Here is a 72,089-nt window from a genome sequence, read left to right as displayed (position 1 = left end):
CTTTTTTTCAAAATTAAAGCTAATAAAATTTCCTACAAAATAGTTATTTGCATTTTTTTGTAGGACCAACCATAAGCGAGTTATAGAGTTGGATATAAATAATATTTAACAAAAATTTGCTTTAAAATAAAATGCTTGAAAAACCGGAATTAAACTAAATTAATTGTGTCTAACACTTTAGTAGAGAAAAAAGAAAAAGACATAAAAGTCACTAAAGGTTTCAGAGTTGTCTTTAGTTGTCATATTAATAACAATAACATTAATAATAATAATACTAATAGTACTAAATTTGCTTATATGCAAACGCTTAATTAAGGTAACAGTGTTTTGGTTTCTTGCTTATGTCTCGAAAACAGTTACTCCTACCAATTTTTATCTTTTTACTAAAATTCAAGCTGATAAAAGTTCCTACAAAATAGTCATTTGCATTTTTCATGTAGGACTAACCATAAGCGAGATATATGATTGAAAATAATTAATATTTAAAAAAAAAGTGCTTTAACAGAAAATGTCTTGTGATTTAAAATACACTTAATTTATTGGGTCCAATACTTTATTAGATGAAAAAGGAAGTGACATAAAAGTCACTGAAGTTTTCAGAGTCGTTTTTAAATGCTGCAGTTTCGTCTTCGTCTCAAACATTGAAAACTGAATTACATTTTTGTTCAGTAACAGTCACAGTTTTCTTATTGGTTTTTTGCTTATATCTCGAAAACAGTTACTCCTATCAATTTTTATCTTTCTGTCAAAATTAAAGCTGATAAAATTTCCTACAAAATAGTTATTTGCATTTTTCTTGTAGGAGCAACCATAAGCGAGTTATAGAGTTGGATATAAATAATATTTAACAAAAATTTGCTTTAAAATAAAATGTTTGAAAAACTGAAATTAAACTAATTTAATTGTGTCTAACACTTTAGTAGAGGAAAAAGAAGAAGACATAAAAGTCACTAAAGGTTTCAAAGTTGTCTTTAATCGTCATATTAATAACAATAACATTAATAATAATAATACAAATAGTACTAAATTTGCTTATATGCAAACGCTTAATTAAGGTAACAGTGTTTTGGTTTCTTGCTCATATCTCGAAAACAGTTACTCCTATCAATTTTTATCTTTTTACTAAAATTCAAGCTCATAAAATTTCCTACAAAATAGTTATTTGCATTTTTTATGTAGGACTAACCATAAGCGAGATATAAGATTGAAAATAATTAATATTTAAAAAAGAAGTGCTCTAACAGAAAATGTCTTGTGATTTAAAATACACTTAATTTATTAGGTCCAATACTTTATTAAAAAAAAAAGGGGGTGACATATAAGTCACTGAAGTCTTCAGAGTCGATTTTAAATGCTGCATTTTCGTCTTCGTCTCAAACATTGAAAACTGAATTACATTTTTGTTCTGAAACGGTAACAGTTTTTACTTTGGTTTTTTGCTTATATCTCGAAAACAGTTACTCCTATCAATTTTTATCTTTCTTTCAAAATTAAAGCTGATAACATTTCCTACAAAATAGTTATTTGCATTTTTCTTGTAGGACCAACCATAAGCGAGTTATAAAGTTAGATATAAATAATATTTAACAAAAACTTGCTTAAAAATAAAATGTTTTAAATACTGAAATTAAACTAAATTAATTGTGTCTAACACTTTAGTAGAGAAAAAAGAAAAAGACATAAAAGTCACCAAAGTCTTCAGAATCGTTTTTAGTCGTCATATTAATAACAATAACATTAATAATAATAATACTAATAGTACTAAATCTGCTTATATGCAAGCGCTTTATTAAGGTAACAGTTTTTTGGTTTCTTGCTTATATCTCGAAATCAGTTACTCCTATAAATTTTTGTCTTTTTTTCAAAATTAAAGCTGATAAAATATTCTACAAAATAGTTATTTGCATTTTTCTTGTAGGACCAACCATAAGCGAGTTATAGAGTTGGATATAAATAATATTTAACAAAAATTTGCTTTAAAATAAAATGTTTGAAAAACTGAAATTAAACTAATTTAACTGTGTCTAACACTTTAGTAGAGAAAAAAGGGAAAGACATAAAAGTCACTAAAGGTTTCAGAGTTGTCTTTAGTTGTCATATTAATAACAATAACATTAATAATAATAATACTAATAGTACTAAATTTGCTTATATGCAAACGCTTAATTAAGGTAACAGTGTTTTGGTTTCTTGCTTATATCTCGAAAACAGTTACTCCTATCAATTTTTATCTTTTTACTAAAATTCAAGCTGATAAAATTTCCTACAAAATAGTTATTTGCATTTTTCATGTAGGACTAACCATAAGCGAGATATATGATTGAAAATAATTAATATTTAAAAAAAAAGTGCTTTAACAGAAAATGTCTTGTGATTTAAAATACACCTAATTTATTAGGTCCAATACTTTATTAAAAAAAAAGGGGGTGACATATAAGTCACTGAAGTCTTTAGAGTCGATTTTAAATGCTGCATTTTCGTCTTCGTCTCAAACATTGAAAACTGAATAACATTTTTGTTCTGAAACGGTAACAGTTTTTACTTTGGTTTTTTGCTTATATCTCGAAAACAGTTACTCCTATCAATTTTTATCTTTCTTTCAAAATTAAAGCTGATAACATTTCCTACAAAATAGTTATTTGCATTTTTCTTGTAGGACCAACCATAAGCGAGTTATAAAGTTGGATATAAATAATATTTAACAAAAACTTGCTTAAAAATAAAATGTTTGAAATACTGAAATTAAACTAAATTAATTGTGTCTAACACTTTAGTAGAGAAAAAAGAAAAAGACATAAAAGTCACCAAAGTCTTCAGAATCGTTTTTAGTCGTCATATTAATAACAATAACATTAATAATAATAATACTAATAGTACAAAATCTGCTTATATGCAAGCGCTTTATTAAGGTAACAGTTTTTTGGTTTCTTGCTTATATCTCGAAAACAGTTACTTCTATGAATTTTTGTCTTTCTTTCAAAATTAAAGCTGATAAAATATTCTACAAAATAGTTATTTGCATTTTTTTTGTAGGACCAACCATAAGCGAGTTATAGAGTTGGATATAAATAATATTTAACAAAAATTTGCTTTAAAATAAAATGTTTGAAAAACTGAAATTAAACTAATTTAACTGTGTCTAACACTTTAGTAGAGAAAAAAGGAAAAGACATAAAAGTCACTAAAGGTTTCAGAGTTGTCTTTAGTTGTCATATTAATAACAATAACATTAATAATAATAATACTAATAGTACTAAATTTGCTTATATGCAAACGCTTAATTAAGGTAACAGTGTTTTGGTTTCTTGCTTATATCTCGAAAACAGTTACTCCTATCAATTTTTATCTTTTTACTAAAATTCAAGCTGATAAAATTTCCTACAAAATAGTTATTTGCATTTTTCATGTAGGACTAACCATAAGCGAGATATATGATTGAAAATAATTAATATTTAAAAAAAAAGTGCTTTAACAGAAAATGTCTTGTGATTTAAAATACACTTAATTTATTGGGTCCAATACTTTATTAGAAGAAAAAGGAAGTGACATAAAAGTCACTGAAGTCTTCAGAGTCGTTTTTAAATGCTGCAGTTTCGTCTTCGTCTCAAACATTGAAAACCGGATTACATTTTTGTTCAGTAACAGTCAGAGTTTTCTTATTGGTTTTTTGCTTATATCTCGAAAACAGTTACTCCTATCAATTTTTATCTTTTTTCCAAAATTAAAGCTGATAAAATTTCCTACAAAATAGTTATTTGCATTTTTCTTGTAGGACCAACCATAAGCGAGTTATAGAGTTGGATATAAATAATATTTAACAAAAATTTGCTTTAAAATAAAATGTTTGAAAAACTGAAATTAAACTAATTTAATTGTGTCTAACACTTTAGTAGAGGAAAAAGAAGAAGACATAAAAGTCACTAAAGGTTTCAAAGTTGTCTTTAATCGTAATATTAATAACAATAACATTAATAATAATAATACTAATAGTACTAAATTTGCTTATATGCAAACGCTTAATTAAGGTAACAGTGTTTTGGTTTCTTGCTTATATCTCGAAAACAGTTACTCCTATCAATTTTTATCTTTTTACTAAAATTAAAGCTGATAAAATTTCCTACAAAATAATTAATTGCATTTTTAATGTAGGACTAACCATAAGCGAGATATAAGTTTGAAAATAATTAAAATTTAAAAAAAAGTGCTTCAACAGAAAATGTCTTGTGATTTAAAATACACTTAATTTATTGGGTCCAATACTTTATTAGAAAAAAAGGGGGTGACATATAAGTCACTGAAGTCTTCAGAGTCGATTTTAAATGCTGCATTTTCGTCTTCGTCTCAAACATTGAAAACTGAATTACATTTTTGTTCAGTAACTGTTACAGTTTTCTTATTGGTTTTTTGCTTATATCTCGAAAACAGTTACTCCTATCAATTTTTATCTTTTTTTTAAAATTAAAGCTGATAAAGCTTCCTACAAAATAGTTGTTTGCATTTTTCTTGTAGGACCAACCATAAGCGAGTTATAGAGTTGGATATAAATAATATTTAACAAAAATTTGCTTTAAATAAAATGTTTGAAAAACCGAAATTAAACTAAATTAATTGAGTCTAACACTTTAGTAGAGAAAAAAGAAAAAGACATAAAAGTCACCAAAGTCTTCAGAATCGTTTTTAGTCGTCATATTAATAACAATAACATTATTAATAATAATACTAATAGTACTAAATCTGCTTATATGCAAGCGCTTTATTAAGGTAACAGTTTTTTGGTTTCTTGCTTATATCTCGAAAACAGTTACTCCTATCAATTTTTATCTTTTTTTCAAAATTCAAGCTGATAAAATTTCCTACAAAATAGTTATTTGCATTTTTCTTGTAGGACCAACCATAAGCGAGTTATAGAGTTGGATATAAATAATATTTAACAAAAATTTGCTTTAAAATAAAATGTTTGAAAAACTGAAATTAAACTAATTTAATTGTGTCTAACACTTTAGTAGAGGAAAAAGAAGAAGACATAAAAGTCACTAAAGGTTTCAAAGTTGTCTTTAATCGTCATATTAATAACAATAACATTAATAATAATAATACTAATAGTACTAAATTTGCTAATATGCAAACGCTTAATTAAGGTAACAGTGTTTTGGTTTCTTGCTCATATCTCGAAAACAGTTACTCCTATCAACTTTTATCTTTTTACTAAAATTCAAGCTGATAAAATTTCCTACAAAATAATTATTTGCATTTTTTATGTAGGACTAACCATAAGCGAGATATAAGATTGAAAATAATTAATATTTAAAAAAGAAGTGCTTTAACAGAAAATGTCTTGTGATTTAAAATACACTTAATTTATCAGGTCCAATACTTTATTAGAAAAAAAGGGGTGACATATAAGTCACTGAAGTCTTCAGAGTCGATTTTAAATGCTGCATTTTCGTCTTCGTCTCAAACATTGAAAACTGAATTACATTTTTGTTCTGAAACGGTAACAGTTTTTACATTGGTTTTTTGCTTATATCTCGAAAACAGTTACTCCTATCAATTTTTATCTTTCTTTCAAAATTAAAGCTGATAACATTTCCTACAAAATAGTTATTTGCATTTTTCTTGTAGGACCAACCATAAGCGAGTTATAAAGTTGGATATAAATAATATTTAACAAAAACTTGCTTAAAAATAAAATGTTTGAAATACTGAAATTAAACTAAATTAATTGTGTCTAACACTTTAGTTGAGAAAAAAGAAAAAAACATAAGTCACCAAAGTCCTCAAAATCGTTTTTAGTCGTCATATTAATAACAATAACATTAACAATAATAATACTAATAGTACTAAATCTGCTTATATGCAAGCGCTTTATTAAGGTAACAGTTTTTTGGTTTCTTGCTTATATCTCGAAAACAGTTACTCCTATGAATTTTTGTTTTTTATCAAAATTAAAGCTGATAAAATTTCCTACAAAATAGTTATTTGCATTTTTCTTGTAGGACCAACCATAAGCGAGTTATAGAGTTGGATATAAATAATTTTTAACAAAAATTTGCTTTAAAATAAAATGTTTGATAAACTGAAATTAAACTAATTTAATTGTGTCTAACACTTTAGTAGAGGAAAAAGGAAAAGACATAAAAGTCACTAAAGGTTTCAGAGTTGTCTTTAGTTGTCATATTAATAACAATAACATTAATAATAATAATACTAATAGTACTAAATTTGCTTATATGCAAACGCTTAATTAAGGTAACAGTGTTTTGGTTTCTTGCTTATATCTCGAAAACAGTTACTCCTATCAATTTTTATCTTTTTACTAAAATTCAAGCTGATAAAATTTCCTATAAAATAGTTATTTGCATTTTTCATGTAGGACTAACCATAAGCGAGATATATGATTGAAAATAATTAATATTTAAAAAAAAAGTGCTTTAACAGAAAATGTCTTGTGATTTAAAATACACTTAATTTATTGGGTCCAATACTTTATTAGAAGAAAAAGAAAGTGACATAAAAGTCACTGAAGTCTTCAGAGTCGTTTTTAAATGCTGCAGTTTCGTCTTCGTCTCAAACATTGAAAACTGAATTACATTTTTGTTCAGTAACAGTCACAGTTTTCTTATTGGTTTTTTGCTTATATCTCGAAAACAGTTACTCCTATCAATTTTTATCTTTCTGTCAAAATTAAAGCTGATAAAATTTCCTACAAAATAGTTATTTGCATTTTTCTTGTGGGACCAACCATAAGCGAGTTATAAAGTTGGATATAAATAATATTTAACAAAAACTTGCTTTAAAATAAAATGTTTGAAAAACTGAAATTAAACTAATTTAATTGTGTCTAACACTTTAGTAGAGGAAAAAGAAGAAGACATAAAAGTCACTAAAGGTTTCAAAGTTGTCTTTAATCGTCATATTAATAACAATAACATTAATAATAATAATACTAATAGTACTAAATTTGCTTATATGCAAACGCTTAATTAAGGTAACAGTGTTTTGGTTTCTTGCTCATATCTCGAAAACAGTTACTCCTATCAATTTTTATCTTTTTTTCAAAATTAAAGCTGATAACATTTCCTACAAAATAGTTATTTGCATTTTTCTTGTGGGACCAACCATAAGCGAGTTATAAAGTTGGATATAAATAATATTTAACAAAAACTTGCTTAAAAATAAAATGATTGAAATACTGAAATTAAACTAAATTAATTGTGTCTAACACTTTAGTAGAGAAAAAAGAAAAAGACATAAAAGTCAACAAAGTCTTCAGAATCGTTTTTAGTCGTCATATTAATAACAATAACATTAATAATAATAATACTAATAGTACTAAATCTGCTTATATGCAAGCGCTTTATTAAGGTAACAGTTTTTTGGTTTCTTGCTTATATCTCGAAAACAGTTACTCCTATGAATTTTTGTCTTTCTTGTCTTCTTCTTTTTCCTCTACGAAAGTGTTAGACACAATTAAATTAGTTTAATTTCAGTTTTTCAAACATTTTATTTTAAAGCAAATTTTTGTTAAATATTATTTATATCCAACTCTATAACTCGCTTATGGTTGGTCCTACAAGAAAAATGCAAATAACTATTTTGTAGGAAATTTTATCAGCTTTAATTTTGAAAGAAAGATAAAAATTGATAGGAGTAACTGTTTTCGAGATATAAGCAAAAAACCAATAAGAAAACTGTGACTGTTACTGAACAAAAATGTAATTCGGTTTTCAATGTTTGAGACGAAGACGAAACTGCAGCATTTAAAAACGACTCTGAAGACTTCAGTGACTTTTATGTCACTTCCTTTTTCTTCTAATAAAGTATTGGACCCAATAAATTAAGTGTATTTTAAATCACAAGACATTTTCTGTTAAAGCACTTTTTTTTTAAATATTAATTATTTTCAATCATATATCTCGCTTATGGTTAGTCCTACATGAAAAATGCAAATAACTATTTTGTAGGAAATTTTATCAGCTTGAATTTTAGTAAAAAAATAAAAATTGATAGGAGTAACTGTTTTCGAGATATAAGCAAGAAACCAAAACACTGTTACCTTAATTAAGCGTTTGCATATAAGCAAATTTAGTACTATTAGTATTATTATTATTAATGTTATTGTTATTAATATGACAACTAAAGACAACTCTGAAACCTTTAGTGACTTTTATGTCTTTTCCTTTTTTCTCTACTAAAGTGTTAGACACAGTTAAATTAGTTTAATTTCCGTTTTTCAAACATTTTATTTTAAAGCAAATTTTTGTTAAATATTATTTATATCCAACTCTATAACTTGCTTATGGTTGGTCCTACAAGAAAAATGCAAATAACTATTTTGTAGAATATTTTATCAGCTTTAATTTTGAAAGAAAGACAAAAATTCATAGGAGTAACTGTTTTCGAGATATAAGCAAGAAACCAAAAAACTGTTACCTTAATAAAGCGCTTGCATATAAGCAGATTTAGTACTATTAGTATTATTATTATTAATGTTATTGTTATTAATATGACGACTAAAAACGATTCTAAAGACTTTGGTGACTTTTATGTCTTTTTCTTTTTTCTCTACTAAAGTGTTAGACACAATTAATTTAGTTTAATTTCAGTATTTCAAACATTTTATTTTTAAGCAAGTTTTTGTTAAATATTATTTATATCCAACTTTATAACTCGCTTATGGCTGGTCTTACAAGAAAAATGCAAATAACTATTTTGTAGGAAATTTTATCAGCTTTAATTTTGAAAGAAAGATAAAAATTGATAGGAGTAACTGTTTTCGAGATATAAGCAAAAAACCAATAAGAAAACTGTGACTGTTACTGAACAAAAATGTAATTCGGTTTTCAATGTTTGAGACGAAGACGAAACTGCAGCATTTAAAAACGACTCTGAAGACTTCAGTGACTTTTATGTCACTTCCTTTTTCTTCTAATAAAGTATTGGACCTAATAAATTAAGTGTATTTTAAATCACAAGACATTTTCTGTTAAAGCACTTCTTTTTTAAATATTAATTATTTTCAATCTTATATCTCGCTTATGGTTAGTCCTACATAAAAAATGCAAATAACTATTTTGTAGGAAATTTTATCAGCTTGAATTTTAGTAAAAAGATAAAAATTGATAGGAGTAACTGTTTTCGAGATATGAGCAAGAAACCAAAACACTGTTACCTTAATTAAGCGTTTGCATATAAGCAAATTTAGTACTATTAGTATTATTATTATTAATGTTATTGTTATTAATATGACGATTAAAGACAACTTTGAAACCTTTAGTGACTTTTATGTCTTCTTCTTTTTCCTCTACTAAAGTGTTAGACACAATTAAATTAGTTTAATTTCAGTTTTTCAAACATTTTATTTTAAAGCAAATTTTTGTTAAATATTATTTATATCCAACTCTATAACTCGCTTATGGTTGGTCCTACAAGAAAAATGCAAATAACTATTTTGTAGGAAATTTTATCAGCTTTAATTTTGACAGAAAGATAAAAATTGATAGGAGTAACTGTTTTCGAGATATAAGCAAAAAACCAATAAGAAAACTGTGACTGTTACTGAACAAAAATGTAATTCAGTTTTCAATGTTTGAGACGAAGACGAAACTGCAGCATTTAAAAACGACTCTGAAGACTTCAGTGACTTTTATGTCACTTCCTTTTTCTTCTAATAAAGTATTGGACCCAATAAATTAAGTGTATTTTAAATCACAAGACATTTTCTGTTAAAGCACTTCTTTTTTAAATATTAATTATTTTCAATCATATATCTCGCTTATAATAATAATAATAATAATAATAAGCCTTTATTTACTACAGGAATCCCATTTACAGTAAATATATACAAAAACTTAGAACTACACTAATACTATACTAATGATATAGACGAAACAATCTTCCGCCACGAATCATAGTTGATATCACCGTCTTTACATACATTATTAAATAGGGTAGTCATTAATACGATAGGAGACTTATCAGCTACATTGGTCCTTCTCGCTATAGGATAAAATGTCATGGCTTGTCTGGAGTTTAAACGTGGAACAGCAAAATTTAACATATTTAATAGCCAAGAACAGTCGATGTTATTATTAATTAAATTATACAGAAATTTAATTATAATACAAATACGGCGAAAATGTAAAGATTGGAGACCGAATCTATTCAAAAGCAAGTTCTGGTCATAGCCCCTTATAGGATAATTTCCATCTATTATAAAAACTAGGAATTTTAGAAATCGTCGCTGTATGTTTTCGAGTTGATCTATATGGATTTTATAAATCGGGTGCCAAATAAGTGCGCCGTATTCCAGTTTGCTTCTAACTAACGAGAAGAATAGGGTCTTCATAACTGATAAGTTCTTAAAATCTCGACAATTTCTATAGATGAATCCATATGACTTAATCGCTCTAGCCGTAACATCCCTAATATGCTCACTGAATGCGAGTTCAGTATCGAAAATAACTCCCAAATCTTTAATAATAAAGGTACGATGCAGTGTTACGGACGAAATATCATATACAAATTCAAGGAATTCGCGCTTTTTAGTGTAAGACATAACGTTACATTTGGATGGGTTTAGATAAAGGCGATTTTCATTACACCATTTCACTACTGCGTTAATATTGTTCTGTAAAGTGAGGCAGTCCTCTATAGATTTTATTTCTGTGTAAATTTTAAGATCATCGGCAAAGAGAAGTTTATCGCATGTTGATAAAGAACCACATATATCATTAATGAAAAGCAAAAATAATAAGGGTCCAAGATTGGAACCTTGCGGCACACCCGAAGTTGCAACGTAACTATCCGAAATGTAGTTACGATATTTAACCCTTTGCTCTCGATTAGCAAGATAAGATTTTATTAGGGATAGCAAAGAACCGGAGAAACCATACTGATCAAGTTTTAACAATAACAGATGATGATCAATTTGATCAAATGCTTTTTTGAAGTCCATATAAATGACATCAACCTGACCTTTTCTGTCCAAAGCGTCCGATATGAACTGAGTAAAACAGGCTAGATTTGTAACAGTTGATCTTTTTTCAACAAATCCATGCTGCGAAGGTGATATAAATCTTTTTACAGAAGAGTAGATGCGGTCGTAAATAATTGACTCAAAAACTTTCGAGAAATTACACAAGATTTAAATTGGCCTGTAGTTTTGAATTTGTGTTATATCACCCGTTTTGAAGACAGGACAAACGTGTGCTATTTTCCATATGTTAGGAAACGTCGAAGTTTGCAATATTAAATTAAAAATGTATACGAGTGGTTTAGAAAAAATATGTGCACAATCCCTTAGTAAGAAGCTGGGGATACCATCACAACCAGCAGTAAGTGTGTCTTTAGATCGCTTTAATACCCGGATTATTTCATGCTCATTAATCTCGTTTACAGTAATAAAACTATTTAGATTCGTCATCATCGAGGGACTATCTGAAGTCAATCTCATGTCAGAAAAAACACATTTGAAGAATTTAGCGAAACTATTTACTATATCATTAGGATTTGATATTGCATTACCATTATGATACAACACACCCGGAATTCTAGAGTTACGCTTTTTAGCTTGAACAAAAGACCAGAATTTCTTTGGATCTTTGGAGATAGTGTTTTCCATGTGGCCGATGTATTGAGAATAGGCAGTAGTTATTAGGGATTTTGAAAGAGATCGAAGTTTCTTAAACTCCTCATAGAAATGCATATTTTTAGTTCGACGATATTTCTTTAAAATGTTAGATTTACGACGTAGACAATTGATAATGTCAGTGTTGAACCAAGTAGGAAATGTGCGGTAGTTTTTACGACAAAATAGTTTTGGAACAGATAACTCAAAACAATTGTAGAGGGTTTCATAAAAAACTCGACATGCCTCATTCACATCGCTAAACTTCTCCAGTTCGGACCAATCAACTACCTGTAAAGTAGTGTACAGACAATCAAAATTTGCTTTTTTAAAATTAAATGCGACGTGGTCCCTATTCATATAGAACTTATCAGGAGTTTTTGCTACAATATCGAGGGTAAACTCCAAACTCGGATGGAAAGGATCTTCAGGAACAAACGAGAAAGAGGACTTGCTAACGGCACAGTCCATGTTGGAAAAGATGAGATCCAATATATTATTCCTATTATTACGTATGTTATTAAATTGATTAAAATTATGAAAAGAAGCGAAGTGTTTGAGAGAAATACTAAAATTGTTTTTTGAAAATCCACTGAATAAAGGAGTGTTAAAGTCTCCTAAGAATAAAACATTGTCATTATTAATCTCGTCAAAATTATTAAGAAGATCAAAAAATTGTCAAAATCACTAAAGGAAATAGAAGGAGGAATGTAGACTACAAACACGAAGAGATGTTGATAACTTGTTACATTTATTTTTATTGCAACCAGATCAATAGCAGGAGAACTTCTACGACTAATATTAGATATATCGAGTTGACGACAGTTATATTTGTTATTAACTGCTATAAGCACACCACCACCTCTATGGATACCCAGGTGGCGGAGATCTCTGTCCCGACGAAAAACATAATAATTATCAGAAAACAATTCACCATCCAAGACGGTGTCATCTAACCAAGACTCAGTAATAACAATTAAATCAAATTCATCAGACGTAGATAAAAATGAATTAAAAAATGTAACTGATTTTGATTTTAATCCCCTAACATTTTGGTAGATGCCATGAAAACTATTGACAGTTTTTTTATTGATTGATATAGATATTTTAGAATGTGAGGGCTGTAAACAGACGAAGCGATTTAAAAAGACTGAGAGTCAGATTTATCAACTGATGGCAGAGATGTGTCAAGAAACGTTGCTACTGGATTTTGTTCAACTGCAGATCTATTTGTATGGTCTTGGCACTCAGTGATTAGGTCGCCCAGGATTTTTATAATGCACCTTTTAATAGCTTTATTTATTACAAAGTTATCCGTCTTGAATTGATCAAAAATTTTATCGTTTGAGTCTAAGTAATATACGTTCTTATTATTTTTAGCCACATTATAAAAATTACAATTCAATTCATAAACAAAATTATTCAAAATGGGACGATTAACAAAATATGGACATCCGATAAGAATGATATTTGTATTTAAAAATTTATGATTGATAAGTTCATTTAGAGTATTTTCATCAGGGATTTTTCCTTTTTGTGCTTCATGGTTTCCAGCGTATATTACAACAAAATCATTATTGCCAAGTTGCTCGTTGTTGTTTTCAGTTTTAAGAAGCTCTTGTAACGAGGAATAAGGTTTTACTACGGATTGGATCACATATTTGCTAACTGGAATATAAGTTTCTAATAAGTCTATACAATGACGTCCTTTTTGATCAGCAAATATACGAACTTTATATCTGTTCGTCTTAGACACGGACTGGGTACTTACATTCTTTGAATTTGTAGATTTCAAAGATAAATCAGAAGAGTTGGCAGTTTTAATATTATCATTGGTACGGTTCAAATTAGTAGAGATTTCTGCTATTACTTCGTTTTTTATTGAATTTTTTAATTTCTCAATTTCACGATTAAGGGTATCCTTTAACAAAGAAATTAATTTGCTTTCAAGATCATCAAAACTTTTGCGTACATATTCATCTATTTTATCAAAAGTACAAACAGTAGTCGGTGATTCAGTTATAAACGTTTTTAAATCATCAAGAGTTTTTTTTATTAAGTCGGTTTCTTGCTTTAGGATACCAAGGTCTTCAAATATAGTATTAGTAGAGATATTTAGAGTCGGAGAAGTGGGATTTTGTAAAGATTTTAATTTATCGCAACAAGGGCATGCACTTATTGATGTCAGATCTTGACCAATCGCAGAATAGTTTTTAAAGGCTCTTAAGCAACTGGGGTGATACGCTTTTTTGCAATTTAAGCAAGCGATAGAATTCACGACGCTACTTTTGCATTTATAGCAGACACTCATTATGAGTGAGTTGATAAATACAATCAGGCAAGGGAATAAAGACAAGGACACACGCTTCACACTACGCGGCCGTTCGTAGTGACTCAAAATAAAAAAACAAGCACAGGTAGGCCACGGAAAGGACACAAAAGGAACAGAGGATAGAATAATAATTATTATCAGCAATTCTAGGAGCGTACGCCTCTGATATGAAATTTACATGTAAAAACTAATGTTCATAAAAAGTAGCACAAAATTGGATTATTGGTTATAGTACGAGCATTGATCACGTCATTTATATCAGTATAACTCTTTGTGTAAAGTATAAATGTTTGAAAGTCCAAAAGAAATGCAAAACGCTATTGACTACAGTTTAACATAACCTTAAACCTTAGTCACTTATTAAGTTATTACCACAAATAATTAACGAAAAATTAAAAAAATGGTTAGTCCTACATGAAAAATGCAAATAACTATTTTGTAGGAAATTTTATCAGCTTGAATTTTAGTAAAAAGATAAAAATTGATAGGAGTAACTGTTTTCGAGATATAAGCAAGAAACCAAAACACTGTTACCTTAATTAAGCGTTTGCATATAAGCAAATTTAGTACTATTAGTATTATTATTATTAATGTTATTGTTATTAATATGACAACTAAAGACAACTCTGAAACCTTTAGTGACTTTTATGTCTTTTCCTTTTTTCCCTACTAAAGTGTTAGACACAGTTAAATTAGTTTAATTTCCGTTTTTCAAACATTTTATTTTAAAGCAAATTTTTGTTAAATATTATTTATATCCAACTCTATAACTCGCTTATGGTTGGTCCTACAAGAAAAATGCAAATAACTATTTTGTAGAATATTTTATCAGCTTTAATTTTGAAAGAAAGACAAAAATTCATAGGAGTAACTGTTTTCGAGATATAAGCAAGAAGCCAAAAAACTGTTACCTTAATAAAGCGCTTGCATATAAGCAGATTTAGTACTATTAGTATTATTATTATTAATGTTATTGTTATTAATATGACGACTAAAAACGATTCTGAAGACTTTGGTGACTTTTATGTCTTTTTCTTTTTTCTCTACTAAAGTGTTAGACACAATTAATTTAGTTTAATTTCAGTATTTCAAACATTTTATTTTTAAGCAAGTTTTTGTTAAATATTATTTATATCCAACTTTATAACTCGCTTATGGTTGGTCTTACAAGAAAAATGCAAATAACTATTTTGTAGGAAATGTTATCAGCTTTAATTTTGAAAGAAAGATAAAAATTGATAGGAGTAACTGTTTTCGAGATATAAGCAAAAAACCAAAGTAAAAACTGTTACCGTTTCAGAACAAAAATGTAATTCAGTTTTCAATGTTTGAGACGAAGACGAAAATGCAGCATTTAAAATCGACTCTGAAGACTTCAGTGACTTATATGTCACCCCCTTTTTTTTTAATAAAGTATTGGACCTAATAAATTAAGTGTATTTTAAATCACAAGACATTTTCTGTTAAAGCACTTCTTTTTTAAATATTAATTATTTTCAATCTTATATCTCGCTTATGGTTAGTCCTACATAAAAAATGCAAATAACTATTTTGTAGGAAATTTTATCAGCTTGAATTTTAGTAAAAAGACAAAAATTGATAGGAGTAACTGTTTTCGAGATCTGAGCAAGAAACCAAAACACTGTTACCTTAATTAAGCGTTTGCATATAAGCAAATTTAGTACTATTAGTATTATTATTATTAATGTTATTGTTATTAATATGACGATTAAAGACAACTTTGAAACCTTTAGTGACTTTTATGTCTTCTTCTTTTTCCTCTACTAAAGTGTTAGACACAATTAAATTAGTTTAATTTCAGTTTTTCAAACATTTTATTTTAAAGCAAATTTTTGTTAAATATTATTTATATCCAACTCTATAACTCGCTTATGGTTGGTCCTACAAGAAAAATGCAAATAACTATTTTGTAGGAAATTTTATCAGCTTTAATTTTGACAGAAAGATAAAAATTCATAGGAGTAACTGTTTTTGAGATATAAGCAAGAAACCAAAAAACTGTTACCTTAATAAAGCGCTTGCATATAAGCAGATTTAGTACTATTAGTATTATTATTATTAATGTTATTGTTATTAATATGACGACTAAAAACGATTCTGAAGACTTTGGTGACTTTTATGTCTTTTTTTTTCTCTACTAAAGTGTTAGACACAATTAATTTAGTTTAATTTCAGTATTTCAAACATTTTATTTTTAAGCAAGTTTTTGTTAAATATTATTTATATCCAACTTTATAACTCGCTTATGGTTGGTCTTACAAGAAAAATGCAAATAACTATTTTGTAGGAAATGTTATCAGCTTTAATTTTGAAAGAAAGATAAAAATTGATAGGAGTAACTGTTTTCGAGATATAAGCATAAAACCAAAGTAAAAACTGTTACCGTTTCAGAACAAAAATGTAATTCAGTTTTCAATGTTTGAGACGAAGACGAAAATGCAGCATTTAAAATCGACTCTGAAGACTTCAGTGACTTATATGTCACCCCCTTTTTTTTTAATAAAGTATTGGACCTAATAAATTAAGTGTATTTTAAATCACAAGACATTTTCTGTTAAAGCACTTCTTTTTTAAATTTTAATTATTTTCAATCTTATATCTCGCTTATGGTTAGTCCTACATAAAAAATGCAAATAACTATTTTGTAGGAAATTTTATCAGCTTGAATTTTAGTAAAAAGATAAAAATTGATAGGAGTAACTGTTTTCGAGATATGAGCAAGAAACCAAAACACTGTTACCTTAATTAAGCGTTTGCATATAAGCAAATTTAGTACTATTAGTATTATTATTATTAATGTTATTGTTATTAATATGACGATTAAAGACAACTTTGAAACCTTTAGTGACTTTTATGTCTTCTTCTTTTTCCTCTACGAAAGTGTTAGACACAATTAAATTAGTTTAATTTCAGTTTTTCAAACATTTTATTTTAAAGCAAATTTTTGTTAAATATTATTTATATCCAACTCTATAACTCGCTTATGGTTGGTCCTACAAGAAAAATGCAAATAACTATTTTGTAGGAAATTTTATCAGCTTTAATTTTGACAGAAAGATAAAAATTGATAGGAGTAACTGTTTTCGAGATATAAGCAAAAAACCAATAAGAAAACTGTGACTGTTACTGAACAAAAATGTAATCCAGTTTTCAATGTTTGAGACGAAGACGAAACTGCAGCATTTAAAAACGACTTTGAAGACTTCAGTGACTTTTATGTCACTTCCTTTTTCTTCTAATAAAGTATTGGACCCAATAAATTAAGTGTATTTTAAATCACAAGACATTTTCTGTTAAAGCACTTTTTTTTAAATATTAATTATTTTCAATCATATATCTCGCTTATGGTTAGTCCTACATGAAAAATGCAAATAACTATTTTGTAGGAAATTTTATCAGCTTGAATTTTAGTAAAAAGATAAAAATTGATAGGAGTAACTGTTTTTGAGATATAAGCAAGAAACCAAAACACTGTTACCTTAATTAAGCGTTTGCATATAAGCAAATTTAGTACTATTAGTATTATTATTATTAATGTTATTGTTATTAATATGACAACTAAAGACAACTCTGAAACCTTTAGTGACTTTTATGTCTTTTTCTTTTTCCTCTACTAAAGTGTTAGACTCAATTAATTTAGTTTAATTTCGGTTTTTCAAACATTTTATTTTAAAGCAAATTTTTGTTAAATATTATTTATATCCAACTCTATAACTCGCTTATGTTTGGTCCTACAAAAAAATGCAAATAACTATTTTGTAGGAAATTTTATCAGCTTTAATTTTGAAAAAAAGATAAAAATTGATAGGAGTAACTGTTTTCGAGATATAAGCAAGAAACCAAAAAAATGTTACGTTAATTAAGCGTTTGCATATAAGCAAATTTAGTACTATTAGTATTATTATTATTAATGTTATTGTTATTAATATGACGACTAAAGACGACTCTGAAACATTTAGTGACTTTTATGTCTTCTCTTTTTTCCTCTACTAAAGTGTTAGACACAATTAATTTAGTTTAATTCCGGTTTTTCAAGCATTTTATTTTAAAGCAAATTTTTGTTAAATATTATTTATATCCAACTCTATAACTCGTTTATGCTTGGTCCTACAAGAAAAATGTAAATAACTATTTTGTTGGAAATTTTATCAGCTTTAATTTTGAAAGAAAGATAAAATTTGATAGGAGTAACTGTTTTCGAGATATAAGCAAAAAACCAATAAGAAAACTGTAACTGTTACTGAACAAAAATGTAATTCAGTTTTCAATGTTTGAGACGAAGTCAAAAATGCAGCATTTAAAAACGACTCTGAAGACTTCAGTGACTTTTATGTCACCTCCTTTTTCTTCTAATAAAGTATTGGACCCAACAAATTAAGTGTATTTTAAATCACAAGACATTTTCTGTTAAAACACTTTTTTTTAATTAATAATTATTTTCAAACTTATATCTCGCTTATGGTTAGTTCTACATGAAAAATGCAAATAACTATTTTGTAGGAAATTTTATCACCTTTAATTTTGGTGAAAAAGTAAAAATTGATAGGAGTAACTGTTTTCGAGATATAGGCAAAAAACCAAAAAACTGTTACCTTAATTAAGCGCTTGCATATAAGCAAATTTAGTACTACTAGTATTGTTATTATAAATGTTATTGTTATTAATATGACGACTAAAGACAACTTTAAGACTTTAGTGACTTTTATGTCTCCTCCTTTTTCCTCTACTAAAGTGTTAGACACAATTAATTTAGTTTAATTTCGGTTTTTCAAACATTTTATTTTAAAGCAAATTTTTGTTAAATATTAAAAACTATAAATTGGCTTAGATTGCCTAAAAACACAGATCACACATGATCTTTTGCATAAAAATGAGAAAACGCTCATGTAACACACAAAATAAGCTCCATTTTTCCTTTTTAAAAGTATTATTATTATTATTACTTTTGTTACTATTACTATTATTATTATTATTATTATTATTATTATTATTATTATTATTATTGTTATTATTATTATTATTATTATTATTATTATTATTATTATTATTATTATTATTATTAAAAACTTATATTAAACAGACAGAAAACGTCGTATTCTGACACAACTTAAAACACAGATCACACATGATCTTTTGCATAGAAATGAGAAAACGCTCATATAACACAAAATAAGCTTCATTTTGGCTTAGAAAACTAAGCTTACTTTTTTATTATTATTACTATTATTATTATTATTATTATTATTATTATTATTATTATTATTATTATTATTATTATTATTATTATTATTATTAATATTATTATTATTAAAGACCGATTATAACTTTTGTATAGTAAATGTTTTTATACCAGTTTTAAAATGAGTTATTAATTTTAGACAATTTCTTGCCTAAAAACACAGATCACAGATGATCTCTTGCATAGAAATGAGAAAACGCTCAGATAACACAAAATAAGCATCATTTTTGCTTAAAAAAACTAAGCTTTAATTTAGAAAGAAATTTATTATTATAAGTATTATTATCATTATTATTATTATTATTATTATTATTATTATTATTGTTTCTTTTATTACTATTATTATTATTATTATTATTATTATTATTATTATTATTATTATTATTATTAACTTTTGTATAGTAAATGTTTTTATACCAGTTTTTGAATGAGTTATTAATTTTATTCAATTTCTTGCCTAAAAACACAGATCACAGATGATCTCTTGCATAGAAATGAGAAAACGCTCATATAACACACAAAATAAGCATCATTTTTGCTTAGAAAAACTAAGCTTTAATTTAGAAAGAAATTCATTATTATAAGTATTATTATTATTATTATTATTTCTTTTATTACTATTATTATTATTATTATTATTACTATTATTATTATTATTATTACTATTATTATTATTATTATTATTATTATTATTATTATTATTATTATTATTATTATTATTATTATTATTATTAACTTTTGTATAGTAAATGTTTTTATACCAGTTTTAAAATGAGTTATTAATTTTAGACAATTTCTTGCCTAAAAATACAGATCACAGATGATTTCTTGCATAGAAATGAGAAAGCGCTCATATAACACACAAAATAAGCTTCATTTTTGCTTAGAAAAACTAAGCTTTAATTTAGAAAGAAATTTATTATTATAAGTATTATTATCATTATTATTATTATTATTATTATTATTATTATTATTATTATTATTATTGTTTCTTTTATTACTATTATTATTATTATTATTATTATTATTATTATTATTATTATTAACTTTTGTATAGTAAATGTTTTTATACCAGTTTTAAAATGAGTTATTAATTTTATTCAATTTCTTGCCTAAAAACACAGATCACAGATGATCTCTTGCATAGAAATGAGAAAACGCTCATATAACACACAAAATAAGCATCATTTTTGCTTAGAAAAACTAAGCTTTAATTTAGAAAGAAATTCATTATTATAAGTATTATTATCATTATTATTATTATTATTATTATTATTATTATTATTACTATTATTATTATTATTATTATTATTGTTATTATTATTATTATTATTAAAAACTTAAATTAAACAGACAGAAAACGTCGTATTCTGACACAAAAAAACGAATTACGTTATAGACTTGACGAGAACGGCGTATCTCGGACTCTTATAGGACTCTTATAGGGTCAAAAATTATCAGTTTGGATTAAAACAAATTATTTTTGTTGACTCTCAGTCTGAATTGTTCATCAGTTCAAACAAAAACGGCTTACTTTAGACGATCTTTTGCTTTGAACAAGAAAACTTACATCGAACAGACTAAAAACGTATTAATCTGGCATAAAAGAGCAATTTATGTATCACTTTGGATAAAGGCAGCTAATCCTATTCGTTTCATTGCTTAAAATAGACAAAATTGTTAATAAATCTAACAAAAACGCTGTATTCTAGCACAAAATACTAATTACATTATAGTTTCGACGAGAATAGCTTATTTGGAATGATTCTATGCTTCCAAACGAGTAAATTTTTAATAAACAGATGCCAAACATCATGTTTTGTCCTATAAAGACATTTTATATTGCAGTTTGTATTAAAACAAAATATTTTCGTTGATTCTTTGTTAGAAGCAGCAAACCTAACATTAAAGAATCTGAAAACTTTGTATTCGGACACAAACCACCGAATTTTGTTTCAGTTTAGACAAAAACGGTTGATTTTCGACAATATTTTGCTTTGAACAAGAAAGCTTATATCAAACTGACTAAAAACGTCTTATTTTAGCACAAAATAAAAGATTTGCGTTATAGTCTTAAAGCTGATTCATGCCACAGTTTGGATAAAAACCAATTATTTTTGTTAATTCATTGTTACAAACAAGAAACCTTACATCAAAGAAACTGAAAACCCCTTATTTAGGCACAGAAATTCGAATTACGTTTCAGTCTGGACAAAAACTGCTTATTTTAGACGATCCTTTGTTTTGAACACGAAAACTTACATTAAAAAGATTAAAAACGTCTTATTCTGGCTGAAAACTGCAAATTATATATTACTCTAGATAAAAGCAATTTATCCTGATTACTCCTTTACTTAGAATAGAGTAAACTTGTATAAAACTTAATGAAAACTTTAAATTTCGTCTCAAAGAAATAATTTACGTTATAGTTTTGACCAGCACTGTTTATTTCAAACGAAATTATGATTCGAAACTAATGAACTTTTATGGGGCAGATGCAAAACCACATATTACCATATAAAGCGTTGTTTTAAAGCAAAGTATTACCTTTTGCAACAAGAAATTTCACGTCAAAGAAACTGAAAACTTCGTATCCATACATAAATATCTAATTACGTATCAGTTTAGGCAAATACAGGTTATTTTAAACGATTCCTTGCTATAAACAAGAAAAATTTTATCAAGCATATTGAAAACGTCTTATTCTCGAAAATAAGAGCAAATTATGTATCAGTTTTAACAAAAGCGGATTACTCTGTTTGATTCTATGCTTAGAGTAGAGTAAACTACTATAAAACGTAATGAAAACTCTATATTCAAGCTCAAAAGAACAAATTACGTTATAGTTTTGACAAAAAAAAATATTTCGGACGATTACATACTTCGAAGTAAGCAAACTTTAATTGAACATGTGCAAAAGCTAATACTTTGCTTTAAAATAATGATTTATGTGGTAATATGGTATTTTGCATCTGTCCTATAAAAGTTTACCCGTTTCGCTCCATTGAATCATTAGAAATAAATTATTTTGACACAACAACAACACAAATAATTTGTTTTTGTTTAAACTGTAACATAAGTCGCTTTTATAAAACGAACTAAGACGTTTGGCATCTGTTTAGTGAAAGTTTTCTCGTTTGGGGGCATAAAATCGTTTGAAATTAACAGTTCTGGTCAAAACTATTACGTAAATTATTTCTTTGTATCACTTTAAAGATTTGCGTTATAGTCTTGACGAGAACTGTTAATTTCAAACGATTCTATGCTTTGAAACCACTATACTTTCACTGAACAGAGACAAAACGTCTGATTTCGCCTTTAAAAAACGATTTATGTCACAGTTTGGATTAAAACCAATGATTTTCGTTTATTCATTGTTACAAGCAAGAAACCTTACATCAAAGAAACTGAAAATCTCTTATTCAGGCCCAGAAAATCAAATTACGTTTCAGTCTGGACACAAATTGCTTATTTTAGACGATTCTTTCTTTTGAACACGAAAACTTACATTAAAAAGATTAAAAACGTCTTATTCTGGCTCAAAACTGCAAATTATGTATTACTTTGGATAAAAGCAGTTTATCCTGATTACTCCTTTGCTTAGAATAGAGCAAACTTGTATAAAACTTAATGAAAACTTTAAATTTCGTCTCAAAGAAATAATTTACGTTATAGTTTTGACCAGAACTGTTAATTTCAAACGATTTTATGCCCCCAAACGAGAAAACTTTTACTAAACAGATGCCAAACGTCTTAGTTCGTTTTATAAAAACGACATGTTACAGTTTAAACAAAAAAATTATTTTCGTTGTTGTGTCAAAATAATTTATTTCGAATGATTCAATGGAGCGAAACGAGTAAACTTTTATAGGACAGATGCAAAATACCATATTACCACATAAATCGTTATTTTAAAGCAAAGTATTAGCTTTTGCACTTGTTCAATTAAAGTTTGCTTACTTCGAAATATGTAGTCGTCCGAAATAATTTTTTTTTGTCAAAACTATAACGTAATTTGTTCTTTTGAGCTTGAATATAGAGTTTTCATTACGTTTTATAGTAGTTTACTCTACTCTAAGCATAGAATCAAACAGAGTAATCCGCTTTTGTTAAAACTGATACATAATTTGCTCTTATTTTCGAGAATAAGACATTTTCAATATGTTTGATAAAATTTTTCTTGTTTATAGCAAGGAATCGTTTAAAATAAGCTGTATTTGCCTAAACTGATACGTAATTCGATATTTGTGCATGGATACGATGTTTTCAGTTTCTTTGACGTGAAATTTCTTGTTGCAAAAGGTAATACTTTGCTTTAAAACAACGCTTTATATGGTAATATGTGGTTTTGCATCTGCCCCATAAAAGTTCATTAGTTTCGAATCATAATTTCGTTTGAAATAAACAGTGCTGGTCAAAACTATAACGTAAATTATTTCTTTGAGACGAAATTTAAAGTTTTCATTAAGTTTTATACAAGTTTACTCTATTCTAAGTAAAGGAGTAATCAGGATAAATTGCTTTTATCTAGAGTAATATATAATTTGCAGTTTTCAGCCAGAATAAGACGTTTTTAATCTTTTTAATGTAAGTTTTCGTGTTCAAAACAAAGGATCGTCTAAAATAAGCAGTTTTTGTCCAGACTGAAACGTAATTCGAATTTCTGTGCCTAAATAAGGGGTTTTCAGTTTCTTTGATGTAAGGTTTCTTGTTTGTAACAATGAATTAACAAAAATAATTGGTTTTTATCCAAACTGTGGCATGAATCAGCTTTAAGACTATAACGCAAATCTTTTATTTTGTGCTAAAATAAGACGTTTTTAGTCAGTTTGATATAAGCTTTCTTGTTCAAAGCAAAATATTGTCGAAAATCAACCGTTTTTGTCTAAACTGAAACAAAATTCGGTGGTTTGTGTCCGAATACAAAGTTTTCAGATTCTTTAATGTTAGGTTTGCTGCTTCTAACAAAGAATCAACGAAAATATTTTGTTTTAATACAAACTGCAATATAAAATGTCTTTATAGGACAAAACATGATGTTTGGCATCTGTTTATTAAAAATTTACTCGTTTGGAAGCATAGAATCATTCCAAATAAGCTATTCTCGTCGAAACTATAATGTAATTAGTATTTTGTGCTAGAATACAGCGTTTTTGTTAGATTTATTAACAATTTTGTCTATTTTAAGCAATGAAACGAATAGGATTAGCTGCCTTTATCCAAAGTGATACATAAATTGCTCTTTTATGCCAGATTAATACGTTTTTAGTCTGTTCGATGTAAGTTTTCTTGTTCAAAGCAAAAGATCGTCTAAAGTAAGCCGTTTTTGTTTGAACTGATGAACAATTCAGACTGAGAGTCAACAAAAATAATTTGTTTTAATCCAAACTGATAATTTTTGACCCTATAAGAGTCCTATAAGAGTCCGAGATACGCCGTTCTCGTCAAGTCTATAACGTAATTCGTTTTTTTGTGTCAGAATACGACGTTTTCTGTCTGTTTAATATAAGTTTTTAATAATAATAATAATAATAACAATAATAATAATAATAATAATAATAATAATAATAATAATAATAATAATAATAATAATAATAATAATAATAATAATAATAATAATAATAATAATAATAATAATAATAATAATAATAATAATAATAGAAATAAAAGTAAGCTTAGTTTTCTAAGCAAAAATGATGCTTATTTTGTGTGTTATATGAGCGTTTTCTCATTTCTATGCAAGAGATCATCTGTGATCTGTGTTTTTAGGCAAGAAATTGAATAAAATTAATAACTCATTTTAAAACTGGTATAAAAACATTTACTATACAAAAGTTAATAATAATAATAATAATAATAATAATAATAATAATAATAATAATAATAATAATAATAATAATAATAATAGTAGTAATAAAAGAAACAATAATAATAATAATAATAATAATAATAATGATAATAATACTTATAATAATAAATTTCTTTCTAAATTAAAGCTTAGTTTTTCTAAGCAAAAATGATGCTTATTTTGTGTTATCTGAGCGTTTTCTCATTTCTATGCAAGAGATCATCTGTGATCTGTGTTTTTAGGCAAGAAATTGTCTAAAATTAATAACTCATTTTAAAACTGGTATAAAAACATTTACTATACAAAAGTTATAATCGGTCTTTAATAATAATAATATTAATAATAATAATAATAATAATAATAATAATAATAATAATAATAATAATAATAATAATAATAATAATAGTAATAATAATAATAAAAATAATAGTAATAATAATAATAATAATAAAAATAAAAATAATAGTAGTAGTAAAAGTAAGCTTAGTTTTCTAAGCCAAAATGAAGCTTATTTTGTGTTATATGAGCGTTTTCTCATTTCTATGCAAAAGATCATGTGTGATCTGTGTTTTAAGTTGTGTCAGAATACGACGTTTTCTGTCTGTTTAATATAAGTTTTTAATAATAATAATAATAATAATAATAATAATAATAATAATAATAATAACAATAATAATAATAATAATAATAATAATAATAATAATAATAATAGTAATAGTAACAAAAGTAATAATAATAATAATACTTTTAAAAAGGAAAAATGGAGCTTATTTTGTGTGTTACATGAGCGTTTTCTCATTTTTATGCAAAAGATCATGTGTGATCTGTGTTTTTAGGCAATCTAAGCCATTTTATAGTTTTTAATATTTAACAAAAATTTGCTTTAAAATAAAATGTTTGAAAAACCGAAATTAAACTAAATTAATTGTGTCTAACACTTTAGTAGAGGAAAAAGGAGGAGACATAAAAGTCACTAAAGTCTTAAAGTTGTCTTTAGTCGTCATATTAATAACAATAACATTTATAATAACAATACTAGTAGTACTAAATTTGCTTATATGCAAGCGCTTAATTAAGGTAACAGTTTTTTTGTTTTTTGCCTATATCTCGAAAACAGTTACTCCTATCAATTTTTACTTTTTCACCAAAATTAAAGGTGATAAAATTTCCTACAAAATAGTTATTTGCATTTTTCATGTAGAACTAACCATAAGCGAGATATAAGTTTGAAAATAATTATTAATTAAAAAAAAGTGTTTTAACAGAAAATGTCTTGTGATTTAAAATACACTTAATTTGTTGGGTCCAATACTTTATTAGAAGAAAAAGGAGGTGACATAAAAGTCACTGAAGTCTTCAGAGTCGTTTTTAAATGCTGCATTTTTGACTTCGTCTCAAACATTGAAAACTGAATTACATTTTTGTTCAGTAACAGTTACAGTTTTCTTATTGGTTTTTTGCTTATATCTCGAAAACAGTTACTCCTATCAAATTTTATCTTTCTTTCAAAATTAAAGCTGATAAAATTTCCAACAAAATAGTTATTTACATTTTTCTTGTAGGACCAAGCATAAACGAGTTATAGAGTTGGATATAAATAATATTTAACAAAAATTTGCTTTAAAATAAAATGCTTGAAAAATCGGAATTAAACTAAATTAATTGTGTCTAACACTTTAGTAGAGGAAAAAGGAGAAGACATAAAAGTCACTAAATGTTTCAGAGTCGTCTTTAGTCGTCATATTAATAACAATAACATTAATAATAATAATACTAATAGTACTAAATTTGCTTATATGCAAACGCTTAATTAACGTAACATTTTTTTGGTTTCTTGCTTATATCTCGAAAACAGTTACTCCTATCAATTTTTATCTTTTTACTAAAATTCAAGCTGATAAAATTTCCTACAAAATAGTCATTTGCATTTTTCATGTAGGACTAACCATAAGCGAGATATATGATTCAAAAATAATTAATATTTAAAAAAAAAGTGCTTTAACAGAAAATGTCTTGTGATTTAAAATACACTTAATTTATTGGGTCCAATACTTTATTAGAAGAAAAAGGAAGAGACATAAAAGTCACTGAAGTCTTCAGAGTCGTTTTTAAATGCTGCAGTTTCGTCTTCGTCTCAAACATTGAAAACTGAATTACATTTTTGTTCAGTAACAGTCACAGTTTTCTTATTGGTTTTTTGCTTATATCTCGAAAACAGTTACTCCTATCAATTTTTATCTTTCTGTCAAAATTAAAGCTGATAAAATTTCCTACAAAATAGTTATTTGCATTTTTCTTGTAGGACCAACCATAAGCGAGTTATAGAGTTGGATATAAATAATATTTAACAAAAATTTGCTTTAAAATAAAATGTTTGAAAAACTGAAATTAAACTAATTTAATTGTGTCTAACACTTTAGTAGAGGAAAAAGAAGAAGACATAAAAGTCACTAAAGGTTTCAAAGTTGTCTTTAATCGTCATATTAATAACAATAACATTAATAATAATAATACTAATAGTACTAAATTTGCTTATATGCAAACGCTTAATTAAGGTAACAGTGTTTTGGTTTCTTGCTCATATCTCGAAAACAGTTACTCCTATCAATTTTTATCTTTTTACTAAAATTTAAGCTGATAAAATTTCCTACAAAATAGTTATTTGCATTTTTTATGTAGGACTAACCATAAGCGAGATATAAGATTGAAAATAATTAATATTTAAAAAAGAAGTGCTCTAACAGAAAATGTCTTGTGATTTAAAATACACTTAATTTATTAGGTCCAATACTTTATTAAAAAAAAAAAGGGGGTGACATATAAGTCACTGAAGTCTTCAGAGTCGATTTTAAATGCTGCATTTTCGTCTTCGTCTCAAACATTGAAAACTGAATTACATTTTTGTTCTGAAACGGTAACAGTTTTTACTTTGGTTTTTTGCTTATATCTCGAAAACAGTTACTCCTATCAATTTTTATCTTTCTTTCAAAATTAAAGCTGATAACAATTCCTACAAAATAATTATTTGCATTTTTCTTGTAGGACCAACCATAAGCGAGTTATAAAGTTAGATATAAATAATATTTAACAAAAACTTGCCTAAAAATAAAATGTTTGAAATACTGAAATTAAACTAAATTAATTGTGTCTAACACTTTAGTAGAGAAAAAAGAAAAAGACATAAAAGTCACCAAAGTCTTCAGAATCGTTTTTAGTCGTCATATTAATAACAATAACATTAATAATAATAATACTAATAGTACTAAATCTGCTTATATGCAAGCGCTTTATTAAGGTAACAGTTTTTTGGTTTCTTGCTTATATCTCGAAAACAGTTACTCCTATGAATTTTTGTCTTTTTTTCAAAATTAAAGCTGATAAAATATTCTACAAAATAGTTATTTACATTTTTCTTGTAGGACCAACCATAAGCGAGTTATAGAGTTGGATATAAATAATATTTAACAAAAATTTGCTTTAAAATAAAATGTTTGAAAAACTGAAATTAAACTAATTTAACTGTGTCTAACACTTTAGTAGAGAAAAAAGGAAAAGACATAAAAGTCACTAAAGGTTTCAGAGTTGTCTTTAGTTGTCATATTAATAACAATAACATTAATAATAATAATACTAATAGTACTAAATTTGCTTATATGCAAACGCTTAATTAAGGTAACAGTGTTTTGGTTTCTTGCTTATATCTCGAAAACAGTTACTTCTATCAATTTTTATCTTTTTACTAAAATTCAAGCTGATAAAATTTCCTACAAAATAGTTATTTGCATTTTTCATGTAGGACTAACCATAAGCGAGATATATGATTGAAAATAATTAATATTTAAAAAAAAAGTGCTTTAACGGAAAATGTCTTGTGATTTAAAATACACTTAATTTATTAGGTCCAATACTTTATTAAAAAAAAAAAAGGGGGTGACATATAAGTCACTGAAGTCTTCAGAGTCGATTTTAAATGCTGCATTTTCGTCTTCGTCTCAAACATTGAAAACTGAATTACATTTTTGTTCTGAAACGGTAACAGTTTTTACTTTGGTTTTTTGCTTATATCTCGAAAACAGTTACTCCTATCAATTTTTATCTTTCTTTCAAAATTAAAGCTGATAACATTTCCTACAAAATAGTTATTTGCATTTTTCTTGTAGGACCAACCATAAGCGAGTTATAAAGTTGGATATAAATAATATTTAACAAAAACTTGCTTAAAAATAAAATGTTTGAAATACTGAAATTAAACTAAATTAATTGTGTCTAACACTTTAGTAGAGAAAAAAGAAAAAGACATAAAAGTCACCAAAGTCTTCAGAATCGTTTTTAGTCGTCATATTAATAACAATAACATTAATAATAATAATACTAATAGTACTAAATCTGCTTATATGCAAGCGCTTTATTAAGGTAACAGTTTTTTGGTTTCTTGCTTATATCTCGAAAACAGTTACTCCTATAATTTTTTGTCTTTCTTTCAAAATTAAAGCTGATAAAATATTCTTCAAAATAGTTATTTGCATTTTTCTTGTAGGACCAACCATAAGCGAGTTATAGAGTTGGATATAAATAATATTTAACAAAAATTTGCTTTAAAATAAAATGTTTGAAAAACTGAAATTAAACTAATTTAACTGTGTCTAACACTTTAGTAGAGAAAAAAGGAAAAGACATAAAAGTCACTAAAGGTTTCAGAGTTGTCTTTAGTTGTCATATTAATAACAATAACATTAATAATAATAATACTAATAGTACTAAATTTGCTTATATGCAAACGCTTAATTAAGGTAACAGTGTTTTGGTTTCTTGCTTATATCTCGAAAACAGTTACTCCTATCAATTTTTATCTTTTTCCTAAAATTCAAGCTGATAAAATTTCCTACAAAATAGTTATTTGCATTTTTCATGTAGGACTAACCATAAGCGAGATATATGATTGAAAATAATTAATATTTAAAAAAAAAGTGCTTTAACAGAAAATGTCTTGTGATTTAAAATACACTTAATTTATTGGGTCCAATACTTTATTAGAAGAAAAAGGAAGTGACATAAAAGTCACTGAAGTCTTCAGAGTCGTTTTTAAATGCTGCAGTTTCGTCTTCGTCTCAAACATTGAAAACCGGATTACATTTTTGTTCAGTAACAGTCACAGTTTTCTTATTGGTTTTTTGCTTATATCTCGAAAACAGTTACTCCTATCAATTTTTATCTTTCTTCCAAAATTAAAGCTGATAAAATTTCCTACAAAATAGTTATTTGCATTTTTCTTGTAGGACCAACCATAAGCGAGTTATAGAGTTGGATATAAATAATATTTAACAAAAATTTGCTTTAAAATAAAATGTTTGAAAAACTGAAATTAAACTAATTTAATTGTTTCTAACACTTTAGTAGAGGTAAAAGAAGAAGACATAAAAGTCACTAAAGGTTTCAAAGTTGTCTTTAATCGTCATATTAATAACAATAACATTAATAATAATAATACTAATAGTACTAAATTTGCTTATATGCAAACGTTTAATTAAGGTAACAGTGTTTTGGTTTCTTGCTCATATCTCGAAAACAGTTACTCCTATCAATTTTTATCTTTTTACTAAAATTCAAGCTGATAAAATTTCCTACAAAATAGTTATTTCCATTTTTTGTGTAGGACTAACCATAAGCAAGATATAAGATTGAAAATAATTAATATTTAAAAAAGAAGTGCTTTAACAGAAAATGTCTTGTGATTTAAAATACACTTAATTTATTAGGTCCAATACTTTATTAAAAAAAAGGGGGTGACATATAAGTCACTGAAGTCTTCAGAGTCGATTTTAAATGCTGCATTTTCGTCTTCGTCTCAAACATTGAAAACTGAATTTCATTTTTGTTCTGAAACGGTAACAGTTTTTACTTTGGTTTTTTGCTTATATTTCGAAAACAGTTACTCCTATCAATTTTTATCTTTCTTTCAAAATTAAAGCTGATAACATTTCCTACAAAATAGTTATTTGCATTTTTCTTGTAGGACCAACCATAAGCGAGTTATAAAGTTGGATATAAATAATATTTAACAAAAACTTGCTAAAAAATAAAATGTTTGAAATACTGAAATTAAACTAAATTAATTGTGTCTAACACTTTAGTAGAGAAAAAAGAAAAAGACATAAAAGTCACCAAAGTCTTCAGAATCGTTTTTAGTCGTCATATTAATAACAATAACATTAATAATAATAATACTAATAGTACTAAATCTGCTTATATGCAAGCGCTTTATTAAGGTAACAGTTTTTTGGTTTCTTGCTTATATCTCGAAAACAGTTACTCCTATAAATTTTTGTCTTTCTTTCAAAATTAAAGCTGATAAAATATTCTACAAAATAGTTATTTGCATTTTTCTTGTAGGACCAACCATAAGCGAGTTATAGAGTTGGATATAAATAATATTTAACAAAAATTTGCTTTAAAATAAGATGTTTGAAAAACTGAAATTAAACTAATTTAACTGTGTCTAACACTTTAGTAGAGAAAAAAGGAAAAGACATAAAAGTCACTAAAGGTTTCAGAGTTGTCTTTAGTTGTCATATTAATAACAATAACATTAATAATAATAATACTAATAGTACTAAATTTGCTTATATGCAAACGCTTAATTAAGGTAACAGTGTTTTGGTTTCTTGCTTATATCTCGAAAACAGTTACTCCAATCAATTTTTATCTTTTTACTAAAATTCAAGCTTATAAAATTTCCTACAAAATAGTTATTTGCATTTTTCATGTAGGACTAACCATAAGCGAGATATATGATTGAAAATAATTAATATTTAAAAAAAAAGTGCTTTAACAGAAAATGTCTTGTGATTTAAAATACACTTAATTTATTGGGTCCAATACTTTATTAGAAGAAAAAGGAAGTGACATAAAAGTCACTGAAGTCTTCAGAGTCGTTTTTAAATGCTGCAGTTTCGTCTTCGTCTCAAACATTGAAAACCGAATTACATTTTTGTTCAGTAACAGTCACAGTTTTCTTATTGGTTTTTTGCTTATATCTCGAAAACAGTTACTCCTATCAATTTTTATTCTTTTTTCAAAATTAAAGCTGATAAAATTTCCTACAAAATAGTTATTTGCATTTTTCTTGTAGGACCAACCATAAGCGAGTTATAGAGTTGGATATAAATAATATTTAACAAAAATTTGCTTTAAAATAAAATGTTTGAAAAACTGAAATTAAACTAATTTAATTGTGTCTAACACTTTAGTTGAGGAAAAAGAAGAAGACATAAAAGTCACTAAAGGTTTCAAAGTTGTCTTTAATCGTAATATTAATAACAATAACATTAATAATAATAATACTAATAGTACTAAATTTGCTTATATGCAAACGCTTAATTAAGGTAACAGTGTTTTGGTTTCTTGCTTATATCTCGAAAACAGTTACTCCTATCAATTTTTATCTTTTTACTAAAATTGAAGCTGATAAAATTTCCTACAAAATAATTAATTGCATTTTTAATGTAGGACTAACCATAAGCGAGATATAAGTTTGAAAATAATTAAAATTTAAAAAAAAGTGCTTCAACAGAAAATGTCTTGTGATTTAAAATACACTTAATTTATTGGGTCCAATACTTTATTAGAAGAAAAAAGAGGTGACAGAAAGGTCACTGAAGTCTTTAGAGTCGTTTGTAAATGCTGCATTTTCGTCTTCGTCTCAAACATTGAAAACTGAATTACATTTGTGTTCAGTAACTGTTACAGTTTTCTTATTGGTTTTTTGCTTATATCTCGAAAACAGTTACTCCTATCAATTTTTATCTTTCTTTTAAAATTAAAGCTGATAAAGCTTCCTACAAAATAGTTGTTTGCATTTTTCTTGTAGGACCAACCATAAGCGAGTTATAGAGTTGGATATAAATAATATTTAACAAAAATTTGCTTTAAATAAAATGTTTGAAAAACCGAAATTAAACTAAATTAATTGAGTCTAACACTTTAGTAGAGAAAAAAGAAAAAGACATAAAAGTCACCAAAGTCTTCAGAATCGTTTTTAGTCGTCATATTAATAACAATAACATTATTAATAATAATACTAATAGTACTAAATCTGCTTATATGCAAGCGCTTTATTAAGGTAACAGTTTTTTGGTTTCTTGCTTATATCTCGAAAACAGTTACTCCTATCAATTTTTATCTGTTTTTCAAAATTAAAGCTGATAAAATTTCCTACAAAATAGTTATTTGCATTTTTCTTGTAGGACCAACCATAAGCGAGTTATAGAGTTGGATATAAATAATATTTAACAAAAATTTGCTTTAAAATAAAATGTTTGAAAAACTGAAATTAAACTAATTTAATTGTGTCTAACACTTTAGTAGAGGAAAAAGAAGAAGACATAAAAGTCACTAAAGGTTTCAAAGTTTTCTTTAATCGTCATATTAATAACAATAACATTAATAATAATAATACTAATAGTACTAAATTTGCTTATATGCAAACGCTTAATTAAGGTAACAGTGTTTTGGTTTCTTGCTCATATCTCGAAAACAGTTACTCCTATCAATTTTTATCTTTTTACTAAAATTCAAGCTGATAAAATTTCCTACAAAATAATTATTTGCATTTTTTATGTAGGACTAACCATAAGCGAGATATAAGATTGAAAATAATTAATATTTAAAAAAGAAGTGCTTTAACAGAAAATGTCTTGTGATTCAAAATACACTTAATTTATTAGGTCCAATACTTTATTAGAAAAAAAGGGGGTGACATATAAGTCACTGAAGTCTTCAGAGTCGATTTTAAATGCTGCATTTTCGTCTTCGTCTCAAACATTGAAAACTGAATTATATTTTTGTTCTGAAACGGTAACAGTTTTTACTTTGGTTTTTTGCTTATATCTCGAAAACAGTTACTCCTATCATTTTTTATCTTTCTTTCAAAATTAAAGCTGATAACATTTCCTACAAAATAGTTATTTGCATTTTTCTTGTAGGACCAACCATAAGCGGGTTATAAAGTTGGATATAAATAATATTTAACAAAAACTTGCTTAAAAATAAAATGTTTGAAATACTGAAATTAAACTAAATTAATTGTGTCTAACACTTTAGTAGAGAAAAAAGAAAAAGACATAAAAGTCACCAAAGTCTTCAGAATCGTTTTTAGTCGTCATATTAATAACAATAATATTAATAATAATAACACTAATAGTACTAAATCTGCTTATATGCAAGCGCTTTATTAAGGTAACAGTTTTTTGGTTTCTTGCTTATATCTCGAAAACAGTTACTCCTATGAATTTTTGTCTTTCTTTCAAAATCAAAGCTGATAAAATATTCTACAAAATAGTTATTTGCATTTTTCTTGTAGGACCAACCATAAGCGAGTTATAGAGTTGGATATAAATAATATTTAACAAAAATTTGCTTTAAAATAAAATGTTTGAAAAACTGAAATTAAACTAATTTTACTGTGTCTAACACTTTAGTAGAGAAAAAACGAAAAGACATAAAAGTTACTAAAGGTTTCAGAGTTGTCTTTAGTTGTCATATTAATAACAATAACATTAATAATAATAATACTAATAGTACTAAATTTGCTTATATGCAAACGCTTAATTAAGGTAACAGTGTTTTGGTTTCTTGCTTATATCTCGAAAACAGTTACTCCTATCAATTTTTATCTTTTTACTAAAATTTAAGCTGATAAAATTTCCTGCAAAATAGTTATTTGCATTTTTCATGTAGGGCTAACCATAAGCGAGATATATGATTGAAAATAATTAATATTTAAAAAAAAAGTGCTTTAACAGAAAATGTCTTGTGATTTAAAATACACTTAATTTATTAGGTCCAATACTTTATTAGAAAAAAAAGGGAGTGACATATAAGTCACTGAAGTCTTCAGAGTCGTTTTTAAATGCTGCAGTTTCGTCTTCGTCTCAAACATTGAAAACTGAATTACATTTTTGTTCAGTAACAGTCACAGTTTTCTTATTGGTTTTTTGCTTATATCTCGAAAACAGTTACTCCTATCAATTTTTATCTTTCTGTCAAAATTAAAGCTGATAAAATTTCCTACAAAATATTTATTTGCATTTTTCTTGTAGGACCAACCATAAGCGAGTTATAGAGTTGGATATAAATAATATTTAACAAAAATTTGCTTTAAAATAAAATGTTTGAAAAACTGAAATTAAACTAATTTAATTGTGTCTAACACTTTAGTAGAGGAAAAAGAAGAAGACATAAAAGTCACTAAAGGTTTCAAAGTTGTCTTTAATCGTTATATTAATAACAATAACATTAATAATAATAATACTAATAGTACTAAATTTGCTTATATGCAAACGCTTAATTAAGGTAACAGTGTTTTGGTTTCTTGCTCATATCTCGAAAACAGTTACTCCTATCAACTTTTATTTTTTTACTAAAATTCAAGCTGATAAAATTTCCTACAAAATAATTATTTGCATTTTTTATGTAGGACTAACCATAAGCGAGATATAAGATTGAAAATAATTAATATTTAAAAAAGAAGTGCTTTAACAAAAAATGTCTTGTGATTTAAAATACACTTAATTTATTAGGTCCAATACTTTATTAGAAAAAAAAGGGAGTGACATATAAGTCACTGAAGTCTTCAGAGTCGATTTTAAATGCTGCATTTTCGTCTTCGTCTCAAACATTGAATACTGAATTACATTTTTGTTCTGAAACGGTAACAGTTTTTACTTTGGTTTTTTGCTTATATCTCGAAAACAGTTACTCCTATCAATTTTTATCTTTCTTTCAAAATTAAAGCTGATAACATTTCCTACAAAATAGTTATTTGCATTTTTCTTGTAGGACCAACCATAAGCGAGTTATAAAGTTGGATATAAATAATATTTAACAAAAACTTGCTTAAAAATAAAATGTTTGAAATACTGAAATTAAACTAAATTAATTGTGTCTAACACTTTAGTAGAGAAAAAAGAAAAAGACATAAAAGTCACCAAAGTCTTCAAAATCGTTTTTAGTCGTCATATTAATAACAATAACATTAATAATAATAATACTAATAGTACTAAATCTGCTTATATGCAAGCGCTTTATTAAGGTAACAGTTTTTTGGTTTCTTGCTTATATCTCGAAAACAGTTACTCCTATGAATTTTTGTCTTTCTTGTCTTCTTCTTTTTCCTCTACTAAAGTGTTAGACACAATTAAATTAGTTTAACTTCAGTTTTTCAAACATTTTATTTTAAAGCAAATTTTTGTTAAATATTATTTATATCCAACTCTATAACTCGCTTATGGTTGGTCCTACAAGAAAAATGCACATAACTATTTTGTAGGAAATTTTATCAGCTTTAATTTTGAAAAAAAGATAAAAATTGATAGGAGTAACTGTTTTCGAGATATAAGCAAGAAACCAATAAGAAAACTGTGACTGTTACTGAACAAAAATGTAATTCGGTTTTCAATGTTTGAGACGAAGACGAAACTGCAGCATTTAAAAACGACTCTGAAGACTTCAGTGATTTTTATGTCACTTCCTTTTTCTTCTAATAAAGTATTGGACCCAATAAATTAAGTGTATTTTAAATCACAAGACATTTTCTGTTAAAGCACTTTTTTTTTAAATATTAATTATTTTCAATCATATATCTCGCTTATGTTTAGTCCTACATGAAAAATGCAAATAACTATTTTGTAGGAAATTTTATCAGCTTGAATTTTAGTAAAAAGATAAAAATTGATAGGAGTAACTGTTTTCGAGATATAAGCAAGAAACCAAAACACTGTTACCTTAATTAAGCGTTTGCATATAAGCAAATTTAGTACTATTAGTATTATTATTATTAATGTTATTGTTATTAATATGACAACTAAAGACAACTCTGAAACCTTTAGTGACTTTTATGTCTTTTCCTTTTTTCTCTACTAAAGTGTTAGACACAGTTAAATTAGTTTAATTTCAGTTTTTCAAACATTTTATTTTAAAGCAAATTTTTGTTAAATATTATTTATATCCAACTCTATACTCGCTTATGGTTGGTCCTACAAGAAAAATGCAAATAACTATTTTGTAGAATATTTTATCAGCTTTAATTTTGAAAGAAAGACAAAAATTCATAGGAGTAACTGTTTTCGAGATATAAGCAAGAAACCAAAAAACTGTTACCTTAATAAAGCGCTTGCATATAAGCAGATTTAGTACTATTAGTATTATTATTATTAATGTTATTGTTATTAATATGACGACTAAAAACGATTTTGAAGACTTTGGTGACTTTTATGTCTTTTTCTTTTTTCTCTACTAAAGTGTTAGACACAATTAATTTAGTTTAATTTCAGTATTTCAAACATTTTATTTTTAAGCAAGTTTTTGTTAAATATTATTTATATCCAACTTTATAACTCGCTTATGGTTGGTCTTACAAGAAAAATGCAAATAACTATTTTGTAGGAAATTTTATCAGCTTTAATTTTGAAAGAAAGACAAAAATTGATAGGAGTAACTGTTTTCGAGATATAAGCAAAAAACCAATAAGAAAACTGTGACTGTTACTGAACAAAAATGTAATTCGGTTTTCAATGTTTGAGACGAAGACGAAACTGCAGCATTTAAAAACGACTCTGAAGACTTCAGTGACTTTTATGTCACTTCCTTTTTCTTCTAATAAAGTATTGGACCTAATAAATTAAGTGTATTTTAAATCACAAGACATTTTCTGTTAAAGCACTTCTTTTTTAAATATTAATTATTTTCAATCTTATATCTCGCTTATGGTTAGTCCTACATAAAAAATGCAAATAACTATTTTGTAGGAAATTTTATCAGCTTGAATTTTAGTAAAAAGATAAAAATTGATAGGAGTAACTGTTTTCGAGATATGAGCAAGAAACCAAAACACTGTTACCTTAATTAAGCGTTTGCATATAAGCAAATTTAGTACTATTAGTATTATTATTATTAATGTTATTGTTATTAATATGACGATTAAAGACAACTTTGAAACCTTTAGTGACTTTTATGTCTTCTTCTTTTTCCTCTACTAAAGTGTTAGACACAATTAAATTAGTTTAATTTCAGTTTTTCAAACATTTTATTTTAAAGCAAATTTTTGTTAAATATTATTTATATCCAACTCTATAACTCGCTTATGGTTGGTCCTACAAGAAAAATGCAAATAACTATTTTGTAGGAAATTTTATCAGCTTTAATTTTGACAGAAAGATAAAAATTGATAGGAGTAACTGTTTTCGAGATATAAGCAAAAAACCAATAAGAAAACTGTGACTGTTACTGAACAAAAATGTAATTCAGTTTTCAATGTTTGAGACGAAGACGAAACTGCAGCATTTAAAAACGACTCTGAAGACTTCAGTAACTTTTATGTCACTTCCTTTTTCTTCTAATAAAGTATTGGACCCAATAAATTAAGTGTATTTTAAATCACAAGACATTTTCTGTTAAAGCACTTCTTTTTTAAATATTAATTATTTTCAATCATATATCTCGCTTATGGTTAGTCCTACATGAAAAATGCAAATAACTATTTTGTAGGAAATTTTATCAGCTTGAATTTTAGTAAAAAGATAAAAATTGATAGGAGTAACTGTTTTCGAGATATAAGCAAGAAACCAAAACCCTGTTACCTTAATTAAGCGTTTGCATATAAGCAAATTTAGTACTATTAGTATTATTATTATTAATGTTATTGTTATTAATATGACAACTAAAGACAACTCTGAAACCTTTAGTGACTTTTATGTCTTTTCCTTTTTTCCCTACTAAAGTGTTAGACACAGTTAAATTAGTTTAATTTCCGTTTTTCAAACATTTTATTTTAAAGCAAATTTTTGTTAAATATTATTTATATCCAACTCTATAACTCGCTTATGGTTGGTCCTACAAGAAAAATGCAAATAACTATTTTGTAGAATATTTTATCAGCTTTAATTTTGAAAGAAAGACAAAAATTCATAGGAGTAACTGTTTTCGAGATATAAGCAAGAAGCCAAAAAACTGTTACCTTAATAAAGCGCTTGCATATAAGCAAATTTAGTACTATTAGTATTATTATTATTAATGTTATTGTTATTAATATGACGACTAAAAACGATTCTGAAGACTTTGGTGACTTTTATGTCTTTTTCTTTTTTCTCTACTAAAGTGTTAGACACAATTAATTTAGTTTAATTTCAGTATTTCAAACATTTTATTTTTAAGCAAGTTTTTGTTAAATATTATTTATATCCAACTTTATAACTCGCTTTTGGTTGGTCTTACAAGAAAAATGCAAATAACTATTTTGTAGGAAATGTTATCAGCTTTAATTTTGAAAGAAAGATAAAAATTGATAGGAGTAACTGTTTTCGAGATATAAGCAAAAAACCAAAGTAAAAACTGTTACCGTTTCAGAACAAAAATGTAATTCAGTTTTCAATGTTTGAGACGAAGACGAAAATGCAGCATTTAAAATCGACTCTGAAGACTTCAGTGACTTATATGTCACCCCCTTTTTTTTTTAATAAAGTATTGGACCTAATAAATTAAGTGTATTTTAAATCACAAGACATTTTCTGTTAAAGCACTTCTTTTTTAAATATTAATTATTTTCAGTCTTATATCTCGCTTATGGTTAGTCCTACATAAAAAAAGCAAATAACTATTTTGTAGGAAATTTTATCAGCTTGAATTTTAGTCAAAAGACAAAAATTGATAGGAGTAACTGTTTTCGAGATATGAGCAAGAAACCAAAACACTGTTACCTTAATTAAGCGTTTGCATATAAGCAAATTTAGTACTATTAGTATTATTATTATTAATGTTATTGTTATTAATATGACGATTAAAGACAACTTTGAAACCTTTAGTGACTTTTATGTCTTCTTCTTTTTCCTCTACTAAAGTGTTAGACACAATTAAATTAGTTTAATTTCAGTTTTTCAAACATTTTATTTTAAAGCAAATTTTTGTTAAATATTATTTATATCCAACTCTATAACTCGCTTATGGTTGGTCCTACAAGAAAAATGCAAATAACTATTTTGTAGGAAATTTTATCAGCTTTAATTTTGACAGAAAGATAAAAATTGATAGGAGTAACTGTTTTCGAGATATAAGCAAAAAACCAATAAGAAAACTGTGACTGTTACTGAACAAAAATGTAATTCAGTTTTCAATGTTTGAGACGAAGACGAAACTGCAGCATTTAAAAACGACTTTGAAGACTTCAGTGACTTTTATGTCACTTCCTTTTTCTTCTAGTAAAGTATTGGACCCAATAAATTAAGTGTATTTTAAATCACAAGACATTTTCTGTTAAAGCACTTTTTTTTTTAAATATTAATTATTTTCAATCATATATCTCGCTTATGGTTAGTCCTACATGAAAAATGCAAATAACTATTTTGTAGGAAATTTTATCAGCTTGAATTTTAGTAAAAAGATAAAAATTGATAGGAGTAACTGTTTTTGAGATATAAGCAAGAAACCAAAACACTGTTACCTTAATTAAGCGTTTGCATATAAGCAAATTTAGTACTATTAGTATTATTATTATTAATGTTATTGTTATTAATATGACAACTAAAGACAACTCTGAAACCTTTAGTGACTTTTATGTCTTTTTCTTTTTCCTCTACTAAAGTGTTAGACTCAATTAATTTAGTTTAATTTCGGTTTTTCAAACATTTTATTTTAAAGCAAATTTTTGTTAAATATTATTTATATCCAACTCTATAACTCGCTTATGGTTGGTCCTACAAAAAAATGCAAATAACTATTTTGTAGGAAATTTTATCAGCTTTAATTTTGAAAAAAAGATAAAAATTGATAGGAGTAACTGTTTTCGAGATATAAGCAAGAAACCAAAAAAATGTTACGTTAATTAAGCGTTTGCATATAAGCAAATTTAGTACTATTAGTAGTATTATTATTAATGTTATTGTTATTAATATGACGACTAAAGACAACTCTGAAACCTTTAGTGACTTTTATGTCTTTTTCTTTTTCCTCTACTAAAGTGTTAGACACAATTAATTTAGTTTAATTCCGGTTTTTCAAGCATTTTATTTTAAAGCAAATTTTTGTTAAATATTATTTATATCCAACTCTATAACTCGTTTATGCTTGGTCCTACAAGAAAAATGTAAATAACTATTTTGTTGGAAATTTTATCAGCTTTAATTTTGAAAAAAAGATAAAATTTGATAGGAGTAACTGTTTTCGAGATATAAGCAAAAAACCAATAAGAAAACTGTAACTGTTACTGAACAAAAATGTAATTCAGTTTTCAATGTTTGAGACGAAGTCAAAAATGCAGCATTTAAAAACGACTCTGAAGACTTCAGTGACTTTTATGTCACCTCCTTTTTCTTCTAATAAAGTATTGGACCCAACAAATTAAGTGTATTTTAAATCACAAGACATTTTCTGTTAAAACACTTTTTTTTAATTAATAATTATTTTCAAACTTATATCTCGCTTATGGTTAGTTCTACATGAAAAATGCAAGTAACTATTTTGTAGGAAATTTTATCACCTTTAATTTTGGTGAAAAAGTAAAAATTGATAGGAGTAACTGTTTTCGAGATATAGGCAAAAAACAAAAAAACTGTTACCTTAATTAAGCGCTTGCATATAAGCAAATTTAGTACTACTAGTATTGTTATTATAAATGTTATTGTTATTAATATGACGACTAAAGACAACTTTAAGACTTTAGTGACTTTTATGTCTCCTCCTTTTTCCTCTACTAAAGTGTTAGACACAATTAATTTAGTTTAATTTCGGTTTTTCAAACATTTTATTTTAAAGCAAATTTTTGTTAAATATTAAAAACTATAAATTGGCTTAGATTGCCTAAAAACACAGATCACACATGATCTTTTGCATAAAAATGAGAAAACGCTCATGTAACACACAAAATAAGCTCCATTTTTCCTTTTTAAAAGTATTATTATTATTATTACTTTTGTTACTATTACTATTATTATTATTATTATTATTATTATTATTATTGTTATTATTATTATTATTATTATTATTTATATTATTATTATTATTATTAAAAACTTATATTAAACAGACAGAAAACGTCGTATTCTGACACAACTTAAAACACAGATCACACATGATCTTTTGCATAGAAATGAGAAAACGCTCATATAACACAAACTAAGCTTACTTTTACTACTACTATTTTTATTATTATTATTATTATTATTATTATTACTATTATTTTTATTATTATTATTACTATTATTATTATTATTATTATTATTATTATTATTATTATTATTATTATTATTAATATTATTATTATTAAAGACCGATTATAACTTTTGTATAGTAAATGTTTTTATACCAGTTTTAAAATGAGTTATTAATTTTAGACAATTTCTTGCCTAAAAACACAGATCACAGATGATCTCTTGCATAGAAATGAGAAAACGCTCAGATAACACAAAATAAGCATCATTTTTGCTTAGAAAAACTAAGCTTTAATTTAGAAAGAAATTTATTATTATAAGTATTATTATCATTATTATTATTATTATTATTATTATTATTATTATTATTATTATTATTATTGTTTCTTTTATTACTATTATTATTATTATTATTATTATTATTTTTATTATTATTATTATTATTAACTTTTGTATAGTAAATGTTTTTATACCAGTTTTAAAATGAGTTATTAATTTTATTCAATTTCTTGCCTAAAAACACAGATCACAGATGATCTCTTGCATAGAAATGAGAAAACGCTCATATAACACACAAAATAAGCATCATTTTTGCTTAGAAAAACTAAGCTTTAATTTAGAAAGAAATTCATTATTATAAGTATTATTATTATTATTATTATTATTATTATTATTATTATTATTATTATTTCTTTTATTACTATTATTATTATTATTATTATTACTATTATTATTATTATTATTACTATTATTATTATTATTATTATTATTAACTTTTGTATAGTAAATGTTTTTATACCAGTTTTAAAATGAGTTATTAATTTTAGACAATTTCTTGCCTAAAAATACAGATCACAGATGATTTCTTGCATAGAAATGAGAAAGCGCTCATATAACACACAAAATAAGCTTCATTTTTGCTTATTAAACTAAGCTTACTTTTATTTCTATTATTGTTTTTATTATTATTATTATTATTATTATTATTATTATTATTGTTTCTTTTATTACTATTATTATTATTATTATTATTATTATTTTTTTTATTATTATTATTATTATTAACTTTTGTATAGTAAATGTTTTTATACCAGTTTTAAAATGAGTTATTAATTTTATTCAATTTCTTGCCTAAAAACACAGATCACAGATGATCTCTTGCATAGAAATGAGAAAACGCTCATATAACACACAAAATAAGCATCATTTTTGCTTAGAAAAACTAAGCTTTAATTTAGAAAGAAATTCATTATTATAAGTATTATTATTATTATTATTATTATTATTATTATTATTATTTCTTTTATTACTATTATTATTATTATTATTACTATTATTATTATTATTATTATTATTAACTTTTGTATAGTAAATGTTTTTATACCAGTTTTAAAATGAGTTATTAATTTTAGACAATTTCTTGCCTAAAAATACAGATCACAGATGATTTCTTGCATAGAAATGAGAAAGCGCTCATATAACACACAAAATAAGCTTCATTTTTGCTTAGAAAACTAAGCTTACTTTTATTACTATTATTATTTTCATTATTATTATTATTATTATTGTAGGAAATTTTATCAGCTTTAATTTTGAAATAAAGATAAAAATTGATAGGAGTAACAGTTTTCGAGATATAAGCAAAAAACCAATAAGAAAACTGTAACTGTTACTGAACAAAAATGTAATTCAGTTTTCAATGTTTGAGACAAAGACGAAAATGCAGCATTTAAAATCGACTCTGAAGACTTCAGTGACTTTTATGTCACCTCCTTTTTCTTCTAATAAACTATTGGACCCAATAAATTAAGTGTATTTTAAATCCCAAGACATTTTCTGTTAAAACACTTTTTTTTTAAATATTAATTATTTTCAAACTTATATCTCGCTTATGGTTAGTCCTACATGAAAAATGCAAATACGTATTTTGTAGGAAATTTTATCAGCTTTAATTTTAGTGAAAAGATAAAAATTGATAGGAGTAACTGTTTTTGAGATATAAGCAAGAAACCAAAAAACTGTTACCTTAATTAAGGGCTTACATATAAGCAAATTTAGTACTAAAAACCACTCTGAAGACTTTGGTGACTTTTATGTCACCTCCTTTTTCTTCTAATAAAGTATTGAACCCATTAAATTAAGTGTATTTTAAATCACAAGACATTTTCTGTTAAAGCACTTTTTCTTTAAATATTAATTATTTTCAAACTTATATCTCGCTTATGGTTAGTTCTACATAAAAAATGCAAATAGCTATTTTGTAGGAAATTTTATCAGCTTTAATTTTAGTAAAAAGATAAAAATTAATAGGAGTAACTGTTTTCGAGATATAAGCAAGAAACTGTTATCTTAATTAAGCGCTTGCATATAAGCAAATTTAGTAATATTAGTATTATTATTATTAATGTTATTGTTATTAATATGACGATTAAAAACGACTCTCAAAACTTTGGTGACTTTTATGTCTTCTCCTTTTTCGTATACTAAAGTGTTAGACTCAATTTATTTAGTTTAATTTCGGTTTTTCAAACATTTTATTTTAAAGCAAATTTTTGTTAATGATTATTTATATCCAACACTATAACTCGCTTATGGTTGGTCTTACAAAAAAAATGCAAATAACTATTTTGTAGGAAATTTTATCAGCTTTAATTTTGAAAGAAAGATAAAAATTGATAAGAGTAATTGTTTTCGAGATATAAGCAAAAAACCAAAGTGAAAACTGTTACAGTTACTGAACAAAAATGTAATTCAGTTTTCATTGTTTGAGACGAAGACGAAAATGCAGCATTTAAAAACGACTCTTAAAACTTTAGTGACTTTTATGTCACCTCCCTTTTCTTCTAATAAAGTATTGGACCCAATAAATTAAGTGTATTATAAATCACACGACATTTTCTGTCAAACACTTTTTTTTTAAATATTAATTATTTTCAAACTTAAATCTCGCTTATGGTTAGTCCTACATAAAAAATGCAAATAACTATTTTGTAGGAAATTTTATCAGCTTTAATTTTTGTAAAATGATAAAAATTGATAGGAGTAACTATTTTGGAGATATAAGCAAGAAACTGTTGCCTTAATTAAGCGCTTGCATATAAGCAAATTTAGTAATATTAGTATTATTATTATTAATGTTATTGTTATTAATATGACGATTAAAAACGACTCTCAAGACTTTGGTGACTTTTATGTCTTCTCCTTTTTCCTCTACTAATGTGTTAGTCTTAATTAATTTAGTTTAATTTCGGATTATCAAACATTTTATTTTAAAGCAAATTTTTGTTAAAGATTATCTATATCCAACTCTATCACTCGCTTATGGTTGGTCTTACAAAAAAAATGCAATTAACTATTTTGTAGGAAATTTTATCAGCTTTAATTTTGAAAAAAAGGTAAAAATTGATAGAAGTAACTGGTTTCGAGATATAAGCAAAAAACCAATAATAAAACTGTAACTGTTACTGAACAAAAATGTAATTCAGTTTTCAATATTTGAGACTAAGACGAAAATGCAGCATTTAAAAACAACTCTGAAAACTTCAGTGACTATTATGTCACCATTTTTTTCTTCTAATAAAGTATTGGACCCATTAAATTAAGTGTATTTTAAATCACAAGACATTTTCTGTTAAAGCAATTTTTTTTTAAATATTAATTATTTACAAACTTATATCTCGCTTATGGTTAGTCCTACATAAAAAATGCAAATAACTATTTTGTAGGAAATTTTATCAGCTTTAATTTTAGTGAAAAGATAAAAATTGATAGGAGTAACTGTTTTCGAGATATAAGCAAGAAACCAAAAAACTGTTACCTTAATTAAGGGCTTACATATAAGCAAATTTAGTACTAAAAACAACTCTGAAAACTTTGGTGACTTTTATGTCACCTCCTTTTTCTTCTAATAAAGTATTGGACCCATTAAATTAAGTGTATTTTAAATCACAAGACATTTTCTGTTAAAGCACTTTTTCTTTAAATATTAATTATTTTCAAACTTATATCTTGCTTATGGTTAGTTCTACATAAAAAATGCAAATAACTATTTTGTAGGAAATTTTATAAGCTTTAATTTTAGTAAAAAGATAAAAATTGATAGGAGTAACTCTTTTCGAGATATAAGCAAGAAACTGTTACCTTAATTAAGCGCTTGCATATAAGCAAATTTAGTACTATTAGTATTATTATTATTAATGTTATTGTTATTAATATGACGACTAAAGACGACTCTAAAACCTTTAGTGACTTTTATGTCTTTTTCTTTTTCCTCTACTAAAGTGTTAGACACAATTAATTTAGTTTAATTTCAGTATTTCAAACATTTTATTTTAAAGCAAATTTTTGTTAAATATTATTTATATCCATCTCTATAACTCGCTTATGCTTGGTCCTACAAAAAAATGCAAATAACTATTTTGTAGGAAATTTTATCAGCTTTAATTTTAGTAAAAAGATAAAAATTGATAGGAGTAACTGTTTTCGAGATATAAGCAAAAAACCAAAAAACTGTTACCTTAATAAAGCGCTTTCATATAAGCAAATTTAGTACTATTAGTATTATTATTATTAATGTTATTGTTATTAAAATGACGACTAAAAAAGACTCTAAAGACTTTGGTGACTTTTATGTCTTCTCCTTTTTCCTATACTAAAGTGTTAGACTCAATTAATTTAGTTTAATTTCGATTTTTCAAACATTTTATTTTAAAGCAAATTTTTGTTGAAGATTATTTATATCCAACTCTATAACTCGCTTATGGTTGGTCTTACAAAAAAAATGCAAATAACTATTTTGTAGGAAATTTTATCAGCTTTAATTTTAGTAAAAAGATAAAAATTGACAGGAGTAACTGTTTTCGAGATATAAGTAAGAAACCAAAACACTGTTACCTTAATTAAGCGTTTGCATATAAGCAAATTTAGTACTATTAGTATTATTATTATTAATGTTATTGTTATTAATATGACGACTAAAGACGACTCTGAAACCTTTAGTGACTTTTATGTCTTTTTCTTTTTCCTCTACTAAAGTGTTAGACACAATTAATTTAGTTTAATTTCAGTATTTCAAACATTTTATTTGAAAGCAAATTTTTGTTAAATATTATTTATATCCATCTCTATAACTCGCTTATGCTTGGTCCTACAAGAAAAATGCAAATAACTATTTTGTAGGAAATTTTATCAGCTTTAATTTTAGTAAAAAGATAAAAATTAATAGGAGTAACTGTTTTCGAGATATAAGCAAAAAACCAAAAAACTGTTACCTTAATAAAGCGCTTGCATATAAGCAAATTTAGTACTATTAGTATTATTGTTATTATTAATGTTATTGTAATTAAAATGACGACTAAAAAAGACTCTAAAGACTTTGGTGACTTTTATGTCTTCTCCTTTTTCCTATACTAAAGTGTTAGACACAATTAATTTAGTTTAATTTCAGTATTTCAAACATTTTATTTTAAAGCAAATTTTTGTTAAATATTATTTATATCCATCTCTATAACTCGCTTATGCTTGGTCCTACAAGAAAAATGCAAATAACTATTTTGTAGAAAATTTTATCAGCTTTAATTTTAGTATAAGATAAAAATTGATAGGAGTAACTGTTTTCGAGATATAAGCAAGAAACCAAAACACTGTTACCTTAATTAAGCGTTTGCATATAAGCAAATTTAGTACTATTAATATTATTATTATTAATGTTATTGTTATTAATATGACGACTAAAGACGACTCTGAAACTTTTAGTGACTTTTATGTCTTTTTCTTTTTCCTCTACTAAAGTGGTAGACACAATTAAACTAGTTTAATTTCAGTTTTTCAAACATTTTATTTTAAAGCAAATTTTTGTTAAATATTATTTATATCCAACTCTATAACTCGCTTATGGTTGGTCCTACAAGAAAAATGCTAATAACGATTTTGTAGGAAATTTTATCAGCTTTAATTTTGAAAGAAAGATAAAAATTAATAGGAGTAACAGTTTTCAAGATATAAGCAAAAAACCAATAAGAAAACTGTAACTGTTACTGAACAAAAATGTAATTCAGTTTTCAATGTTTGAGACGAAGACGAAAATGCAGCATTTAAAATCGACTCTGAAGACTTCAGTGACTTTTATGTCACCTCCTTTTTCTTCTAATAAAGTATTGGACCCAATAAATTAAGTGTATTTTAAATCACAAGACATTTTCTGTTAAAGCACTTTTTTTAAATATTAGTTATTTTCAAACTTATATCTCGCTTATGGTTAGTCCTACATGAAAAATGCAAATTACTATTTTGTAGGAAATTTTATCAGCTTTAATTTTAGTAAAAGATAAAAATTGATAGGAGTAACTGTTTTCGAGATATAAGCAAGAAACCAAAACACTGTTACCTTAATTAAGCGTTTGCATATAAGCAAATTTAGTACTATTAGTATTATTATCATTAATGTTATTGTTATTAATATGACGACTAAAGACGACTCTGAAACTTTTAGTGACTTTTATGTCTTTTTCTTTTTCCTCTACTAAAGTGTTAGACCCAATTAAATTAGTTTAATTTCAGTTTTTCAAACATTTTATTTTAAAGCAAATTTTTGTTAAATATTATTTATATCCAACTCTATAACTCGCTTATGGTTGGTCCTACATGAAAAATGCAAATAACGATTTTGTAGGAAATTTTATCAACTTTAATTTTGAAATAAAGATAAAAATTGATAGGAGTAACAGTTTTCGAGATATAAGCAAAAAACCAATAAGAAAACTGTAACTGTTACTGAACAAAAATGTAATTCAGTTTTCAATGTTTGAGACGAAGACGAAAATGCAGCATTTAAAATCGACTCTGAAGACTTCAGTGACTTTTATGTCACCTCCTTTTTCTTCTAATAAACTATTGGACCCAATAAATTAAGTGTATTTTAAATCCCAAGACATTTTCTGTTAAAACACTTTTTTTTAAATATTAGTTATTTTCAAACTTATATCTCGCTTATGGTTAGTCCTACATGAAAAATGCAAATTACTATTTTGTAGGAAATTTTATCAGCTTTAATTTTAGTAAAAAGATAAAAATTGATAGTAGTAACTGTTTTCGAGATATAAGCAAGAAACCAAAAAACTGTTAACTTAATAAAGCGCTTGCATATAAGCTAATTTAGTACTAAAAACAACTCTGAAGATTTTGGTGACTTTATGTCTTCTCCTTTTTCCTCTACTAAAGTGTTAGACCCAATTAATTTAGTTTAATATCGGTTTTTCAAACATTTTATTTTAAAGCAAATTTTTGTTAAAGATTATTTATATCCAACTCTATAACTCGCTTATGGTTGGTCCTACATGAAAAATGCAAATAACGATTTTGTAGGAAATTTTATCAGCTTTAATTTTGAAATAAAGATAAAAATTGATAGGAGTAACAGTTTTCGAGATATAAGCAAAAAACCAATGAGAAAACTGTAACTGTTACTGAACAAAAATGTAATTCAGTTTTCAATGTTTGAGACGAAGACGAAAATGCAGCATTTAAAATCGACTCTGAAGACTTCAGTGACTTTTATGTCACCTCCTTTTTCTTCTAATAAAGTATTGGACCCAATAAATTAAGTGTATTTTAAATCACAAAACATTTTCTGTTAAAGCACTTTTTTTTAAATATTAGTTATTTTCAAACTTATATCTCGCTTATGGTTAGTCCTACATGAAAAATGCAAATTACTATTTTGTAGAAAATTTTATCAGCTTTAATTTTAGTAAAAAGATAAAAATTGATAGTAGTAACTGTTTTCGAGATATAAGCAAGAAACCAAAAAACTGTTACGCGTTTGCGTATAAGCAAATTTAGTACTATTAGTATTATTATTATTAATGTTATTGTTATTAATATGACGATTAAAGACGACTCTGAAACCTTTAGTGACTTTTATGTCTTCTTCTTTTTCCTCTACTAAAGTGTTAGACACAATTAATTTAGTTTAATTTCAGTATTTCAAACATTTTATCCTACAAAATAGTTGTTTGCATTTTTCTTGTAGGACCAACCATAAGCGAGTTATAGAGTTGGATATAAATAATATTTAACAAGAATTTGCTTTAAATAAAATGTTTGAAAAACCGAAATTAAACTAAATTAATTGAGTCTAACACTTTAGTAGAGAAAAAAGAAAAAGACATAAAAGTCACCAAAGTCTTCAGAATCGTTTTTAATCGTCATATTAATAACAATAACATTAATAATAATAATACTAATAGTACTAAATTTGCTTATATGCAAACGCTTAATTAAGGTAACAGTTTTTTGGTTTCTTGCTTATATCTCGAAAACAGTTACTCCTATGAATTTTTGTCTTTCTTTCAAAATCAAAGCTGATAAAATATTCTACAAAATAGTTATTTGCATTTTTCTTGTAGGACCAACCATAAGCGAGTTATAGAGTTGGATATAAATAATATTTAACAAAAATTTGCTTTAAAATAAAATGTTTGAAAAACTGAAATTAAACTAATTTTACTGTGTCTAACACTTTAGTAGAGAAAAAACGAAAAGACATAAAAGTTACTAAAGGTTTCAGAGTTGTCTTTAGTTGTCATATTAATAACAATAACATTAATAATAATAATACTAATAGTTCTAAATTTGCTTATATGCAAACGCTTAATTAAGGTAACAGTGTTTTGGTTTCTTGCTTATATCTCGAAAACAGTTACTCCTATCAATTTTTATCTTTTTACTAAAATTCAAGCTGATAAAATTTCCTACAAAATAGTTATTTGCATTTTTCATGTAGGACTAACCATAAGCGAGATATATGATTGAAAATAATTAATATTTAAAAAAAAAGTGCTTTAACAGAAAATGTCTTGTGATTTAAAATACACTTAATTTATTGGGTCCAATACTTTATTAGAAGAAAAAGGAAGTGACATAAAAGTCACTGAAGTCTTCAGAGTCGTTTTTAAATGCTGCAGTTTCGTCTTCGTCTCAAACATTGAAAACCGAATTACATTTTTGTTCAGTAACAGTCACAGTTTTCTTATTGGTTTTTTGCTTATATCTCGAAAACAGTTACTCCTATCAATTTTTATCTTTCTTTCAAAATTAAAGCTGATAAAATTTCCTACAAAATAGTTATTTGCATTTTTCTTGTACGACCAACCATAAGCGAGTTATAGAGTTGGATATAAATAATATTTAACAAAAATTTGCTTTAAAATAAAATGTTTGAAAAACTGAAATTAAACTAATTTAATTGTGTCTAACACTTTAGTAGAGGAAAAAGAAGAAGACATAAAAGTCACTAAAGGTTTCAAAGTTGTCTTTAATCGTCATATTAATAACAATAACATTAATAATAATAATACTAATAGTACTAAATTTGCTAATATGCAAACGCTTAATTAAGGTAACAGTGTTTTGGTTTCTTGCTCATATCTCGAAAACAGTTACTCCTATCAACTTTTATCTTTTTACTAAAATTCAAACTGATAAAATTTCCTACAAAATAATTATTTGCATTTTTTATGTAGGACTAACCATAAGCGAGATATAAGATTGAAAATAATTAATATTTAAAAAAGAAGTGCTTTAACAGAAAATGTCTTGTGATTTAAAATACACTTAATTTATTAGGTCCAATACTTTATTAGAAAAAAAGGGGGTGACATATAAGTCACTGAAGTCTTCAGAGTCGATTTTAAATGCTGCATTTTCGTCTTCGTCTCAAACATTGAAAACTGAATTACATTTTTGTTCTGAAACGGTAACAGTTTTTACATTGGTTTTTTGCTTATATCTCGAAAACAGTTACTCCTATCAATTTTTATCTTTTTTTCAAAATTAAAGCTGATAACATTTCCTACAAAATAGTTATTTGCATTTTTCTTGTAGGACCAACCATAAGCGAGTTATAAAGTTGGATATAAATAATATTTAACAAAAACTTGCTTAAAAATAAAATGTTTGAAATACTGAAATTAAACTAAATTAATTGTGTCTAACACTTTAGTTGAGAAAAAAGAAAAAGACATAAAAGTCACCAAAGTCTTCAAAATCGTTTTTAGTCGTCATATTAATAACAATAACATTAACAATAATAATACTAATAGTACTAAATCTGCTTATATGCAAGCGCTTTATTAAGGTAACAGTTTTTTGGTTTCTTGCTTATATCTCGAAAACAGTTACTCCTATCAATTTTTATCTTTTTACTAAAATTCAAGCTGATAAAATTTCCTATAAAATAGTTATTTGCATTTTTCATGTAGGACTAACCATAAGCGAGATATATGATTGAAAATAATTAATATTTAAAAAAAAAGTGCTTTAACAGAAAATGTCTTGTGATTTAAAATACACTTAATTTATTGGGTCCAATACTTTATTAGAAGAAAAAGGAAGTGACATAAAAGTCACTGAAGTCTTCAGAGTCGTTTTCAAATGCTGCAGTTTCGTCTTCGTCTCAAACATTGAAAACTGAATTACATTTTTGTTCAGTAACAGTCACAGTTTTCTTATTGGTTTTTTGCTTATATCTCGAAAACAGTTACTCCTATCAATTTTTATCTTTCTGTCAAAATTAAAGCTGATAAAATTTCCTACAAAATAAATATTTGCATTTTTCTTGTAGGACCAACCATAAGCGAGTTATAGAGTTGGATATAAATAATATTTAACAAAAATTTGCTTTAAAATAAAATGTTTGAAAAACTGAAATTAAACTAATTTAATTGTGTCTAACACTTTAGTTGAGGAAAAAGAAGAAGACATAAAAGTCACTAAAGGTTTCAAAGTTGTCTTCAATCGTCATATTAATAACAATAACATTAATAATAATAATACTAATAGTACTAAATTTGCTTATATGCAAACGCTTAATTAAGGTAACAGTGTTTTGGTTTCTTGCTCATATCTCGAAAACAGTTACTCCTATCAATTTTTATCTTTCTTTCAAAATTAAAGCTGATAACATTTCCTACAAAATAGTTATTTGCATTTTTTTTGTGGGACCAACCATAAGCGAGTTATAAAGTTGGATATAAATAATATTTAACAAAAACTTGCTTAAAAATAAAATGTTTGAAATACTGAAATTAAACTAAATTAATTGTGTCTAACACTTTAATAGAGAAAAAAGAAAAAAACATAAAAGTCACCAAAGTCTTCAGAATCGTTTTTAGTCGTCATATTAATAACAATAACATTAATAATAATATTACTAATAGTACTAAATCTGCTTATATGCAAGCGCTTTATTAAGGTAACAGTTTTTTGGTTTGTTGCTTATATCTCGAAAACAGTTACTCCTATGAATTTTTGTCTTTTTTTCAAAATTAAAGCTGATAAAATTTCCTACAAAATAGTTATTTGCATTTTTCTTGTAGGACCAACCATAAGCGAGTTATAGAGTTGGATGTAAATACTTTTTAACAAAAATTTGCTTTAAAATAAAATGTTTGAAAAACTGAAATTAAACTAATTTAATTGTGTCTAACACTTTAGTAGAGGAAAAAGGAAAAGACATAAAAGTCACTAAAGGTTTCAGAGTTGTCTTTAGTTGTCATATTAATAACAATAACATTAATAATAATAATACTAATAGTACTAAATTTGCTTATATGCAAACGCTTAATTAAGGTAACAGTGTTTTGGTTTCTTGCTTATATCTCGAAAACAGTTACTCCTATCAATTTTTATCTTTTTACTAAAATTCAAGCTGATAAAATTTCCTATAAAATAGTTATTTGCATTTTTCATGTAGGGCTAACCATAAGCGAGATATATGATTGAAAATAATTAATATTTAAAAAAAAAGTGCTTTAACAGAAAATGTCTTGTGATTTAAAATACACTTAATTTATTGAGTCCAATACTTTATTAGAAGAAAAAGGAAGTGACATAAAAGTCACTGAAGTCTTCAGAGTCGTTTTTAAATGCTGCAGTTTCGTCTTCGTCTCAAACATTGAAAACTGAATTACATTTTTGTTCAGTAACAGTCACAGTTTTCTTATTGGTTTTTTGCTTATATCTCGAAAACAGTTACTCCTATCAATTTTTATCTTTCTGTCAAAATTAAAGCTGATAAAATTTCCTACAAAATAGTTATTTGCATTTTTCTTGTAGGACCAACCATAAGCGAGTTATAGAGTTGGATATAAATAATATTTAACAAAAATTTGCTTTAAAATAAAATGTTTAAAAAACTGAAATTAAACTAATTTAATTGTGTCTAACACTTTAGTAGAGGAAAAAGAAGAAGACATAAAAGTCACTAAAGGTTTCAAAGTTGTCTTTAATCGTCATATTAATAACAATAACATTAATAATAATAATACTAATAGTACTAAATTTGCTTATATGCAAACGCTTAATTAAGGTAACAGTGTTTTGGTTTCTTGCTCATATCTCGAAAACAGTTACTCCTATCAACTTTTATCTTTTTACTAAAATTCAAGCTGATAAAATTTCCTACAAAATAATTATTTGCATTTTTTATGTAGGACTAACCATAAGCGAGATATAAGATTAAAAATAATTAATATTTAAAAAAGAAGTGCTTTAACAAAAAATGTTTTGTGATTTAAAATACACTTAATTTATTAGGTCCAATACTTTATTAGAAAAAAAAGGGAGTGACATATAAGTCACTAAAGTCTTCAGAGTCGATTTTAAATGCTGCATTTTCGTCTTCGTCTCAAACATTGAATACTGAATTACATTTTTGTTCTGAAACGGTAACAGTTTTTACTTTGGTTTTTTGCTTATATCTCGAAAACAGTTACTCCTATCAATTTTTATCTTTCTTTCAAAATTAAAGCTGATAACATTTCCTACAAAATAGTTATTTGCATTTTTCTTGTAGGACCAACCATAAGCGAGTTATAAAGTTGGATATAAATAATATTTAACAAAAACTTGCTTAAAAATAAAATGTTTGAAATACTGAAATTAAACTAAATTAATTGTGTCTAACACTTTAGTAGAGAAAAAAGAAAAAGACATAAAAGTCACCAAAGTCTTCAAAATCGTTTTTAGTCGTCATATTAATAACAATAACATTAATAATAATAATACTAATAGTACTAAATCTGCTTATATGCAAGCGCTTTATTAAGGTAACAGTTTTTTGGTTTCTTGCTTATATCTCGAAAACAGTTACTCCTATGAATTTTTGTCTTTCTTGTCTACTTTTTTTTCCTCTACTAAAGTGTTAGACACAATTAAATTAGTTTAATTTCAGTTTTTCAAACATTTTATTTTAAAGCAAATTTTTGTTAAATATTATTTATATCCAACTCTATAACTCGCTTATGGTTGGTCCTACAAGAAAAATGCACATAACTATTTTGTAGGAAATTTTATCAGCTTTAATTTTGAAAAAAAGATAAAAATTGATAGGAGTAACTGTTTTCGAGATATAAGCAAAAAACCAATACGAAAACTGTGACTGTTACTGAACAAAAATGTAATTCGGTTTTCAATGTTTGAGACGAAGACGAAACTGCAGCATTTAAAAACGACTCTGAAAACTTCAGTGATTTTTATGTCACTTCCTTTTTCTTCTAATAAAGTATTGGACCCAATAAATTAAGTGTATTTTAAATCACAAGACATTTTCTGTTAAAGCACTTTTTTTTTAAATATTAATTATTTTCAATCATATATCTCGCTTATGTTTAGTCCTACATGAAAAATGCAAATAACTATTTTGTAGGAAATTTTATCAGCTTGAATTTTAGTAAAAAGATAAAAATTGATAGGAGTAACTGTTTTCGAGATATAAGCAAGAAACCAAAACACTGTTACCTTAATTAAGCGTTTGCATATAAGCAAATTTAGTACTATTAGTATTATTATTATTAATGTTATTGTTATTAATATTACAACTAAAGACAACTCTGAAACCTTTAGTGACTTTTATGTCTTTTCCTTTTTTCTCTACTAAAGTGTTAGACACAGTTAAATTAGTTTAATTTCAGTTTTTCAAACATTTTATTTTAAAGCAAATTTTTGTTAAATATTATTTATATCCAACTCTATACTCGCTTATGGTTGGTCCTACAAGAAAAATGCAAATAACTATTTTGTAGAATATTTTATCAGCTTTAATTTTGAAAGAAAGACAAAAATTCATAGGAGTAACTGTTTTCGAGATATAAGCAAGAAACCAAAAAACTGTTACCTTAATAAAGCGCTTGCATATAAGCAGATTTAGTAATATTAGTATTATTATTATTAATGTTATAGTTATTAATATGACGACTAAAAACGACTCTGAAGACTTTGGTGACTTTTATGTCTTTTTCTTTTTTCTCTACTAAAGTGTTAGACACAATTAATTTAGTTTAATTTCAGTTTTTCAAACATTTTATTTTAAAGCAAATTTTTGTTAAATATTATTTATATCCAACTCTATACTCGCTTATGGTTGGTCCTACAAGAAAAATGCAAATAACTATTTTGTAGGAAATGTTATCAGCTTTAATTTTGAAAGAAAGATAAAAATTGATAGGAGTAACTGTTTTCGAGATATAAGCAAAAAACCAAAGTAAAAACTGTTACCGTTTCAGAACAAAAATGTAATTCAGTTTTCAATGTTTGAGACGAAGACGAAAATGCAGCATTTAAAATCGACCCTGAAGACTTCAGTGACTTATATGTCACCCCCTTTTTTTTTTAATAAAGTATTGGACCTAATAAATTAAGTGTATTTTAAATTACAAGACATTTTCTGTTAAAGCACTTCTTTTTTAAATATTAATTATTTTCAATCTTATATCTCGCTTATGGTTAGTCCTACATAAAAAATGCAAATAACTATTTTGTAGGAAATTTTATCAGCTTGAATTTTAGTAAAAAGATAAAAATTGATAGGAGTAACTGTTTTCGAGATATGAGCAAGAAACCAAAACACTGTTACCTTAATTAAGCGTTTGCATATAAGCAAATTTAGTACTATTAGTATTATTATTATTAATGTTATTGTTATTAATATGACGACTAAAAACGATTCTGAAGACTTTGGTGACTTTTATGTCTTTTCCTTTTTTCTCTACTAAATTGTTAGACACAATTAATTTAGTTTAATTTCAGTATTTCAAACATTTTATTTTTAAGCAAGTTTTTGTTAAATATTATTTATATCCAACTTTATAACTCGCTTATGGTTGGTCTTACAAGAAAAATGCAAATAACTATTTTGTAGGAAATTTTATCAGCTTTAATTTTGAAAGAAAGATAAAAATTGATAGGAGTAACTGTTTTCGAGATATAAGCAAAAAACCAATAAGAAAACTGTGACTGTTACTGAACAAAAATGTAATTCGGTTTTCAATGTTTGAGACGAAGACGAAACTGCAGCATTTAAAAACGACTCTGAAGACTTCAGTGACTTTTATGTCACTTCCTTTTTCTTCTAATAAAGTATTGGACCTAATAAATTAAGTGTATTTTAAATCACAAGACATTTTCTGTTAAAGCACTTCTTTTTTAAATATTAATTATTTTCAATCTTATATCTCGCTTATGGTTAGTCCTACATAAAAAATGCAAATAACTATTTTGTAGGAAATTTTATCAGCTTGAATTTTAGTAAAAAGATAAAAATTGATAGGAGTAACTGTTTTCGAGATATGAGCAAGAAACCAAAACACTGTTACCTTAATTAAGCGTTTGCATATAAGCAAATTTAGTACTATTAGTATTATTATTATTAATGTTATTGTTATTAATATGACGATTAAAGACAACTTTGAAACCTTTAGTGACTTTTATGACTTCTTCTTTTTCCTCTACTAAAGTGTTAGACACAATTAAATTAGTTTAATTTCAGTTTTTCAAACATTTTATTTTAAAGCAAATTTTTGTTAAATATTATTTATATCCAACTCTATAACTCGCTTATGGTTGGTCCTACAAGAAAAATGCAAATAACTATTTTGTAGAATATTTTATCAGCTTTAATTTTGAAAGAAAGACAAAAATTCATAGGAGTAACTGTTTTCGAGATATAAGCAAGAAGCCAAAAAACTGTTACCTTAATAAAGCGCTTGCATATAAGCAGATTTAGTACTATTAGTATTATTATTATTAATGTTATTGTTATTAATATGACGACTAAAAACGATTCTGAAGACTTTGGTGACTTTTATGTCTTTTTCTTTTTTCTCTACTAAAGTGTTAGACACAATTAATTTAGTTTAATTTCAGTATTTCAAACATTTTATTTTTAAGCAAGTTTTTGTTAAATATTATTTATATCCAACTTTATAACTCGCTTATGGTTGGTCTTACAAGAAAAATGCAAATAACTATTTTGTAGGAAATGTTATCAGCTTTAATTTTGAAAGAAAGATAAAAATTGATAGGAGTAACTGTTTTCGAGATATAAGCAAGAAACCAAAACACTGTTACCTTAATTAAGCGTTTGCATATAAGCAAATTTAGTACTATTAGTATTATTATTATTAATGTTATTGTTATTAATATGACAACTAAAGACAACTCTGAAACCTTTAGTGACTTTTATGTCTTTTTCTTTTTTCTCTACTAAAGTGTTAGACACAATTAATTTAGTTTAATTTCAGTATTTCAAACATTTTATTTTTAAGCAAGTTTTTGTTAAATATTATTTATATCCATCTTTATAACTCGCTTATGGTTGGTCTTACAAGAAAAATGCAAATAACTATTTTGTAGGAAATGTTATCAGCTTTAATTTTGAAAGAAAGATAAAAATTGATAGGAGTAACTGTTTTCGAGATATAAGCAAGAAACCTAAACACTGTTACCTTAATTAAGCGTTTGCATATAAGCAAATTTAGTACTATTAGTATTATTATTATTAATGTTATTGTTATTAATATGACGACTAAAAACGATTCTGAAGACTTTGGTGACTTTTATGTCTTTTTCTTTTTTCTCTACTAAAGTGTTAGACACAATTAATTTAGTTTAATTTCAGTATTTCAAACATTTTATTTTTAAGCAAGTTTTTGTTAAATATTATTTATATCCAACTTTATAACTCGCTTATGGTTGGTCTTACAAGAAAAATGCAAATAACTATTTTGTAGGAAATTTTATCAGCTTGAATTTTAGTTAAAAGATAAAAATTGATAGGAGTAACTGTTTTCGAGATATGAGCAAGAAACCAAAACACTGTTACCTTAATTAAGCGTTTGCATATAAGCAAATTTGGTAATATTAGTATTATTATTATTAATGTTATTGTTATTAATATGACGATTAAAGACAACTTTGAAACCTTTAGTGACTTTTATGTCTTCTTTTTTTTCCTCTACGAAAGTGTTAGACACAATTAAATTAGTTTAATTTCAGTTTTTCAAACATTTTATTTTAAAGCAAATTTTTGTTAAATATTATTTATATCCAACTCTATAACTCGCTTATGGTTGGTCCTACAAGAAAAATGCAAATAACTATTTTGTAGGAAATTTTATCAGCTTTAATTTTGACAGAAAGATAAAAATTGATAGGAGTAACTGTTTTCGAGATATAAGCAAAAAACCAATAAGAAAACTGTGACTGTTACTGAACAAAAATGTAATTCAGTTTTCAATGTTTGAGACGAAGACGAAACTGCAGCATTTAAAAACGACTTTGAAGACTTCAGTGACTTTTATGTCACTTCCTTTTTCTTCTAATAAAGTATTGGACCCAATAAATTAAGTGTATTTTAAATCACAAGACATTTTCTGTTAAAGCACTTTTTTTTTAAATATTAATTATTTTCAATCATATATCTCGCTTATGGTTAGTCCTACATGAAAAATGCAAATAACTATTTTGTAGGAAATTTTATCAGCTTGAATTTTAGTAAAAAGATAAAAATTGATAGGAGTAACTGTTTTTGAGATATAAGCAAGAAACCAAAACACTGTTACCTTAATTAAGCGTTTGCATATAAGCAAATTTAGTACTATTAGTATTATTATTATTAATGTTATTGTTATTAATATGACAACTAAAGACAACTCTGAAACCTTTAGTGACTTTTATGTCTTTTTCTTTTTCCTCTACTAAAGTGTTAGACTCAATTAATTTAGTTTAATTTCGGTTTTTCAAACATTTTATTTTAAAGCATATTTTTGTTAAATATTATTTATATCCAACTCTATAACTCGCTTATGGTTGGTCCTACAAAAAAATGCAAATAACTATTTTGTAGGAAATTTTATCAGCTTTAATTTTGAAAAAAAGATAAAAATTGATAGGAGAGTAACTGTTTTCGAGATATAAGCAAGAAACCAAAAAAATGTTACGTTAATTAAGCGTTTGCATATAAGCAAATTTAGTACTATTAGTATTATTATTATTAATGTTATTGTTATTAATATGACGACTAAAGACGACTCTGAAACATTTAGTGACTTTTATGTCTTCTCTTTTTTCCTCTACTAAAGTGTTAGACACAATTAATTTAGTTTAATTCCGGTTTTTCAAGCATTTTATTTTAAAGCAAATTTTTGTTAAATATTATTTATATCCAACTCTATAACTCGTTTATGCTCGGTCCTACAAGAAAAATGTAAATAACTATTTTGTTGGAAATTTTATCAGCTTTAATTTTGAAAGAAAGATAAAATTTGATAGGAGTAACTGTTTTCGAGATATAAGCAAAAAACCAATAAGAAAACTGTAACTGTTACTGAACAAAAATGTAATTCAGTTTTCAATGTTTGAGACGAAGTCAAAAATGCAGCATTTAAAAACAACTCTGAAGACTTCAGTGACTTTTATGTCACCTACTTTTTCTTCTAATAAAGTATTGGACCCAACAAATTAAGTGTATTTTAAATCACAAGACATTTTCTGTTAAAACACTTTTTTTTAATTAATAATTATTTTCAAACTTATATCTCGCTTATGGTTAGTTCTACATGAAAAATGCAAATAACTATTTTGTAGGAAATTTTATCACCTTTAATTTTGGTGAAAAAGTAAAAATTGATAGGAGTAACTGTTTTCGAGATATAGGCAAAAAACAAAAAAACTGTTACCTTAATTAAGCGCTTGCATATAAGCAAATTTAGTACTACTAGTAATGTTATTATAAATGTTATTGTTATTAATATGACGACTAAAGACAACTTTAAGACTTTAGTGACTTTTATGTCTCCTCCTTTTTCCTCTACTAAAGTGTTAGACACATTTAATTTAGTTTAATTTCGGTTTTTCAAACATTTTATTTTAAAGCAAATTTTTGTTACATATTAAAAACTATAAATTGGCTTAGATTGCCTAAAAACACAGATCACACATGATCTTTTGCATAAAAATGAGAAAACGCTCATGTAACACACAAAATAAGCTCCATTTTTCCTTTTTAAAAGTATTATTATTATTATTACTTTTGTTACTATTACTATTATTATTATTATTATTATTATTATTGTTATTATTATTATTATTATTATTATTATTATTATTATTATTATTATTATTATTATTATTATTATTATTATTATTATTATTATTATTATTATTATTATTATTATTATTATTATTATTATTATTATTATTATTATTATTATTATTATTATTATTATTATTATTATTAAAAACTTATATTAAACAGACAGAAAACGTCGTATTCTGACACAACTTAAAACACAGATCACACATGATCTTTTGCATAGAAATGAGAAAACGCTCATATAACACAAAATAAGCTTCATTTTGGCTTAGAAAACTAAGCTTACTTTTACTACTACTATTATTTTTATTTTTATTATTATTATTATTATTACTATTATTTTTATTATTATTATTACTATTATTATTATTATTATTATTATTATTATTATTATTATTATTATTAATATTATTATTAGTAAAGACCGATTATAACTTTTGTATAGTAAATGTTTTTATACCAGTTTTAAAATGAGTTATTAATTTTAGACAATTTCTTGCCTAAAAACACAGATCACAGATGATCTCTTGCATAGAAATGAGAAAACGCTCAGATAACACAAAATAAGCATCATTTTTGCTTAGAAAAACTAAGCTTTAATTTAGAAAGAAATTTATTATTATAAGTATTATTATCATTATTATTATTATTATTATTATTATTATTATTATTATTATTATTGTTTCTTTTATTACTATTATTATTATTATTATTATTAACTTTTGTATAGTAAATGTTTTTATACCAGTTTTAAAATGAGTTATTAATTTTATTCAATTTCTTGCCTAAAAACACAGATCACAGATGATCTCTTGCATAGAAATGAGAAAGCGCTCATATAACACACAAAATAAGCTTCATTTTTGCTTAGAAAACTAAGCTTACTTTTATTTCTATTATTATTTTTATTATTATTATTATTATTATTATTATTATTATTATTATTATTATTATTATTATTATTATTATTATTATTGTTATTATTATTATTATTATTATTATTATTATTATTGTTATTATTATTATTATTATTAAAAACTTATATTAAACAGACAGAAAATGTCGTATTCTGACACAAAAAAACGAATTACGTTATAGACTTGACGAGAACGGCGTATCTCGGACTCTTATAGGACTCTTATAGGGTCAAAAATTATCAGTTTGGATTAAAACAAATTATTTTTGTTGACTCTCAGTCTGAATTGTTCATCAGTTCAAACAAAAACGGCTTACTTTAGACGATCTTTTGCTTTGAACAAGAAAACTTACATCGAACAGACTAAAAACGTATTAATCTGGCATAAAAGAGCAATTTATGTATCACTTTGGATAAAGGCAGCTAATCCTATTCGTTTCATTGCTTAAAATAGACAAAATTGTTAATAAATCTAACAAAAACGCTGTATTCTAGCACAAAATACTAATTACATTATAGTTTCGACGAGAATAGCTAATTTGGAATGATTCTATGCTTCCAAACGAGTAAATTTTTAATAAACAGATGCCAAACATCATGTTTTGTCCTATAAAGACATTTTATATTGCAGTTTGTATTAAAACAAAATATTTTCGTTGATTCTTTGTTAGAAGCAGCAAACCTAACATTAAAGAATCTGAAAACTTTGTGTTCGGACACAAACCACCGAATTTTGTTTCAGTTTAGACAAAAACGGTTGATTTTCGACAATATTTTGCTTTGAACAAGAAAGCTTATATCAAACTGACTAAAAACGTCTTATTTTAGCACAAAACAAAAGATTTGCGTTATAGTCTTAAAGCTGATTCATGCCACAGTTTGGATAAAAACCAATTATTTTTGTTAATTCATTGTTACAAACAAGAAACCTTACATCAAAGAAACTGAAAACCCCTTATTTAGGCACAGAAATTCAAATTACGTTTCAGTCTGGACAAAAACTGCTTATTTTAGACGATCCTTTGTTTTGAACACGAAAACTTACATTAAAAAGATTAAAAACGTCTTATTCTGGCTGAAAACTGCAAATTATATATTACTCTAGATAAAAGCAATTTATCCTGATTACTCCTTTACTTAGAATAGAGTAAACTTGTATAAAACTTAATGAAAACTTTAAATTTCGTCTCAAAGAAATAATTTACGTTATAGTTTTGACCAGCACTGTTTATTTCAAACGAAATTATGATTCGAAACTAATGAACTTTTATGGGGCAGATGCAAAACCACATATTACCATATAAAGCGTTGTTTTAAAGCAAAGTATTAACTTTTGCAACAAGAAATTTCACGTCAAAGAAACTGAAAACTTCGTATCCATACATAAATATCTAATTACGTATCAGTTTAGGCAAATACAGCTTATTTTAAACGATTCTTTGCTATAAACAAGAAAAATTTTATCAAGCATATTGAAAACGTCTTATTCTCGAAAATAAGAGCAAATTATGTATCAGTTTTAACAAAAGCGGATTACTCCGTTTGATTCTATGCTTAGAGTAGAGTAAACTACTATAAAACGTAATGAAAACTCTATATTCAAGCTCAAAAGAACAAATTACGTTATAGTTTTAACAAAAAAAAATATTTCGGACGATTACATACTTCGAAGTAAGCAAACTTTAATTGAACATGTGCAAAAGCTAATACTTTGCTTTAAAATAATGATTTATGTGGTAATATGGTATTTTGCATCTGTCCTATAAAAGTTTACCCGTTTCGCTCCATTAAATCATTAGAAATAAATTATTTTGACACAACAACAACACAAATAATTTGTTTTTGTTTAAACTGTAACATAAGTCGCTTTTATAAAACGAACTAAGACGTTTGGCATCTGTTTAGTGAAAGTTTTCTCGTTTGGGGGCATAAAATCGTTTGAAATTAACAGTTCTGGTCAAAACTATTACGTAAATTATTTCTTTTTATCACTTTAAAGATTTGCGTTATAGTCTTGACGAGAACTGTTAATTTCAAACGATTCTATGCTTTGAAACCAGTATACTTTCACTGAACAGAGGCAAAACGTCTGATTTCGCCTTTAAAAAACGATTTATGTCACAGTTTGGATTAAAACCAATGATTTTCGTTTATTCATTGTTACAAACAAGAAACCTTACATCAAAGAAACTGAAAACCTCTTATTCAGGCCCAGAAAATCAAATTACGTTTCAGTCTGGACACAAATTGCTTATTTTAGACGATTCTTTCTTTTGAACACGAAAACTTACATTAAAAAGATTAAAAACGTCTTATTCTGGCTCAAAACTGCAAATTATGTATTACTTTGGATAAAAGCAGTTTATCCTGATTACTCCTTTGCTTAGAATAGAGCAAACTTGTATAAAACTTAATGAAAACTTTAAATTTCGTCTCAAAGAAATAATTTACGTTATAGTTTTGACCAGAACTGTTAATTTCAAACGATTTTATGCCCCCAAACGAGAAAACTTTCACTAAACAGATGCCAAACGTCTTAGTTCGTTTTATAAAAACGACATGTTACAGTTTAAACAAAAAAATTATTTTCGTTGTGTCAAAATAATTTATTTCGAATGATTCAATGGAGCGAAACGAGTAAACTTTTATAGGACAGATGCGAAATACCATATTACCACATAAATCGTTATTTCAAAGCAAAGTATTAGCTTTTGCACTTGTTCAATTAAAGTTTGCTTACTTCTAAATATGTAGTCGTCCGAAATAATTTTTTTTTGTCAAAACTATAACGTAATTTGTTCTTTTGAGCTTGAATTTAGAGTTTTCATTACCTTTTATAGTAGTTTACTCTACTCTAAGCATAGAATCAAACAGAGTAATCCGCTTTTGTTAAAACTGATACATAATTTGCTCTTATTTTCGAGAATAAGACATTTTCAATATGTTTGATAAAATTTTTCTTGTTTATAGCAAGGAATCGTTTAAAATAAGCTGTATTTGCCTAAACTGATACGTAATTCGATATTTGTGCATGGATACGATGTTTTCAGTTTCTTTGACGTGAAATTTCTTGTTGCAAAAGGTAATAATTTGCTTTAAAACAACGCTTTATATTGTAATATGTGGTTTTGCATCTGCCCCATAAAAGTTCATTAGTTTCGAATCATAAAATCGTTTGAAATAAACAGTGCTGGTCAAAACTATAACGTAAATTATTTCTTTGAGACGAAATTTAAAGTTTTTATTAACTTTTATACAAGTTTACTCTATTCTAAGTAAAGGAGTAATCAGGATAAATTGCTTTTATCTAGAGTAATATATAATTTGCAGTTTTCAGCCAGAATAAGACGTTTTTAATCTTTTTAATGTAAGTTTTTGTATTCAAAACAAAGGATCGTCTAAAGTAAGCAGTTTTTGTCCAGACTGAAACGTAATTCGAATTTCTGTGCCTGAATAAGGGGTTTTCAGTTACTTTGATGTAAGGTTTCATGTTTGTAACAATGAATTAACGAAAATAATTGGTTTTTATCCAAACTGTGGCATGAATCGTTTTTAAAAGGCGAAATAAGATGTTTTTCCTCTGTACAGTGAAAGTTTACTCGTTTCAAAGCATAGAACCGTTTGAAATTAACAGCTCTCGTTAAGACTATAACGCAAATCTTTTGTTTTGTGCTAAAATAAGACGTTTTTAGTCAGTTTGATATAAGTTTTCTTGTTCAAAGCAAAATATTGTCGAAAATCAACCGTTTTTGTTTAAACTGATACAAAATTCGGTGGTTTGTGTCCGAATACAAAGTTTTCAGATTCTTTAATGTTAGGTTTGCTGCTTCTAACAAAGAATCAACGAAAATATTTTGTTTTAATACAAACTGCAATATAAAATGTCTTTATAGGACAAAACATGATGTTTGGCATCTGTTTAATAAAAATTTACTCGTTTGGAAGCTTGGAAGCATAGAATCATTCCAAATAAGCTATTCTCGTCGAAACTATAATGTAATTAGTATTTTGTGCTAGAATACAGCGTTTTTGTTAGATTTATTAACAATTTTGTCTATTTTAAGCAATAAAACGAATAGGATTAGCTGCCTTTATCCGAAGTGATACATAAATTGCTCTTTTATGCCAGATTAATACGTTTTTAGTCTGTTCGATGTAAGTTTTCTTGTTCAAAGCAAAAGATCGTCTAAAATAAGCCGTTTTTGTTTGAACTGATAAACAATTCAGACTGAGACTCAACAAAAATAATTTGTTTTAATCCAAACTGATACTTTTTGACCCTATAAGAGTCCTATAAGAGTCCGAAATACGCCGATCTCGTCAAGTCTATAACGTAATTCGTTTTTTTGTGTCAGAATACGACGTTTTCTGTCTGTTTAATATAAGTTTTTAATAATAATAATAATAATAACAATAATAATAATAATAATAATAATAATAATAGTAATAATAATAATAATATTAATAATAATAATAATGAAAATAATAATAGTAATAAAAGTAAGCTTAGTTTTCTAAGCAAAAATGAAGCTTATTTTGTGTGTTATATGAGCGTTTTCTCATTTCTATGCAAGAAATCATCTGTGATCTGTGTTTTTAGGCAACAAATTGTCTAAAATTAATAACTCATTTTAAAACTGGTATAAAAACATTTACTATACAAAAGTTATAATCAGTTTTTAATAATAATAAAATTAATAATAATAATAATAATAATAATAATAATAATAAAAATAATAGTAATAATAATAATAATAATAATAATAATAATAATAATAATAATAATAATAATAATAATAATACTTTTAATAAGGAAAAATGGGGCTTATTTTGTGTGTTACATGAGCGTTTTCTCATTTCTATGCAAAAGATCATGTGTGATCTGTGTTTTTAGGCAATCTAACCCATTTTATAGTTTTTAATATTTAACAAAAATTTGCTTTAAAATAAAATGTTTGAAAAACTGAAATTAAACTAAATTAATTGTGTCTAACACTTTAGTAGAGGAAAAAGGAGGAGACATAAAAGTCACTAAAGTCTTAGAGTTGTCTTTAGTCGTCATATTAATAACAATAACATTTATAATAACAATACTAGTAGTACTAAATTTGCTTATATGCAAGCGCTTACTTAAGGTAACAGTTTTTTTGTTTTTTGCTTATATCTCGAAAACAGTTACTCCTAACAATTTTTACTTTTTCACCAAAATTAAAGGTGATAAAATTTCCTACAAAATAGTTATTTGCATTTTTCATGTAGAACTAACCATAAGCGAGATATAAGTTTGAAAATAATTAATAATTAAAAAAAAGTGTTTTAACAGAAAATGTCTTGTGATTTAAAATACACTTAATTTATTGGGTCCAATACTTTATTAGAAGAAAAAGGAGGTAACATAAAAGTCACTGAAGTCTTCAGAGTCGTTTTTAAATGCTGCATTTTTGTCTTCGTCTCAAACATTGAAAACTGAATTACATTTTTGTTCAGTAACAGTTACAGTTTTCTTATTGGTTTTTTGCTTATATCTCGAAAACAGTTCCTCCTATCAAATTTTATCTTTCTATCAAAATTAAAGCTGATAAAATTTCCAACAAAATAGTTATTTACATTTTTCTTGTAGGACCAAGAATAAACGAGTTATAGAGTTGGATATAAATAATATTTAACAAAAATTTGCTTTAAAATAAAATGCTTGAAAAACCGGAATTAAACTAAATTAATTGTGTCTAACACTTTAGTAGAGGAAAAAGGAGAAGACATAAAAGTCACTAAATGTTTCAGAGTCGTCTTTAGTCGTCATATTAATAACAATAACATTAATAATAATAATGCTAATAGTACTAAATTTGCTTATATGCAAACGCTTAATTAAGGTAACAGTTTTTTGGTTTCTTGCTTATATCTCGAAAACAGTTACTCCAATCAATTTTTGTCTTTTTTTCAAAATTAAAGCTGATAAAATTTCCTACAAAATAGTTATTTGCATTTTTTTGTAGGACCAACCATAAGCGAGTTATAGAGTTGGATATAAATAATCTTTAACAAAAATTTGCTTTAAAATAAAATGTTTGAAAAACCGAAATTAAACTAAATTAAGACTAACACTTTAGTAGAGGAAAAACGAGAAGACATAAAAGTCACCAATGTCTTGAGAGTCGTTTTTAGTCGTCATATTAATAACAATAACATTAATAATAATAATACTAATATTACTAAATTTGCTTATATGCAAGCGCTTAATTAAGGTAACAGTTTTTTGGTTTTTTGCTTATATCTCGAAAACAGTTACTCCTATCAATTTTTATCTTTTTACTAAAATTAAAGCTGATAAAATTTCCTACAAAATACTAATTTGCATTTTTCTTGTAGGACTAACCATAAGCGAGATATAAGTTTGAAAATAATTAATATTTAAAAAGAAGTGCTTTAACAGAAAATGTCTTGTGATTTAAAATACACTTAATTTAATGGGTCCAATACTTTATTAGAAAAAAAAGGAGGAGACATAAAAGTCACTGAAGTCTTCAGAGTCGAACATTGAAAACTGAATTACATTTTTGTTCAGTAACAGTTACAGTTTTCTTATTGGTTTTTTGCTTATATCTCGAAAACAGTTACTCCTATCAATTTTTATCTTTCTTTCAAAATTAAAGCTGATAAAATTTTCTACAAAATAGTTATTCGCATTTTTTTTGTAGGACCAACCGTAAGCGAGTTATAGAGTTGGATATAAATAATCTTTAACAAAAATTTGCTTTAAAATAAAATGTTTGAAAAACCGAAATTAAACTAAATTAATTGTGTCTAACACTTTAGTAGAGGAAAAAGAAGAAGACATAAAAGTCACCAAAGTCTTCAGAGTTGTTTTTAGTACTAAATTTGCTTATATGCAAGCGCTTAATTAAGGTAACAGTTTTTTGGTTTCTTGCTTATATCTCGAAAACAGTTACTCCTATCAATTTTTATCTTTTCACTAAAATTAAAGCTGATAAAATTTCCTACAAAATAGTTATTTGCATTTTTCATGTAGGACTAACCATAAGCGAGATATAAGTTTGAAAATAATTGATATTTAAAAAAAATGTGCTTTAACAGAAAATGTCTTGTGATTTAAAATACACTTAATTTATTGGGTCCAATACTTTATTAGAAGAAAAAGGAGGTGGCAGAAATGTCACTGAAATTTTTAGAGTCGTTTGTAAATGATGCATTTTCGTCTTCGTCTCAAATATTGAAAACTGAATTACATTTTTGTTCAGTAACTGTAACAGTTTTCACTTTGGTTTTTTGCTTATATCTCGAAAACATTTACTCTTATCAATTTTTATCTTTCTTTCAAAATTAAAGCTGATAAAATTTCCTACTAAATAGTTACATGCATTTCTTTTGTAGGACCTACCGTAAGCGAGTTAAAGAGTTAGATATAAATAACCTTTAACAAAAATTTGCTTTAAAATTAAATGTTTGAAAAACTGAAATTAAACTAAATTAATTGTGTCTAACACTTTAGTAGAGGAAAAAGGAAAAGACATAAAAGTCACTAAAGGTTTCAGAATCGTTTTTAGTCGTCATATTAAAAACAATAACATTAATAATAATAATACTAATAGTACTAAATCTGCTTATATGCAAGCGCTTTATTAAGGTAACAGTTTTTTGGTTTCTTGCTTATATCTCGAAAACAGTTACTCCTATGAATTTTTGTCTTTCTTTCAAAATTAAAGCTGATAAAATATTCTACAAAATAGTTATTTGCATTTTTCTTGTAGGACCAACCATAAGCGAGTTATAGAGTTGGATATAAATAATATTTAACAAAAATTTGCTTTAAAATAAAATGTTTGAAAAACTGAAATTAAACTAATTTAACTGTGTCTAACACTTTAGTAGAGAAAAAAGGAAAAAACATAAAAGTCACTAAAGGTTTCAGAGTTGTTTTTAGTTGTCATATTAATAACAATAACATTAATAATAATAATACTAATTGTACTAAATTTGCTTATATGCAAACGCTTAATTAAGGTAACAGTGTTTTGGTTTCTTGCTCATATCTCGAAAACAGTTACTCCTATCAATTTTTATTTTTTTACTAAAATTCAAGCTGATAAAATTTCCTACAAAATAGTTATTTGCATTTTTTATGTAGGACTAACCATAAGCGAGATATAAGATTGAAAATAATTAATATTTAAAAAAGAAGTGCTTTAACAGAAAATGTCTTGTGATTTAAAATACACTTAATTTATTAGGTCCAATACTTTATTAAAAAAAAAGGGGGTGATATATAAGTCACTGAAGTCTTCAGAGTCGATTTTAAATGCTGCATTTTCGTCTTCGTCTCAAACATTGAAAACTGAATTACATTTTTGTTTTGAAACGGTAACAGTTTTTACTTTGGTTTTTTGCTTATATCTCGAAAACAGTTACTCCTATCAATTTTTATCTTTTTTTCAAAATAAAAACTGATAACATTTCCTACAAAATAGTTATTTGCATTTTTCTTGTAGGACCAACCATAAGCGAGTTATAAAGTTGGATATAAATAATATTTAACAAAAACTTGCTTAAAAATAAAATGTTTGAAATACTGAAATTAAACTAAATTAATTGTGTCTAACACTTTAGTAGAGAAAAAAGAAAAAGACATAAAAGTCACCAAAGTCTTCAGAATCGTTTTTAGTCGTCATATTAATAACAATAACATTAATAATAATAATACTAATAGTACTAAATCTGCTTATATGCAAGCGCTTTATTAAGGTAACAGTTTTTTGGTTTCTTGCTTATATCTCGAAAACAGTTACTCCTATGAATTTTTGTCTTTTTTTCAAAATTAAAGCTGATAAAATTTCCTACAAAATAGTTATTTGCATTTTTCTTGTAGGACCAACCATAAACGAGTTATAGAGTTGGATATAAATAATATTTAACAAAAATTTGCTTTAAAATAAAATGTTTGAAAAACTGAAATTAAACTAATTTAATTGTGTCTAACACTTTAGTAGAGGAAAAAGGAAAAGACATAAAAGTCACTAAAGGTTTCAGAGTTGTCTTTAGTTGTCATATTAATAACAATAACATTAATAATAATAATACTAATAGTACTAAATTTGCTTATATGCAAACGCTTAATTAAGGTAACAGTGTTTTGGTTTCTTGCTTATACCTCGAAAACAGTTACTCCTATCAATTTTTATCTTTTTACTAAAATTCAAGCTGATAAAATTTCCTACAAAATAGTTATTTGCATTTTTTATGTAGGACTAACCATAAGCGAGATATATGATTGAAAATAATTAATATTTAAAAAAAAAGTGCTTTAACAGAAAATGTCTTGTGATTTAAAATACACTTAATTTATTGGGTCCAATACTTTATTAGAAGAAAAAGGAAGTGACATAAAAGTCACTGAAGTCTTCAGAGTCGTTTTTAAATGCTGCAGTTTCGTCTTCGTCTCAAACATTGAAAACTGAATTACAT

This window comes from Tribolium castaneum, unplaced genomic scaffold (assembly GCF_031307605.1).
Source record: "Tribolium castaneum strain GA2 unplaced genomic scaffold, icTriCast1.1 ptg000006l, whole genome shotgun sequence".
NCBI lineage: Eukaryota > Metazoa > Arthropoda > Insecta > Coleoptera > Tenebrionidae > Tribolium > Tribolium castaneum.
The sequence above is the reverse complement of the archived record's forward strand: the minus strand, read 5'-3'. Positions refer to the sequence as shown.